Raw genomic sequence first — 69,980 nt, forward strand, 5'->3', positions numbered from 1 at the left:
CAAAATACAGGCGGCCCATGGGCGGCGGCAAGTCGGTAAATCCGGCCCTGGGGGGCTCTGGTTAACTCTGAAACAGACTTGCCTGTGGAAAGCTCCCCATACTTAATCGGATAGTTCTTTGGATGTTGATCGTAGTGTAAAGAATCGAGCCTCCGTTTTGATAATGCGTATACCCATATTGTGTCTATATTTCTCTAAAAATCGTAATTGGCATGGAAAAGCGGCAATGGTGGCTCACTGAGAGGTTCCGTTCCGGAATTTTACGTAATGGTGTCTTACGTCACTTGCAAATTCCATAACACTTTCTAAAATGCCGCAGCCTCCTCCGAGTGAGATTTCAGATGGAAAAAGAACGGCTACACCTATACTTTCTCCCGGTTCCCTAAAATTGGGCTAGGAAATTATCACCAGTAAAAACTGTCGCGAGAATGCAGGGGTGAAAGATCTCGATGAGTAATATGGAGCTCCCCTGGCTGTTGCGCTTGAGTAAAATTGTGCTGCGACAATTTTGTTGGATACCTTACGTTGATCAGTCCGTTGTGCGCTTGAATAATAATAATAATAATAAAAAAAAAAAAAAAAACGGCGTCTAGAGAAAAGGAACTATTTCCCTTTGAAGGAAACGAGGGGTGCACGTTGAATACAGTTGGGAGAGTACCACATTAATAGTGAAGCAGAATAAAACGGAACGTGCTGACCCGTTTGTCTCCCATATTCTTGGTACTTCACTTTTTGCGGAACAGTGTCCGTATTGCCCGCATGAAAAGTGGAAGTTCAAAAGCTTTTGTAGTGCATACTAGAAGTAATTGCACCAAAAGCTTTTGTAGTGCATACTAGAAGTAATTGCACTTACGTTATTTCTAAATTAACCCAAAAAGTGTACCTAGCCCCTTTTTGCAGAATGTGGACCAATTGCACTTATAATGCAGGTTTAAATTGACACGCTTCATAAGTATACAAGAAGAAAAAGTGACCGAGATACTTTTATGATTATGACGATATTAAAGCACATCCCTACTTCATCGCTTTTTTCGCGGTCTTTTTGAGCGGGTGCCCATGCATGAAATTTGTCTTCAGAGGCGGATCCAGCAATTTGACAACACCGGATTTCCTCAATTTAAACTCATGCTAAATAATCGATTCCCCCAAATCGTCCCCTACAAGAATCGATACGTTTCCATATGGGTTTAAATGAAGAAAATACAATGATGCCAATTTGATGAATTCGCCAATGGCCTCCTTAGGGAACTGTATGGATGAGATCATGAATGAATGAATGAAGTTGATGCGGGTTATAGATAAGAAAATAAGAGAGGAGGTGAAAAGCCTTACACGACATTAGGTGAGACCGACTCCTGCGATTCGCGAACTTTCATCTGAGCAAATTTTGATTAGAATAAATCGCTCGTGCAAATTTTTCTAGATGCGGAGACTATGTAGAGGGCGAGTAAATTGACACATCAGCTTTATTCGAGGCTTCTTTTGAGTTTTACGTAACGCAATTTTCCCCCTTCCTCTGTCAGTCTCTCACTATTTGAAATGGCAAAACTACGGTTACAACATCACTTGTAACTATTACATAATGCTGACTCAAATATTTTCTCCCAAAAATATGACTTTCTTTCCTTAAAAATTATTTTAACAAGACGAAGGAGAGGAGCAAAAAAGAAGGCGGAACTCTGAGCCGGATAAAGGGAATGGCCACGTGGGCCGCGGCCCATGGCGGCAAAAATAGGGGGCGGCAAATTTTGCAATTTTTTTAAATGCAGGTACAAAAAAATTGGATTCATAAAAAAAATTACAAACAAGAAAATGTGACAAAATCTGTCATTCCCTGAGAGTGCATTAATTTCTAATTTTGTCGTATTTCGGTGATACAAAAACCTGCGCACCTTTAATTAATTGAGTTAAGAGAGAAACCAAACACGTAATTTGGCCTGGAGCGGCGCGGCGCAAAGAGAAAGGATGACGAGGACTTGAGATGAAAAGGAGAAGCCCTCGCGACGCGGCGGTTCGCATGTAACACATATTAGCGCCTACGAGACTGCATGTATACTTCAAGCATTGCGTCAAACACAGCACGGTCAACAGCGGTCGGCGCGGCGTGAAACACACAGTGCCTACAAGACTCCATGAATACTTCACGCATTGCGCCAAACACAGTGTGGTCAGCGCGGCACGACGGCGGCGGAAGTTAAAATTATTAAACCACATTTATGTTTGTTCTTTCTTAATTTTTTAGTTCAATTTTTACAAATGAAAATCCTTGTCCCCACAGAGATAGGTTTACGGAACTAAACTTTCGCGTGAAGTTCCGTGAACTTTTGCTAGTAGTGTTGACAGGGCTTACGCAAAAAATGTGTCCAACACGAGTGAATGCGTCTTATGCACCCTTCTCCCTCCGGCACGCCCACTTGATGGTTTTTATTGATATTCCAAAATGAATGAGAAGAGGGCGGCAAAATACAGGCGGCCCATGGGCGGCAAGTAGGTAAATCCGGCCATGGTGGAACTCTGAGTTTCACCGACGATTTTTTTGCAGGAATGGGGCAAAATTTCGGAAGGAGGGCGCAGAAAAGTCTTTTGCTTGAATCCAGCATACATTAAATTGCGCAGAAATTGTATAATACTTTGAAAAATAAAAGTTCAACCGATTTCTCGGGAATTCGTAATTTATCGAAGGAAAATTGGCAACGTTCGAGTTCTCATTAGACGTTTTTACTTATCGCCTCAGTATTGATAACTGTGATAACGCTTCGATTCAACTATTCCTGCTCTATGCTACCATACTAAGGAAAAACGCCGCATGAACATGCGAGAGTTGCCAAATTTCCTCCGGTTAAACGTTTATTTTTGCGGAACGTTATGGAAATTTTTCCTTGAAATTTTCAGGAACTTCAGATGAAATTGCGAGCAAAATCATCTAAAAAATTGGAAGGAAAATATTGATAAGTGGACATGGAAATTCGTGTTATAATCAAAGGAAATTTGGCAACGTCTGAGGGCTCATGCGGTGCTCTCCCTTAGCACGACATGGACATCCGCGCTGCATGCTAAAAATTGAAGGCGTTTTGGTGATTCTAAGCCGTAAAGGTGTTCCCGAAGCGACGCGCTGCGCTGTCACGACTGCGTGTCGGTGAGATTTTCAGATTTTCTACTTATTCTGATTTGTGAAAATGATGCGAAAATATCCTTTTCTGTATCCTCTTGCCATCATTTTTTTCAGATTATTTCATCTTGCTGCATCATGGTGACGGCGCGTCACACGCTGCTGCGTGCACCGTTTCAAGGATTAGAGTGACAGAGCGCCTTCCATTTCTTCACAGGCAACACGCGCGTCCATAGAGTACGAATAGTTGTATCAAGGCGTGATTAACACCATTGAATGTGGTGCTTAATTGTTGACCGAGGTATTCTGGTATTAGCATGGAAAGTCCCGCCGCATGTCCAATTGTCCCGTGGTGTCTTATTCTACCCAAAAAGCCGTTCAAAAAATTGGATTAAAAAATAAAAAAATCCGCCCGTTTAATGCTAATATCCTGAAGTTGCTCGGTTCAAAGAAATAACAACCTCAATCAATTTTTTTTTCTTCTTTTTTCAGGCGCAGTTTCATCATTTGAATGTTTCTCGGGGATTAAGACCATCGTTTACACTATACGTCATAACTCAAAGCGATCGGTGAAGAAAGAAAAATCAATGGAGTTTTCAAGAAATTACGTTGACTATTTTTCAAAGACAAAATAAAGTATGACAGGAAGTCTACAGTGGCGTGGCGTGCTTTGCGATATGTCATTTAAACCTATGGTAAAGAATCGATTATTAAGGTGTTCGCTCCGAACAACCTGTTTATCGATCCTTTTCTATGGGTTTAATAATGGCATAACAATCGATAAATCGCAAAGCACACCACTCCACTGGAAGTTTACAACGTCGCAGACGGAGATACGTGGTTTCGCACTTCACACTGAAAAAAAAATCTCGGTGTATTTACCAAGAAAAGGGTAAAATTACCAAGAATTCAGGGTTCTGTTTGATCCCAGTTTTTTCTTGGTAAAATTACCATCTAGGAAATCGGTAATTTTACCGAGAAATCTCGGTAAAATTATTGAACTGTCTCGGTAATTTTACTGGACCTCGGTAAAAACGCCAATATTTTTTATCGACTGTGGTAGAATTACCGAAATAAAATGGCAAAGTTACCGGGAATTGATTACCAATCAAAGTGGTATTCTTACCTGAAAAAAACAGTAAAAATACTGGTTATTAGGTAAGCTTACCAGTCTGTCCTGGTAAAATTACCAATAATTGGTAAAAAAAAGTGAGATGGTAAAAGTACCAACGGACCTTGGTAAAAACGCCGAGAATTTTTTTTCAGTGAGTTAGCGTTGTATCGATCTGGGTCAAAAATAGCGGCAGAATACGTCTCGGGCATACTAGATTTTCAAAATTTTCTGGGGGCCCTACGAACCCTTATCTAGTGGGGGAGTGAGTGCGTGAGTGCCTCCCACACTTCCTATTCACGACGTTCATTACAGGGGGCGCATGACAAAATTTCGCCTTGGGCGCCGAGTATATTGAGATTGTCCCTTTAGTGTAACACGAAGAAGAGGGGGAATAATGAAAAATTAAATCAAACGCGGAACATTTCGTTCTGTTCTTCGGGCATTGTCAACCAGAAAAAATAAAAAAAAATGCAAAAAAAAGAAAAAGGAAAAAGAAGAAAAACCTGACTCCTAGGCATGAAAGCGAGATTGCTCGTGTATATAATACCAACCGATTAAATATCACAATCTCTCTCGGGCAGCGAAAAGAAATTCGGGTCGACAGTTCACTTCGGAATTCGAATGGACATACGATTGTTGTCTGAATCTGGAAGTGGAAAAAAAATGAAGAATTGTTTACGCGTGCATAAAATGAGCACTTGCGTTATTTATACCCAATTATGTAAGTGCAATCATGAATTATTGAACCCAAGAAGAACTGATAACGGAAAAAATATTGCGGGAGATGCTGTTGATACTAAGTGGGCTCGGGGAAAAACTGAGAGATAAAGATTCCTACAGAATTGCCAGTCCTCCAACAAGGAAAATATGCCACTTGGAGGCTAAATCTTAAGATTTTCAGCACGAAATATCATTGAATTTGGCTCGAGAGCCACACATTGAACGGGATGCATGCTTCTCGTTTTTTTCGCAAAGAGGGAAAAATTTACAATCGTAACACTTCGGGTGAAAACGACGAAAAAAGTTAGTGATTAAAATAACATTATTAGAGAAGCGTTTGGTTGTCATATTAAGTAATCATATCCACGAATTATTGCTTTATTGGAGGCTGTTTCATTGTACCTCGGCAATTCGTCATTGGACGCATTTTTGCTGAACGGGACCAGAGACAGGTGGGGAAGAAGGTATGTGCTTGTTAGTCGAGGGCCGTAAGCATGAATGGGAATTAGAAAACGCCAGTGACGTCAGCAGTGATGAAGCAGATGTAACTCATTACGATGACATACTCATACGACGACCGCGCCGATTTGACCCATGAGCCCTCTCCACAATGCTCTTTTCCCATTCCCACGGCTCATGAGTGCTGCATTCTGTTGGCGCTTAGTTCCTCTTGGTAGAATGCAAAATCCCGCTTTTCCTTTTCCCGAAAGGACATCACGCCCACTTTTACATTGTTTCTTGTTTAACTTTCTAGCGCACACCCCATCTTTCCCACTTGTCTATACTGCTGTACGTATACGTGCTAAGGAAGAACGCCGTATGAACATTCGAGAGTTGCCAAATCCCCATGGATAAAATGTTTATTTTTGAGGAAAATTATGAATATTTTTCCTTGAAATTTTCAGACTCTTTAGACCAAATGACAAACAAAATTATCTGAGCGAATTAGCGGGAAAGAATTCAAAAAATTCCCTGAAAATTAGTGATTTGCCAGAGGAAATTAGGCAAAGCTTGAAGGCTCAAACGGCGTTTTCCCTTAGCACGGCAGTATAGTTCCGTTTAGCAGAAATACGCCAAACCATTCGACAATAGGTACTTATTAGAGTACCTATATTAAGAGAGTATGGCCACTGGGTTCCATGGAGAGGCTTAGGACCCAAAAATGGCGGTGCTTTGTTTTGGTTTTTGAGGATGGGAGGGGGGTCATTGCCAACTTTTGACGGTTTTCACCAACCGCACTTGCTGCCAACCTTACTGCATCCAAGATAATTTTTCTCAAAAATTGCACACGATTAGCCTTAAAAATATGTAAAGAAGTCGCAATAGTGCATTTGGGTAAATTTCTCGTTACGATAAGCAAAGAAAACTACATTTTGAGCCATTTTGCAATACATTAATTTATGGCGTCCGCCATTATTGGGTCCTAAGGGCTCCATTCAGCCTAAAATGGCTGAGCCAATCAGAGGTGGTAACTCCAGTGGCCATACTCTCTCAATATAGGTACTCTAGGTACTTATCAACCGGTTGAAGCACGTGGCTCGGGAGACTGCTAACTTGGCAGCCTGGTCCCTGGATTAAAAATACTGAAACTGACCATGTGTGAGCTGAGAGGATCTTATCGCGGCTCGGCGACTCGCAGTAATCCGTTGCGCGGAGCTGTAAACTCAAGTCACGTCGCGTCGCCCTTCTGTCACGATCTCATCCAAAAGGGCTCGCTCGATTTGACCGGAGTTTATTATTATTATTTTTTTTTATTTACATATTTCAATTTTAAGTTCCGGGTATATTTCGTGTTCCTCTTTCATTTTTTGTTGTTCGGTGCTGGCGTCACTTACATGAACAGCGAGCTTCCGGAGAGAGTGTGTTTCTTGGAGTTCCATGGGAAGTAAAAACTCCGACCTTGTCGCCAAGTGAGTACTTACTTCAATCATCGCTCTCAGAGTAAGCACGGCTAACGGCATATCGACGGTGAAACTACCAAACCACGTATCTCGTTTGCGGTGTTTAAAAATCTACGCTCACATTTTATTTTTTTGAAGTAGACCAAATCAATATCACTCCTTGAAATTTTCACGGAATTTTCTCCGCACAAAGAGGAAAAATCACAGAAATTTTCTAGACTGGACGTTGAGTACTTTTTCATTTAAAAAATAAAGTATGACAGGAAGTTTGCGACGTCGCAAACCGAGATACGTGGTTTGGTAGTTTCACCATCGATATATTACGGACCACTGCGTGATTCTTGGCCGCGATGAACCCAAGTAGCACGGATTGCAATAAGTAGCAATATTACATTGTAAAAATATTACAATTCCACTGAGTGTTGTGTACGTTGCCTAGCTCCTATTTGAAGGGGTCTCATTTATTGAAACTTATTGCAATCAAATTGAAATAAGTTGATATTTTTCATTGCATTGCATATTGCCTATCTTTCTGACACATGGAACTCATTTTATTGATTGTTTAAAATCGACTAAATGATGTAAAAATATTGCAAATTGATGGTAAAAAAATCGCAATTTTATTGACTTCAAATTTCAATTTACTTTCATTATTTTCGTTGCACTATAAGCTATGCTACTTGGGAAACACCCACCTGCGGCGGGCTGATTATTGAAATTGATAGACCAAGCTATAGACAAAGATGACTAAGTAATGAACTGACTATAACGGCAACCCACCCACGAGGCGAGGGACCCTATAGTTAGTCCATCATTTCCCCCTTAGTCTTTGACTATCACCCGTTTCAACCAATAGGATCGAACCATATTCATCCCTATGTCATCTTTTTCTATCTCTTTGTCTATCAATTTCATTGATCAGCCCTCTGAGTGGCGCGGTGCGGCGCTCCGAGACTATAAGAGCGCATCAGACCTATTGTAGTTGCGTGGCAGTGGATACAAAAAATGGTGGGTTGGCTTACTCGTTTTTGACCGACAGATATCAGAAAAAAATGGGCTGACATCAGTAAAGTATTCTACTGATATCATTGTAGAAATTAAGAATTCTGCTTATTTCCAAGTAGCACAGTGCGATGAAAATATTGAAATAACTTTGCAATTTTATCATATAAAATTGCAATTCCTTTTTTTTACCATTACATGCATTATACTTACATCATTTGGTAAAGAAGTGCCGATTTTCAACGAGCAATGAAATGGATTTAATGTGGAAAAAAGGTAGCGGCAATTCATAATGCAAAAAAAAAAAAAAAAAAAAAAAAAAAAAAAAAAAAAAAAAATCAACTTATTTCATTATTAATGCAGTAAATGTCAATGAGAGGAGCCCCTTCAATCAGAGAACAGGCAACATACACAACACTCCGATAGAATTGCAAGAAGTTATCTTGTTATTGCAACGTACCACTCGGGTTTCAGTTCACTTCCTTCCTCCATTCCCATGTAAACACACAGAGGTGTAAATGGCATTAGATGCTAAAGCACCGCTTTAAAATAAAATTATCTTACTACTACTACTACTACCTTCTGTCTTTCCTTCTTTTTATCTTTCTCTTTCTTTTGTAAAGAGGTGTTTCTGATCAGGGTGCCTCCTTATACATAATGTGTAGGTAATTGAAAAATATTCACATTCTGTAAGTACCTTTGTCTGGTGTGGCGATGAAATTTTGAGATATCGGAATCGGATATCGCAGATTGTGCAACCACTATCAGCCTATATCAGATGAATATCTTTACATTATTATTTCCTCATTAAGTTGCTCAGTGGCGTGGCGTGCTTTGCGATAAATCGATTGCTCTGCCATTTAAACAAAAGAAAAATGATCGATAAACAGGTTGTTCGCAGTGAACACCGCTCAATAATCGATTATTTACCACAGCTTCAAATGGGGAACAATCGATAGAGCGCAAATCACGCCACGCCACTGTCAAAAACGAGTACGTATAGAGAGTCTACTGGTATTACAGAGCTTTAACGTGCATCAGTGGAGTTTCTACTGATGTAAGTAAAGATGCAACTAATATCAGAAGAGACCCAAGCGGAACCTGACGACAGCGGAATTCTTTACCTACCATCTACTCACTTACTAAATGTGTACGAATTGAATGCGTTCATTCCCAGAATAACAGCTCGCTATCTAAAGGTTAATAATAATATTAAGGTCAATATTAAGGTGTTTTTATAATATTAAGGTCAAGCTCTTGCTTGCACTTATTTGAGGAGTTTTCGCGCCTATCTTTGAATGCTTCAATAGGAATTAAACTCTATTTTTGAGCTCTCATGAAACTGCCAAAAATAACATTTTGACTATCAGATCCGCACTTTGAATGATTGTCGGGAGAGTGCTAATAATGGACAGCGGAATGAATCATGCCTAAAGCAAGAAGATAAATAAACTAGTTACAAAGGAAGGGGAGAGATCACATTTTCCTTATGCAGCTAACTAGCACTTACATTTACAGTGTTTTTAAAAAAAAGAAACTTTATCTAGGTAGGTAATGAAAAAATTGTCCGAAAATCACAATGATTCTCTGCCTGAAAATGCAAATTCGGGCTTGCTTCTGGCTGTTAATAATAAACAGAAAGAAATAACCGCACATTTAAGCGGGAAAACCGCGCCAACCGCATTGTATTTGGCGCAATGCGTGAAGTATCCCTTCAGTCTTGTGGGCACTATGCGATTCATGCCGACCGCACTGTTTTTGACGCAATGCGTGAAGTATTCATGCAGTCTTGTAGGCGCTATGAGTTTTACGCCAACCGCTGCGCTGCTGACCGCACTACGTTTGACGCAATGCGTGAAGTATTCGTGGAGTCTTGTAGGCGCTAATGTGTGTTTCATGCTGACCGGCGCGACGAGGGCTTCTCCTTTTCATCACAAGTCTTCGTCATTATTGCTCTCTGCGCCGCGCCGCTCCAGGCCAGATTGCGTGTTTGGTTTCTCTCTCAACTAGACCAATAGAAGGCTCTGTCTCTTGTATCACCGAAAGACGAACAAATTAGAAATTACCATACTTTAACTCTCATGAGATGAGAGATTTCGTCCCCTTTCTCGTTTGTAATTTTTTTTCTAAATCCGATTTTTTTTACCTGTATTTGAAAAAATTGCAACATTTGTTGTAAAAAAATTTGCAGCAAATGCTGCAAAAATTTTCTTCTTGTTCCATTTGGAAATCCGCGGACCCCAGAGGATTCCATTTCACACCGGTGTAGCCTTCCTTGCTAAGGTGCATGTTTCTTTCCTTGGTAGCTTGATCCGTTCTTCCACCCTGAGTCAACCGCACTCCCAAGATACTTTCTTCTAACCCCCCCCCCCCCCCCCCACGGTATTTCGATTTCAATATTTAATGGAAGGTAGGTACATATTCTTGAGACGATCTTTCATATTGGAAAACACAAAGAACAGAAAAATTATTTTAAAAAAATCAAAAAGAGGGACATTGGTTATAAAAGACCCAAAGTTTGGGGCAAAAACCCGAAATCAAATTTCAAAAAGATGTTGGCTGCATCTCCACCCTAGTAGCAGTGGCTGTTGAGAAAAGTTATAAGACACCCGTAAATTTTAAGCGAACTTAAAATTTATTTCAAAACTACTTGAAAATAACGAGAAAAAAAATATATTGAAATATTCGTATCAGGAAGCCTTTTTTGAGGCATTTTCCCATAAAATTGAAGAAAGATTTCAAGTAATTTTTTCACGTAAATTTTAAGTAAAAACGATTTTTTTTTTTTTTTTTTTTTTTTTTTTTATAAACTTCCTGCGGGCAAAAACCATAGGCAAAAACGAGGGAAAAAAGTGGTGAACAGAAAAGTATAAAAGGAAAAGTTGCAGTCCATAAAAAATGAGGATATTATTGATTTTTACCTACGTAAATTTTACGTTTTCTTTTAATTAAAATAGGTAATACTATTTTTTTATTTGAAAGAATTCCCCAAAAAGGTTTCCTAAAACGAGTATTTTTACTTAAAATTTACTAGTTATTTACATTTTTTTAAAACTTTTTATAGAATTTTTTTTAAGAGCCATTCCTAGGCGATTTTGGACGTGTTGCCATCATGCGCCTCTATGCCTCCAAAAAAGTCAGTGGGTATGGGTGAAGTATTTCATCGATATATCTGGGACAAATTTTTCAAGTTACTTAATTTGATGGCACGAGAACTCATGCAGTTCCTAGTAATCGACCCAGAAATTCCAAGACAGCAAAATAATGTGGTGAACGGGGCACAGAGGTGAATAAATATAATGCTGAATCGCAAAAACGCACGGACTTAACATGCGACAGAATGACACCAATTGCTAAAAGTAGATAATTTTCTGCTGTCAATCAGCAAAAAGTAATCTCTCGACTTACAGACCACGTCCAACTGCATTTATCTAACGCACCCATGCGCATTCACCTACCGATTTCATTCCGATTTCCTCGAGTGCCGATTGAACCGAGTTTTGGGACAGTGCGCCTTGATTGTCGGGCCACCGAAACACGTTGTAGTACCTAAGAAGGAGAGGTACTCAAAGGGATTTGATCATCCTCTCTCGACTCTGAGTGTCTTAGTTTCTCTGTGCATCTTCCTTTGTTTATTACCCTATTATCATTTTATCTGTTGTGAGCAGTTGTAAGTTAAATTATTATCTCTTTTTCTCTCAAATTACCACCTTATCGTCTTGTATTTTATTTTAAAGTGTTCGATTTCTAGAAGAGATTGTTGCTTCGTTACTGAACACGTACATATCAAGTAAATCTTGTTTATTCCGAGCACGCCGGCCTATTACATAATTTTCAATCAGCATGGTGCATGTGTTTTTACTTATTCTGGATATAGATGTGGTGGAGTGAGGAGTGTTATTGAGGTTTCACTTTCAATGGTATTAAATTTTTCGTATTCCACACGGTCTATTTCGCCGGAAACCTTTAGGTTCTAAATCTTAATGTTTGCCTTTATCATGACCAAAAGATAAACGATTCAAGTATGAACCTATCATCTTGATCAAATCTTGTTATTTCGTAGAACTCATCTAAGTACTTGAAGAGCTTTGTGACTCTTTAAGTTATGTTACATAACTAGCTATCTTGTTGACCTCTCTGTAAGCTTTATTTTGTGGTCTGTCAGTCTCTCAGGGGATGCTTTTTCTGATTTTAGAATGGACACAATCACGATGGCTGACGATCTAATTTGCGGTGGGACTCCTTACATTCCAGATGATGGCATGACTGGACAGCAGTTGATGGCTGATGGTGCTGGATTAACTTACAAGTAAGCGCATTTCTGAATGTCTTTGGCTTATGTTGGCGTTATGTAAGAAATCCAGAATTATTCCTTTTTTTTATGTCAAAATCTTCTGATGCTACAGGATGGTCCATCCCATAGTGCATCTACAAACATGCCGCCGATGAAATGATTGTGTTTGATCATTATAGATTATTAACTTAGTCATGCCCACATTTTACTCATTAAATGCAATTGAAGTAGACTCAGGCCCTCTCTATCCTTTGCTCCAATTAAGTTTACAATGCACTATGTAATTGATTTCTTGTCCTAATATGAGAGGCTTACTTACTTAAGGTGATTCGTCAAGCTCCAGTGTTGTGATCAAACTGGGATGCGACATATTGCATTGATTAGGTAAAAAGTCTCAGCAGATTTTGAAGTTTGAGCATAAGGAAGAAAGATAGCCCCTGCGCCTAAGTCTAAAGAATCAATTGAAATCCAAACGTTGACTAAATTTAGAGAAATGACACCAGAATAGTGTTAGGAAAAAAACCTTGCATTCGATACAAAAATTGATAGCTGTATTGAATGTGAGGTTCTTTTCCTAATACTATTCTGCCTTCATTTCTCTGAATTTAGCCGTTTTTGGGTTTAGAATGATTCTTTCGGCCCATACGCAGGGGCCATCGTTCTTTGTTTCACAAAAAATTCCAAATCTACTGAGATTTTTGACCTAATCAATGTGTTATATTGCATGTCAGTTTGACCCTGTCACATGAGCTTGACGAATCACCTTAATGACGTTTAGACAGATACAGATGATTTTGCCTGTGTCATGAAATCAAGCACAAATGCTTGATACTTTTAAACTGGGCGTAATTAAGAAATCCTACCGGAAGCCAAGTTTCTGTACATAAGCGGTTCTTAAAAGTGGTGATCAAGATCATCTTTTTTGGTTTACTTTAGTTAATTATATAATGGTGAAACTTTCAAACCCTGCATCTCGTTTTCAGTGTTTAAAAATCATTGCTCTAATTTTATTTTTCTAAAAGAGAACTAATCAGTATCATTCCTTCAAGTGTTATTAGAACTTGTCTAGCGCCGACAAGTAAAATCAGGTAAATATCAAAAATTAGCAGTAATCGATCGGAGTTTAAAATTGGAGTTAGTTATCGATTCAAAAAGTAAAGTGTGACCGGAAGTCCGCAGCATTGCAAAGTGAAATACATGGTTTGATAGTTTCACTTCACTGCTGATAAGCTTTTCAGTGATGTATGGAATGCAACTTGTACAAATACAGTACTAGAAAATACAGTATACACTACCAAGGAAATGGTGTTTAAATTTCCTCTTCATACAAAGCTTTCTTTAAGAGGCAAATCAGTCGCACAATATGAGGATAAATTTTCCATAGTTGAAGTAAAGTAGTCATTAATTAAAATAGAATAAATGTACTGAAGTACTCGCTTTTTTTGGCAAAACAATTTCGTTTGGAAAAAAACAAATCTCTATCCTGTATACTGTGCTTTTTAAGGCGTACCACTTAAGGCCCTACACCATCTCCACCACGATATATTTTTTAAGTCTATGTCTTACTTGTTATAAATTGTAGAAACTTAGGCATCCCATTATCTTTTGTTTACTCTAAATTTTTTATTTTCTCAACAACTTTTGACCGACAATAAATTTTCTCCCCCCAGTAATACTACATTGAACTTTCGTCCAAGCTGACTTCTAAGTTAGTGATGTTGACCTGGAATCTTTTCTTGATGTTAATTATTAATGTAACCCATGTTATTTCTTTCAGTGATTTCATCCTGTTGCCAGGATTCATCGACTTCACAGCTAATGATGTTGTAAGTTTTCTTTATTAATTAATTAATTAATGTATTCATAAAATCTGCTTAATTACACCTGAAGTGGCTAACTTCCCCCATATCCTTGAAGTTTGTAGGTAAACTTTGTGGAAAATTTATGAAACCAAATTTTCTAAAGTAAAGATGGGTATATATGAGAAAAAGATAGATTCATCGGAGGCTCCTTGGCTTGTCCGGGCACTACCTCTGGTAACCATTTTGATGGTACTCTGCACCTCTTCCAATGGATTAAAATACAAGTTATCTGAACTAGATGATACTTTAAACTAACTTTTCCACAGCACTGATTCTTATAATGTTAAAATGTTTAACTCTCTATCAGCGTTCGAAACTCACAGACGCCAGCGCGCTAAATGCGCTTAAGAAATCGGTCATGGCCCCTAAAAAATTGCCCCCTCCTCCCCTGAGTCCTCAAAAAAAAAAATCCTAATTTTTCTGTTAGGTGGTTTTTTTTATTTCTCGACACACAGCAGCGGATTCTAATTTTCCACTAAATGCGCCATGATATATAGGCGAGAAGTAAATTTTGCCCCTTAAATATCATCAATGGCCCCTAAAAATTGACCTTGATGGGCCACATGGCACCTTAAACTCAAAGGTGAGTTTTTAACACCGCTCTCTATGTGTGTTAAGTTCTTTTATTCATGTAATATATAAGCACAATACATGCGTAATACACATATGTAAATACAAACGATTTTCATCCTTTGTTTTCTCTCTTCACCAGGATTTAACATCAGCTCTCACAAAAAAAATCACTCTTCAAGCTCCATTAGTTTCTGCGCCAATGGACACTGTTACAGAATCAGAAATGGCTATTGCTATGGCGGTGAGTCATAATTTTTTCTAGTTTTTCTAATGTGAAGATACTCTTTTATGTACAGCAAAAATAGATTTAATTTTAAAGTGAAGCTTTTCAAAATATTTTTATCTAATTAATCTCTGTTGAAAGTGAATTTAAGTTCGCGAAAGCTCTTTATATTTTAGATTAGCTTAGCCACCATTAAATATTTATGTCGATCAATCAATGCAAATATTCAGCACAGCAAAGTTCATCCTACCTACTAATTATTCTCAACTCATCACAATTTACACCATGTTTTCAATTCATTTTCAGAATGAATGCAAAAAGTAGTAGTACATTCCTCCTTTCATTTAACCCAATATAGAGTCCACACCAAATAACTTTACACGCTTTTAGAGTATGACAAGAGATCAGCTACCTACAGTTTGTACAAGAATCAAGTTGGCGAATCTCTTTTCATATTCCAAAAGTGCGTAACGTAATCTGGTGTGGACTTGAGCTGAGAAAACAACTTTCTAAGTTGCCAAAAATCCAAATTTATCTCAAACAGAAAAATATTGCGTCAACAAATTTTATGTCATCACATGAAGAATTGACGGCCCTTCCTACTTCCTTATACTCGAGTTAGTTCTCTGTTCCTATTTATAACGAGAGGTCATGCATCCTAATTGTACTTTTTAAAATGAACAATGCTAGCTGATTACTAGTCACCTTATTATCAGTGTATCTAGCTTTTCTAATCTGAGCAACAAATTTTTTCAGCTCTGTGGAGGAATAGGTATAATTCATCATAATTGTACGCCTGAATATCAAGCAAACGAAGTGCTAAAAGTCAAGAAGTACAAACATGGATTCATAAGAGATCCCATTGTTTTAGCTCCACATAACACTGTAAGTCCAACAGCTTTTATTTTTCAAGAAACTGATTCCTCTATCCTATTAGAAGTGTGTTTTTTTTCCTTTACTTTTATATTAATTTTACTTACGTACTATATACAAGTATTAGGAAATGTTAGAAGTATGTCAAGTTGTCTTTAACAATCAGTACCATCTTTTAGCAACACTCCAGCTGGTAAACAATTTTATTTATTTCATAAAAAAATGCCTCATGGTAGTTTCGAACTTGAGGCACTTATCCTGATAAAGTATCTCCTGAAACGCCGAGATAGGGTCGAAGTTTTGCTTAGAAATGCTGAATTGCAAAGTTGCCATTTTTAAAGTGAAAACCTTTAAAAATGTATAACTCCAGTGGCTTTCAATTCGTTTCAATTAACATGTTTTTTAAAATTTTGCTGTTGAGAGATTTTTGATGGTGTATAGGTATTCGGGTTTAATTAGCACTGCAGCCTGATTGTTGATATTTTGTTTTTGTTGGGTAGACATAGTTGACATAGGTTGAAAGGCGGAGTGTGATTGGTTGGCTATGTCTTATCGCTGCTTTGTCAAGCCTATGTCGGGTGGAACTCACGACAAGCTAAAGGCACCTCTTAAGTTTCCGATAGATTCCACCTGACAAAGGCACGATAAAGCAGCAATAAGACATAGCTGACCAAACACGCTCTGCCTTTTAACCTATGTCATTTATGTCTACCTGACGAACACAAAACTTCAACAATCAGGCTGCTGGACAGCATTGACCTTGGCACTGACAATTTTTGGTTCACAAAATAATTTGCATACACTTTTCCACAATTTTCAAGTCAACTGGACCTGAAAAAAAACTAATCCAAATGTAAACTCAATTTTCTGCCTTTTTAACAAGCACAAGATCCTCAAGGGGGAATGGTATCAATTGCAGAAGTTTGAAACTCTGTACCTCCGTTGCGGTTTTCCAAAATGTTCGCTCCTATTTTATGATTGGGGAAAAAAAAAACCACGGAATTTTTTAAGAAATTACGTTGACTAGTTTTCCAAGAAAAACATTAAGTATGATAGGAAGTCTGCTACGTTGCCAACAGAAGTCCGTGGTTTCGTACTTTGGCCTTAGATATCCAAGATATGAGCAATATTCCTCTGACATGCTTTATATGCCTGCTTTCCAATTCTCTATTTTATTGTTATTTCTCTGTTTTCAGGTCGGTGATGTGTTTGAGTGCAAGAATGAACATGGTTTTTGTGGTTTTCCCATTACTGAAAGTGGAAAATTAGGAGGTAAATTAGTTGGAATTGTCACCTCGAGAGATGTGGACTTTTTAGATATTGACAAGCATCGAGATGTCAAATTAGCATCAGTAAGTTGCAATTTTACTGTTAATTGTAGGAATGGTTGATTTTTTATCCATACCGCAGAATCAGAAGGAAAGAAAGAAAAAATTTATTGCATAAAGGAATGATAAGTCAGGAAAAAGTCAGTATAGTGAGACTTCAACGAGATAAGCTTTTACTCAAAGAGTATTTGAAGATAGTTCAGGAGTCAAAATATTCAAAGTTTTTGAGACTGTTAGTCTTAAGGCACAGTCATCATTTGAAATTGCTATCTTTCAGAAAAATTTTAAAATTTAATTGGTAGTCCTTCATTTTTTACCACTAGACTGGTACGAAAGCTGCATTTTAATCAGTCAGTGCTTCAATGAAAATGACAGATCTTTGACAAAATTGATGATCATATAGAAAATTCAGCTGCATCAATAAAACACTGTTTTCATAACTGCAGTCAAAAACAGTTTTCAATGTTAATCGATAATTTTTTTAAAGCTCCCTGATTTTTTTTTTTTTTTTTTTTTTTTTTTTTTTTTTTTATATATATAGATTTGAAACAAAAACTTTTTTTGAAGTTTGAAGAAGATATTAATAATTTACTGTAAAAGTCTTTGTCCATATGTCTTTGTCAATGACTGAATGCGGAATCTGTATGTCTTGTTATACTCGGATGCTATTGTTCCATCATTACGTATGTACTTTTTAAATTGGAAACAAATCTTTGTACTTTCATAAAAATATCTATGATTTTCCCCTGCAATTTGAAAAATATGCCATGAAAATTTTAAGTAGTGAAGCTGTTTTATTTAACTGTGAAATAATAAAATCGAAAGAGATTTTTAAATATTGCACTCCAGATGTACATGGTTTCCAAGTTCAGCCCATTGATATTTTACTCTAGAGTCCATGCCAAATTAGTTACGCTCTTTCAGAGTGCAACAGAGGATCCACTATCTTGATTCTTGTATTTACCTCCTGTGCTAAACCGGAGACGGCTGATCTTCTGTCGCTTTCTAAAAAGAGTAAACTAATTTGGAATATTATGTGGCACCTGGCTTTGTTTGGAGATTTTTTTTAATCCATGATACTTTTTCACAGGTAATGACGCCATTAGACAAACTAACAACAGCTCCATCAGATGCAACATTAGAACAAGCCAACAGAATTCTAGAAAAGTCTAAAAAAGGCAAGCTTCCTCTCGTGAATGATGCTGGTGAATTGATCTCTCTCATAGCTCGCACTGATTTGAAGAAGTCTCGAAACTATCCGTTTGCGTCGAAAGATGAAAATAAACAATTAATTGTCGGTGCAGCTATAGGCACCCGAGATACAGACAAATCTAGGATTCAGTTGTTATTTGAAGCAGGTGTTGATGTAATAGTAATTGATTCGTCTCAAGGTAACTCTGTGTATCAGATAGACATGATCCGTTACATCAAGAAAGAGTTTCCAAAACTTCAGGTCATTGGAGGCAACGTAGTGACAGCGGGTCAAGCTAAAAACCTGATCGATGCTGGGGCTGATGGTTTACGAGTTGGCATGGGGTGTGGTTCTATTTGCATTACGCAAGAGGTCATGGCTGTAGGAAGACCGCAAGGAACGGCTGTTTATAGAGTAGCTGAGTATGCACGACGATTTGGCGTACCTGTCATCGCTGATGGTGGTATCCAGAACATCGGACACATCATGAAAGCTTTAGCCCTGGGTGCATCTACTGCTATGATGGGTTCTCTTTTAGCTGGAACTTCTGAGGCTCCTGGCGAGTATTTCTTCTCAGATGGAATTCGTCTGAAGAAATACCGAGGTATGGGAAGTTTGGAGGCCATGAACCGTAAGGATGCAAAAGGTGCAGCCATGGACCGCTACTTCCACAATGAAATGGATAAACTGAAAGTGGCACAAGGAGTGAGTGGTGCTATAGCTGATAAAGGCTCTGTTCTTAGGTTCTTACCTTACTTGCAGTGTGGTCTGCGCCACAGTTGCCAAGACATTGGATCACGTAGTTTGTCAAGTCTTCGAGCAATGATGTATTCCGGTGAGCTCAAGTTTGAAAGAAGAACGGTGTCTGCCCAAAGTGAAGGAAATGTTCATAGCTTGGTTTCATATGAAAAACGGTTATTCTAGGACTCGGCAAGCACTTCTTCCCTCAGGAAGAAGTGAACTGCTAACGAAGGGAGGATCAAGATCTCTACCCTGAAGGATTGAAAAACTAACAACCAACTCTCACTTTAGTCCAAAGATAACTCTTTTACGTAAGAAAACTTTAGAGAACTCCACATTTTTTTATATTTAATTGCATAATTATGTCATAATTAAGAATCAGTTTGTCTCGGTGTGTCTACGATGTGAGCAGCAACGTTCTCCCCCTCATGAAAAAAACTGTGTTATGCAGTGCTCCTGATTTTTAGTTAGTGAGAGTTTAACAATTTTCCCATTGACAAGTTAAGTTCTGTAGCTCCAAGCATAATGAAATTGAAATTCTCATTGCATTTTTGGGTTGACTTTTTCTTCTTTTTACAGTAGAAATTGGTGCATCTTCATCCTTACTCTGAAAGTCAACCAAAAAAATTTAGCGAGAACTTGAATAACATTTTTATAAAATCCTTCTGTCTTGTAAAGTCACCAAACGTTTTTTACAAAGATAGAACGTCACGGAGAGGGAAGTCTCATTAAACTGATCGCATGATAGTTTTCTCAGTATCATTGACTATAAGTGAGGGTTAAGTTCCTAGTTTCACCAACCCTAGCAGTAAAATTAAATCACTGTACAATTCAGCTGGACATCCTCAACTTTCATTCAGCTGACATATTCAGCATTCATTTTTTGCATCTTTTTTTATTCAGCAAGTTGAAAACAAACGAAAAAAGAAATTTTGTTGATAAACGAAAGTTGATAGTCTCGGAAATTGCTGAATATAGCATAGTCGTCCCATCACAACAGGCTTTGAACATTCAGAATCCGTGTACCACTCCCACTGCTGGTACCAGGATCGTTTTTCCTTGGTTTTTCCAGGCTTAAGACCTCAGAAAAGTGCTGTGCATAATAAAGCTTTTGCATATTACTGTTTCAAGCTTAAAAACAATTTTCTGCTTTCATAGCATATTTTCAGGCTGTTCTTTCAGTTATCCATCCGTACTTTAGGTTGCTTTTTAAGTTTTTAAGAAGCTTTTACATCATCAACAAGACATCCTCTTGCCCTAAAAAGTTTAAACGGCTAAGTTGCTATAAAGATTGAAGTAACCAGGAACAAATTTTACTAGTTCACAGAAATGTGTACTTATCTTTTGGCCACATTTCTTGCTGCAAACTAAGGTTTGATACAAATAGCCTCAGTGAGGAGGTGTCTTGAATTCGATGTCACTTACTTGTAGTACTTACTTTATTCTAATTTTTATTTTTAAATGCCAGCTCCACATCCTAGTTCAATGGAAATAATAAGCAAATACATAATGATGACCAAAGTGCAAAACTACGTATCTTTATTGCTATTTTTCATCATTTCCGCTCCCTTTTTTTCCCTTTTCTTTTCTTTTTTTACTTAAAACAACCCAACTTGTGGATTGAAACTTTTATTATTATTTGATTATTATTATTATTATTATTATCGAATATTCTGCCAACAGAAGAGGAAAACTACAGAAGTTTTCAAGAAAGTACGGTGACTGGTTTTACAAAGTAATGTTAAATTGAGAGGAAATCTCCAACTGTTGCAAACAGAGATACATGATTTAGTACTTTGGCCATCGATATTATGCATTTCTTTTTTGAAGTTTTCACTGAACACAAGGTTTAATTTCTCGAAATTTATTTCATGAAGATGTATATATGTGGCTCTTTCTCTCTATTATCTGTTCGGTTTACTGCCAAGTAATGATTTTCTTCAGTAAAACGAGCTGGAGCTGCCTGTGTAAACTTTTTATATGAATGTTTTTTGTCATTAAATTTAATCATCGACCTTAGCCCTAGTCAAAGGTCAGCGTACCTTTCCTATGAAGGGAGAAAATCAAACAACTTCTCTTATTAATGTCAGCGGTATCTCCACCAAAGAGTTGTACTTCTATTTCTGGTGCCTATGGATATTTGTACAGCTAAAGTTTAATTTTCAATTCAGTGTTTTTTCTTTTTTTTTGTTCATTTTTTTTTACATAAAAACTCTTTTAATGAGGAAAAATAATATTAAATTTTTCCACCATTCCGGTAAATGTACATTATGTTACACCCTTCTTAACTTCTTTTATTTAGCATGAATGTTGTTGTGCTAAAATATCTGAAAGTCAAACTTTCGATAATTTTGTTTAATCATGGAAAAAAAATTGAAACTCAATCCGGTTTGTCTCTTCAATGAAGCAAGTTTATCCCTCTTTGATGTGAAAAAATAATTAATGATCCCTGTGTGTACACGTTCTATTGATCTAATCGTTTTTCTTTCAATGATAATATTTAGTGCTTGGAGGTCTTTCTGAAAAGCATTTCACCAACAATCGATTTTCTCTCGCTCTCTGCTCCAACAAAAGGAACTAAAATTTGTCTTCCACTTTTGTCTGTAAAAAAAAAGTTGAATAAAAGTCTTTGAAAATCAGTCAAGGTTAATTTTCTCCTTTCCTCTTTCAGTGAACTGAGATGACAAGAAATTTTAGAAATCATTTTTGCGAAAATTCTTACATAAACTTTATTGAATCTTTTGGGATCCATCTTAGGGTCAAAATTCTTCTAAAAACATGTATACCTAACTAAAATTTGAAATGTTTAGCCTTCTACCTAACCCAACCCAAAGTTGATGTCAAAGTAATCAGCAGTTCCTTTATCAACCGCATTCAGAATTCGTCTCCTTCCGGTCAAAGTATCACAAGCACCATGCAATGTTTAAAAAATTGCGCTGCCATTTCATTTTTATACAAAGAATTTGTTGGTTGAATCTGTTTGAAAATTTCACTGTATTTTCTTTGTGCTGCGGATAAAATACAGTGACATTTTTGGACAGCTTCGTTGAACAATTTCTCTGTAAAAAAATAAAATGGCAGCAGACATTTTTAAACGTTGCATGGCGCTTGTGATACTTGGGCCGGAAGGTGACGAATTGATGTAAGTCAAGGACCCTGCATGGAAAACCAAAGGATTTGGCTTCCGCTAAATTTTGTCAGTACTTGATATTATGTTTTTGGCAACCTCCTGAGCAAGAAAAGTTTTTAGAATGGAAAATTCTACTTAAAAATGTCATGAAAAGCAGGGTGAAAAAGTCAATTCCTCATCATTCTTACTTTCCATGGCATGTACTTTCGTATGGCAAGACCTCTTGTTCCCCCAAAAAATGGTTCTCTTTGTCTACATGTAACGTTACTGTTGCCAAAACTGAGAAAGAAAAATAAAAAAAAGAGAGTAATTTCTTAGGTTGAAGCACCAAGAAGGATACCTACCATGTCCCATGTAGAAAAATGTGCCAGATGAAAAAAAGCCTCATTTTGACGTGAGGTATACTTGAGCTCTTAGGGTTAGGTAGTTTGTCCCTGAGACACCCTCTTAAGGATACAGAAGTTTGAGACGAATATGATGTAAAAAAATTTTATTTAAAAAGCAAGGATTTTTTTAAAAACGGTTTCAATTGTGAATGAATAAACTTACATAATAATTTTTTATTTTACACAAGGTGGGTAAGTATCTTCCTAATTTCATTTAGGCGGCAAATCTGGCGCAACTAAATCATAGAGTTTTTCACCAAGATGTGCGAGTTCTTTCCCAGCTTCAGTGTGTTTCAGATAATACTGAGGAATGACTTCTTCTCCATAATAACTGCCTACAAGAGCTGCAGCCATGGATGCGATTGTGTCTGTATCACCACCTAATGATATAGCATATTCGATTGTTCGCCTCAGTGCATTGTTGGTCTGAAATGGGTTGAAAGAATTATTCAAAATGTATGGACTTACAAACAACATATATTTACATTCAGATGAAGAAATTTCAACAAAAAGTTAGGAGTGATTTGAATTTTGAAGAAAAGAGAGTCTTCATGTTGTGTCAGTTGTGCTATCTTACAGAAAAAGTTGACTAGTGTGGGGAAATAACTTACCTGTATATGTGGAATTTTCTGAGTGGATCGCAAGAAACAGAACAAGGCTGTTGGAACCGAATTCAAGGCATCTACGTAGTGCCCAAGACTACTGACTACCTCTTCATCTGAGACATTTTTCAACCGACATTCTTCCAACAATTTTTCGATGATATTGATCCTGTTCCGGTAATACCAATTTTTTCCAAGATCAAACCCATGACTGAAAATAACAAAAAAGAAAATGAGAGGTACATTCATCTTGCCAAATAGTAATTTTTTATTCAGTTTTACTGATCTAGGACTTCTTGTAAACAATGATCAAAACAAACCACAAGCCCCCAAAGTTAATACTAAGAAAAAGTCAAAAGTTTGGAAGTTCAGAGAGTGTCCCTTCTATTGACATGGCCTTATTATTCTATAGTTGTTTTTTTTAACACTAATGGGGGTCTAAGGTTTTTTTTTACTTTTACATTTTTTGTTTCCTTGTTCAGATGGGGGTTGAAATCACCCTGAAACGTCCCAGGCATTCTGTTTTGTTTATAGCCTCCGTTTCCCATTTTCTTGTGTTTTGTTTCGTAAGATAGTCAAAATATATGTATATCTACATATATGATATTTTAGTCAAGGCTGGTAAAACAGCCATAGGTACATACAACTCATAACAAATATTTGCAGAGGAATTATTGATTTGAAACAACACTTCAGACACTACCCCCAATGGATATCATGCACTGTCTCGACTGGCAACTAACATTACTAACTTCAGTTAAGTCTTTAGACTTATTTCAGATTGTTTTATAATAAATTATTTTCTTGGACACATTATTATTTGGAGGGATTATTTTTTTTTTTGAAGGGGTGGGGGAGAGGAGAATATCTTCACATTTTAAGATCTAGCATTTCCAGGATCAGACTACTTATGAAATTGCTCTTATAACCACTACATCTGCCACAAAAATTGTTGTAAAAACTGCCAAACTCACATCATTTTTAGCGCATTACAGACGTTTTAAAAGAAATAAAAGATTGTAGCCTGCTCAAAGATATATTCTATTTGCTCAATATCACGAATAAACAAGATTAAATCAAAAATAAAAACTGACTCATCGTAAATTGTCTCCTCAATGGCTTCAATTTTTTCCCGTAGGTTCTTCAAGAAAATTTTTTCATCTAGCTTCTCATCTGGATCCAATGATAAAGCTTGTTGGATAGCCATGCTCTGAAAAAAAACTTGAACTTTAGACTAGATATAATAAAAAAAATTGCACACTAAAAGAAAGACAGAATTCACATCAAACTTTGATCTGTTTTGAATCGACTGAGTTCTTTCCATTTTTCCCTGCCACCTGCACCCTTAATATCTAGCTAACAACAGTGCTATGCTTCATGTAGCCGCAAGCATTGTCTTACTCTAAGTACATCTGGCACTGAGCTCATTCATGGGAGGTTGAATGATCCGCAACAGAGCATGATTAACATTATGATTACCTGAAATAGAGCTCCACTTATAGCCAAAGGATTAGTGTGAGTGAGTTTTGTGACACTGGTCACAGTTTTGACGAGTAGATCATGGCTATTGTGACAAAAAAGAGCGATTGGGGCTACTCGCATGGCACCACCATTCCCGTAAGACCCATCTCCGTTGTACTGTTCTTTGGCAGGGTTCCAAAGGTCATCAAGAGAGGTCCGCCATTTAGTAAAGACCTGAACTACACCCTCTCCATATCCTCGATTTGGCTCCTTAAAATACACATCTGTGAACCTGAAGAGAAGAAAAATATTTACTTGCAGGTTGTTACTACTCTTAAGGCTAGATTTTTCATCGTCTACTGAACTGTGCGACTTTTTTAGCCAATTTTTTTTTTTTTTAAATGCTTCAGAAGACTTTGAAGTTCAAGGAGCAACTATGAATGCAATCCATAATTAATACACTCTAATTCAAACGACATCATAATGTAATTATAATATGGAAAAGGAACCATGGCCTTGTAGAAAATGTTAAGACCTCTTTATTAGTTGCTTGAGCTTTTCTAGAGTTTTTTGTTGTCAAGGCATGTAGTTGAAAGTAAAATAAAATACCATAACCGATATTATCACAATAAAATTCTAAACCTGAGGTCAAAATAAAATTTTAGGAGCAATAAGCAGCAGTATTCTGCCTTTCCCCTAAAATTTTGGGAGCCAACTTGGCACTGTAAAGCCCACTTTTTTAGGAGTGAAATTACTTTCCGTGTCAGGTAAGCTGTTGTGCTCCGTCTCACTGTCTTGTTCTCATGCTGCGCTGCCACGCTGAAACATAGCATTGAGAACGCTACATCTGCTTCACGATAGCGAGTTTAAATAAAATCGGCAGGGTGCATTGACTATGAGGCGTATAGCCTCCCGGGGACGCAGAACACTGAAAAGCTGAATTGGATAATATAGCCTAAGAGACATTTGAAGGCTGATCACAAATATTATTATTTCCTTTTGATAAGTAGCCTAGATGAAAAACCAACTTCTGATTTATTTGAAAGAATAATATCTCCTCACCTTTGAGCAATATCATTTTCATCAACTTTTTGGTTTTCCACTAGAGATTCTGCTATACTCCTCGTCATTGCAGTATCATCCGAGTAACGCAGAGGTGCGACTGAAATGCAAGAATAAAATTTCTATATATATAGGGTTATGTAGGTAAAACAACAAATGAGAGGCTTGGAGTACAGGGTCCATAAGTGCAGTTTTTGAAAAAATTGAGATAGGCATTAATGATTTCAAGTAAAACTAGTCATAATGGACATTAACGGTGAGACTACCAGATCGTATATCTCAGTTCGTGACGTTGTAGACTTCCTGTCGTGCTTCATTGTTAAAATGAAAAAAAACTCAATGTCAATTCCAGAAAACTTCCATGTTTTTCCTCTCTACGCTGAGAAAACTCGGTGAAAGTTTCAAGAACTGATACTGATTTTTTCTCCTTCAAAAAAATAAAATGGAGCGGAGATTTATAAACACTGCTAACAAGATAGTGGTCTGGTAGTTTCACCGTCAATATGCTGTGAAACATTTGCTCCCAAATTCCAATTTTTAAGCGTCAAAAAGTCAGTTTGAACTGTCTTTCCACTTAAAGGATCCATGCATTTTTGAAACTTCAAACTTGCATTTCTCAAAAAAGTAAAAACTGCTCTTATACGCCTTGTCCTCCAAACCCCTCAAATGTCCACTTGAGTGCAGCTCTTTGGCTTTGATTTGTTTCTAAACTAAGCTATCTCAAAATTTCAATTTAACCAGTAAACGAGAGGCATACTGAGTTCATTGAAAGGAAACTCAACAGCTATGCATCTAACTGGTCTACTTAAGATAAAATGGACGCTGGACTGTCTATCCTGTATTCTTCAACGGTAGCGTACCTGGTTACGGCTCAAAGTCAGCCTTCACCTTTCGTTACGCTCGGAGCTCAACCACACTTATTCCTCTCAGGAGAGTTTATAGATTACCTACCTATGAGTAAATAATTATCATCTCCAAAAAGAATAGGGATTTGGACAATCAAATCTTTCAAAAAGAAAAATGAACATGGATCTGCTCATTGAGAGAACGAGTTTCTAAATTTTTAATAGAAACGGCAAGTATGAATGAAAATTAATTTTCTACTTGCCACCTTTTCTCCTGCCGGAATTTTAGTCAGATGTGAGAATCTGACTCCCCTATCAGTGTGACACTCTGTGCAGACTTCTTGCTAAGTGACTAGTAGTGGTATGATCAAAATAGCGGTCGAGAGTACAATCAAAATTGCGTCTCCATCAAGTGAACTTGAAATTTTCAACATACCTATAATGGAAAGGTTAATATCAATGGATTAATTCCAGTATAAAGAACTTACGTTTTGCATCAGGTTGATCAAGAGCGTTTAAAAAGTCGCTCAAATCTCGTTTCACCACTTTCTCTATACCCTCAAAGGGTACGCCAAGACAATCGCCCAACACAACACCAGCAAGGCATGCTCGAAATTTGCTCTTAAGCACTTCATTAGGCACGTTGTACCTAGCCATCATGAATTAATAAAAAATTATCAATAAACAAAATTTAGGTATTGAAATTAAAATGAGCAAAGGTTCATGAAGTTATGAATCTGATAACAGCATCTTTTCTGGTTTTTTCAACTTGCGTTGGGGGCAGCTATTTCCCATGTAAATAAAGGGGAAGTTACAGATACGGCGATGAGACTCAAAATCGAATACATCAGATAAAGAGAAAAATAATAACTAAATAGTTAAAAATATGGTAGTAATACAAAAATTAGGGTATCTATCACTTGTAGCTCGCACGTGTTATTGATAGCTGTGATAAGAACTATCAGGTTTGTTTTGATACCAACGGCACGCCAGCTGTGTTGCCAAAGTCAACACCTTTTTTGTGGTCAGCAGCGAGTTGGCAACAGCTACATTGTGTTTATAACCTCTAAATCATTCCGGGCCCATGTCCATGTTCCGGGCCATCCCAATATGTAAATTTTTAGTATCTTCTATCTTATTGATATGTTTCGGTTCTGCTGGCTCTACTTCAAAGTTTAATTTTTGTTTCATCGTTGAAGTATGCGCTGAGTAACATCACCGCTATCCAGTCTCCAAAATATCGCTGTGGGAAGTAGCTGAAAGGGTGGTGAAAGACACCATTAACACTGTCTCGGCTTTCCATGTAACTTGCTCCTCCTCTGCCCTTTTCTTGTGAGCAGTCAAAGTATATTCATCATTCGAAACTCCTTCGTTTCTACCATGGCTTTCGTTGCCCGTAATTTAAATCCCAACAACATCTCATGTGCAACCAATGCTATCAATGCCGGCATCTTGAAGACCATCAGCGGGACAATTCTACCATCTAGGGTAAGTTTGTAAAGCATTTTTGCTCTGTAGTTTGTTTTTCCTGTTTAAATTGAGCTACTAGTGAGTCTTGTTTCTACGTTAGTAATATTCGAATAGTTTTAAGAATAAGTGCTGAAGGATGCAATGCCTTGCGAACGCTCCCGTGCAGCAACACTGAACCTAGTTTGTTTTCACGTACTGATTCCTAGTGTGATGATGTCTGCAACACTTTGTAATTTAGCTGAGTGCTGAGTGCAACAAACATGATACCAATGGAAAACTCTGCTGCATCTAAACAGTGCCTATCTAAAGGCCAATCTCAACATTCAGTTTTCGGGAGTAGAAAGAATGATCCAATTACGAAGATCGTTAATTGGAACATGTTTCACTCTTCCTTCTAATTCAAGAGCAGATTGATCATTAGTTTCTTGCACAAGCTGAGGTAGAATTCAAATCCATTGTCGACAAGTTTTGAACACTGTAGGGTAGGTGGGGGTGAAAGGCTGCATGGGGAAAAAGGCGGCACCCGACTTTTTCCCTGAAAATTTTTTAGGTTGGCACCAGGACCGTGTCAGTTATGTTGGTAGTGGTGGTGCTGTTGTATTGGCGAAGTTTCGGACCGAACGGACGTGTTTCCTTCAAAATATGAGGAGAGTTAATTTTTCGAGAAAAAAAATCGATTTTTCCAGTTTTATTTTGGTCAATTTCAAGTTCTATAATTGATAGAAAAATTCGGACGAGCGGCAGAACACAACTTCATGAGTTTTATTGCCGATTATTTTAAGAAATGTACTGTAGAATTGACTGACGCCTTCAGTAGAAAAAGTGTCTCAAATTCATTTTTTCTCCATCTGCAATGTCTGAATATGAGATATAAATCTGTGAACTGCAGTCAAAAGTGTGACATATAGATCATCAAAACTTTGTTTCATACCCAGTTCTCTCTTAAGCATGGATACATATTATTCAGTTTTAAACTTGTTCATGTGTTTTATTTCTTTCTAGAACACTTTCGTACTCCGCAGAAAAAATCCGGCTCCACCAGGCAGAATTAATGGCAACAAACGAGAATGGTTTAAGCTTAAAGCAATTTACAAAGAATATATTTTAGTAGAAGACACGCAAACTAAACGTCTCGCAGATAAGCAGTTCGTTTTGAAAACCTTCGTTGAAGGTAAAAAGACTCTTCAAATTTCTACCCAGCAACAAATATAGACCTTCTATTGGCACTGGCAGTAACCCTCACTTTCGAGGTTTTAACTTTTTCTGCAACATTCATCTGGCCCCTTTTTTGGTCATTGAGCTTTAGGTTAAGTATTGTGTCCAAAAATTGAACCAAACCATGGCTCTTCTGTCATAAAATATTGCTTGAAAATTAATAAGAAAAGTTTCATTGTGGAAGTGTACTTGCCCGATACCTTTTAATTCCCCTGCTCATTATATGTTTTTGTACAGTTGTACATACTCATAGATCTCAGAAGATCAATGAGCATGAGTGAAGTTTTTGGGTGTTCACATGTAAACATGTAATAGGATAATTTAGACGGAATTGAACATAGTTGACTATCAAAATCAGGTGAGTCTGTTTCCAAACAGTCTCGAACAGTTTACTTCAACTGGGCATCTAGGTAACATAATTTTAAAGGTTCAGTGGTGTAGCTTCAAAAATAAAAAAGTCAATCTTTGCCAAGAAGCGATGAAGGGTCTTTATTTGTTGTTGTTTCTATCAATTCTTTATTGAGCATATTGTTGCAACAGTGATCATTAAATTTTTCATCCAAAACAACTGTTAATTGACTTTATATTCATGAAAATCTCCAACAGAAAAAAGTCCATTTATTTCCTTTTTTCTCGGGTACATTTATACTTGTAACTATAAAAATATTTTGTGTAGTACATTTGTTACTGTTCAGTAGTTTACTTGTTCTAGTAACGGTATGGTGCTGAAATTAGTCCCACCCTGAATTTTTGTAACTCCAGAGTTTTTCGACAGCAGGAGTCTCTATCTAAATAATTTAATAAAAATTATCGGTTTTAACTGGTCAATGAATTGCTTTCATGAGATATTGTGCTGTAAATGTTGGTTTGAAAGCTGAAGAGTCATTTTTATGAGTTTTTTTTTCAAGGATGTTTTTGAACCAGCGCTAGGGAGTATTAGAGTGATCTTAAGGCTGATTGACCTCTCTTATACTTTGACAAATTGCAGCGCATTATTGTTTCGCACTCTGATCTATAACCATCACTATTCCAACAAGAACGTAAAAAATGGCCATTTTAGTCCTTCAGCACCTCATTTGTTGCGATGTCTCTCTGAAGGGTTTCAGTGATCGAAACCTATAATTATTATTAAATGTTGACCTTCTACAGTCGTATAACCCTAAGTTATAAAAATTCAGGGTGAGTTTGATATCAGCTTTTAACCACACTTCTCCTTTTTGTTTTATCACATACTTGTAAGTAATATCTCTAGGTATCACTGTTTACCCACTTCCCACTAACCTGTGAGAAGAGCTACAGCATTCTCATTCCGAAAAATTTATCTACCCTTAAGCTGCCATCACTTTGCCGTCAAATCAATTACATGACTTGTAAGGAGAAACTGGTATGAAAAGTTTCTTCATACTTACCTAGTTTTATGTATAAATTATTGACATCAACAAGGAATCTTCAGTGTGTTTTTCGTTGAATAAAAGCAAGAAAGATCATCATCAAGGTCAGAAACGAATCTTAGAATTATTACAGAGGAAACTTTGCATGCTTCGATGATCCAATGTATTTCAAATGAACACCTCTATTAATGCTTATCTGTTATCATTAGATGTAGGACAGAAAGGTGACATTATTTGGATGCATCCTCTGAGAGCCTATGAACGATTGATTCTGCCTGGCTTAGCTGACTTTGGAACTCCAGAAAATATTGCAGAAGCCTTAAAATACAAGAAAACAGAAGAAGACATCAAATATAGTACTATAACTGCTCCAGAGGTAAAATAACTTGCATTTAATACAATTTTTCTTCATCTGATCACACAAGTGCCCTAAAGTCATTTTTATATACATACTTAGGGAATCATAAAATACGTAATGTGAAAAATCGGATTTTTTACCACCCCTCCTTGAAAGGCACCTGTAACACAGGCAGGTGAATAATCTCCACAAAAAATTCACTGAATGTTCAGCTCCATCCCCCTCTCCTCAAGTAAGCATTTTCTAATGAATGTCAGATAATAAATTGCCATCTTATGTTGAATTTTCATCTTAGATTTTCGAAAATCTGGCACTACTTGCCCAGACTAGCTTTATGTAGAGGAATTTTGAACGCCCCCTCACCTCTGTAATATTTGCGTAATGTAGACTTGAAACCTTGTACCTCTTAAAGCGCTGCATATTTTATGAACAGCACCTCATGGCACAAATAGGCTTTAAGCACAGTGAAATTTTGATGATTTTAAAACTATGGGACTTTAAAACATCTCAATTAAAGAGATTTTTGATGTAGTCCAGTCCTTTGAATCAAATCAGTCTACCGAAAGAAATAATTCAAATCACAAAAATTGTGTAAAATTAAAATTTGTTCTTGCTGCAACCAATTAGTGTTACCTTTTAAAGGAAGTGGATTTTGTGTCTGGCTGTAACTCATTATTTTTGGGAACTTCCAGAATTCCTGTCTTCCTTTTGAAACCAAGTTAATTATATCTTTCACTTTATTGTACCCTCAAAAATTTCACCTTTTTGACCCCCGTTTTATTCCTTATTTCATCTCATTTTGAAAAAGTTAAATTTACAAAGAAAACATGTGCCTGAGCAACATACGGTAGAATTTCAATTGACGAGGTGATGAAAGTGGGAGGTTTTTTTCTCTTTTGAGACATCCTCGGAAAACTGAAATTTTCTCCTGTACCGTAAAGAGTTTTGATCTATCAAGGGTTAATTGTGGGTAATTTTTACCATTTAATTACCATCCTTGTATTCTTTCAGGTAAAGAGAATTCTTGAGGTTCACACAATTTTGAAAGTCACAATGAACAAAGAAACTCCCTGGACGATGGAACCCTGGCATATACGAGTGGCTTGCCGACAAGCCAACATAATGTTGGGTAGTAATGATTGTGTTCAATTTCCAAGAAAAATTGAAGGCCCCAATTTAGACTGGGAGGCAAAGGAATTCTATGTCATCATAAAGGTAAGTCAGTCTCTTATTATTGTCGGCAATTTCGCTTTATTTCAAAAATTAGTTTCAAAATCATCTATAATTTTAGTATATTTTCACAACACCTGTCTTTAACTTTTTTACCTAAAAAACACTCTTGAAACTTCTCATCGAACATGAAGAATTGATTAGGTGCCTACCAACCTAAAGTGTGTTCTCTAGTTGTGCTTTAGACAAATTGTGAACATTCAGTGTAGCACATTTCTCTGTCCCTCACTCTCCTTTCCACTAAGTAGAATAATGCGATATCTCAGTCCATTGTTTGTAGTAGCACATATAAACTAATGAAAGATCTGTTCGTTGTTCTACGTACCCACCGCCCAGTCAATTTATAGTTCCGTCAAGCCGAATGAGCCCTTCGGACTGAGACATATTGATGAATAATGGAGAAGTCAAGACCACTTTCCGAAACATGAAGGCTGTAAATACTGTATGGTTTATTGCATCAGTCCTTATAATTTCTGTGGTTCAGTTTTGACAGTTGAGTGATTTGAAAAATGGATACTGGAACAGTCTCCTCTGATTATCTACTGTGAGGCAGTGCTAGCAGTAAGTATGTAGCTACAGCAGGCCGGTTAGTAAGAATTTTAAGTAGCCCGATAAGACATCGAAATGCGATATTTTGCATGGTAAAGATACTTAGGGCTATGTCTTGTCTTGTCGCGCTGACATAGTTTCAATAATCGGCCCGCAGGTCTCCTGAGACATGGGGAATGCTGCCATAGTAGGGAAGAATGCTGTATGAAGCATGACATTAATATCAAGATAGTAGAGTTTGATGTCTATTGCAAGGACATATTTACAGCCTATTGAGGTACTGCATCCTCTCCTCAGTGACCCGATTATCAAAACTATGTTGGCCTTGATAAGACAAGACATAGCAATATACTGCATTTCTAGGCCTTATTGTGCTGCTAACAACAGTCTATTTTCAGGCTGCAGGATTTACAAAATTTAAGTTCTCTTGTGTCTAATTACGACAAAAATTGTTTGGTCCGCATGCTTTTCACTTCAGCACGGCAAAACGGGAGAATCACCTATCCAAGCTGGAGCTTATTTTATCTTTATGTCTCCTGTCACTCTTAATTGAGTTATTTTAGAAGATCAAATTCTCTTCTTCTTACAGATAAACAATTTCGAGGAAGCAAAATTGAGATGTCGATTACACCACTGGAGTACATCTCCATTCGATAGACTACCTTGGGAGAGTGATTTTTGGGGGAAAAGAGCAGAACCTATCTTCCCGGAGGATGCCGAATTGTTATCCAAAATGCCTCTTCCGCCGCCCAAAAGGGTGGTCAAGGATGATTGGGCTTAAGAAAGTTCTAAATCGTATAGTTTTGTGAAAACACTCATTTTTGTTACTTGCTTTATTTGTTTATTTTTACGATTGTAATATAAAATATGTCCTAAGTCAACAGCATGCAGTAATTTTTATTCATGCCATTTGAAATCTTTCGTTTTTAACGATAACCTTTCCTATTTTCAATATCCTTTTGGAGATTTGCCTTGAGACTTTAATCTGTTCAATACTATTGAACAAGAAACACAAGGGAACCACAGTTCCAGAGAATGTCTATAATTTCGTTGGTGAATGACTAAGTCCTCAGACCAGGAAGTATGTAGAAAAACGGTAGGAGTAGAATAATTGTGTTCTGAGACAATTGTGTTCTAAGTTTTAAAATGGTGCCAGTCGGAAGTTCGAATTGTTGGGCGCTTAATTTTCGCATTCAACAATGCGAGCATAAAGTCAGAATTCATAAACGTGAGTCATCTGAGAAACGTAAAGAACTAGGATTTTCCTTCATTTTTGCGTGATACCACATTACATACCGTACTTACTCCAGACTTCTGGCCCTTTCTTTCGCAAGATTTCCTAGCGTAATTTGTTCGAATGTCTCTGACAGGTGTTTTTTCATCATCACTCGTACCTATACAGGCCCCGCCACAAGGGGGGGGGGGGGGATACTGGGTCCCTGGTACCGGGGCCCGTGTTAGCTAGCTAGCTAGTTAGCAGCTATGCATTCGCCACTGTAAAAATGACAAAGGAGATCGACAAGCTTAGCGTGTATGAAGGCAGGCCCGCCACACAGGGGGGGATGCTGGGTCCCTGGTTGAGGGGCCCGGGCCCCGGAGGAGGCCCGTGTTACCCGTGAAAAACCACTACGAATTCGCATGCAACCCTTGTTTCGTAAGAAAAAGAGAAAAATTTACCCTAAAAATATCGCAAAACGTGAATAGATTTTCAGAAACATGCTGGGGCACTGTAGAATTCTTCTTAAATTTTCAAAGAAGTATACTTCTTGGAAAATTTCAATCTATTTTCAAGATTTTCAGTACAGAGGGATATTTTTAGTAATTGCGTTTCATTTTCTTCCGTCGTCAGATGCTAAGAGTCTCCAGTCTGGGCATCCTCGACTTCAATGGCTCATGGCTCAACTCCCTTGCCATAGACAAACGAAGGGGGAGTCCAGGAGGGCCTGGCCCTCCTAGAACTGAAAATAGTATCATCCGCCGCATTTAAAGGCGTTTTCAAAACAGCCCCCCAAAAAAAAAAATTCCAGATGTTTTGAATGCAACAATTCGCAAGTATTTTGTGCTGAAAGTAGAAAAAAAAAACATAATTATTCCGCAGAAATTGATGGAAAAATTCTTTATGGAAGCTTCAAAATGCGTCCGATTAGTCGTTTAAATTCTAAAATTTCTCGGGGGATGCCCCTCGGACCCCCCCTCCTCCATGCTTGGGGCCCGGACCGTAAAACAGGTACCAGGGCTCGAGATGGGATGTGGCGAGCCTGCATGAAGGCTATTTCCATTTAAATCTTCCGTCACATTCTTACGGCGCAGTGATACAACTATTTGAACTCCCGGAATGCGTGCGGTATCACGCCGCATTTAAAGGCGTTTTCAAAACAGCCAAGTTCCGTTATCGGAATAATCGTTTTACATATAGTTCATATTCTTTTGCTATATTCCGTGCCACTTGTTTATTTTTAATCCTCGTAGAAAAACCACCCATTTGCTAAATACAATTCTAGCTGGAGCGCACTTCAGCTGTGCATTCACCACAGCAAAAATGTCAAAGGAAATCGACCCGCCCAGCGTGCATGGAGGCTATTTCCATTTAAATCTTCCGTCACATTCTTACGGCGCAATGATACAACTATTTGAACTCTCCGGAATGCGTGCGGTATCACGCCGCATTTGAAGGCGTTTTCAAAACAGCCAAGTTCCGTTATCGGAATAATCGTTTTGCATAGTTTATATTATTTTCTTTCCATTTCTAACCACTTTTTTATTTATAATCCTCCTATAAAAACCACCCATTTGCTAAATACAATTCTAGCTGAAGCGCACTTAAGCGCATTCATGACTGCAAAAATGTTAACGGAAATCGAAAAGGCCAGCGTGCATGAACGCTATTTCAATTGTAATCGTCCGTCGCATTTCTAAGGCGCAATGATACAACTATTTGAACTCTCCGGAATGTGTGAGGTATCACGCCGCATTTGAAGGCGTTTTCAAAACAGCCAAGTATCCGATACGGATTATCGTTTGTGCATAGTTCTTATTCTTTTGTTTTATTCCGTACCACTCGTTTACCTTTAATCCTCGTAAAAAAACCACCCATTTGCTAAATACAATTCTAGCTGAAGCGCACTTAAGCGCATTCATGACTGCAAAAATGTTAACGGAAATCGAAAAGGCCAGCGTGCATGAACGCTATTTCAATTGTAATCGTCCGTCGCATTTCTAAGGCGCAATGATACAACTATTTGAACTCTCCGGAATGCGTGCGGTATCACGCCGTAATTGAAGGCGTTTTCAAAACAGCCAAGTTCCGAAACCCGGATTATCGTTGTGCAAAGTTCATATTCTTTTGTTATATTCCGTACCACTCGTTTACCTTTAATCCTCGTAGAAAAACCACCCATTTGCTAAATACAATTCTAGCTGGAGCGCACTTCAGCTGTGCATTCACCACTGTAAAAATGACAAAGGAGATCGACAAGCTTAGCGTGTATGAAGGCAGGCCCGCCACACAGGGGGGGATGCTGGGTCCCTGGTTGAGGGGCCCGGGCCCCGGAGGAGGCCCGTGTTACCCGTGAAAAACCACTACGAATTCACATGCAATCCTTGTATCGTAAAAAAAAAGTGAAAAATTTTCCCTAAAAATTTCGCAAAAGGTGAATAGATTTTCAGAAACACGCTGGGGCACTGTAGAATTCTTCTTAAATTTTCAAAGAAGTATACTTCTTGGAAAATTTCAATTAATTTTCAAGATTTTCAGTACAGAGGGATATTTTTAGTAACTGCGTTTCATTTTCTTCCGTCGTCAGATGCTATGAGTCTCCAGTCTGGGCATCCTCGACTTCAATGGCTTATGGCTCAACTTCCTTGCCATAGACAAACGAAGGGGGAGTCCAGGGGGGCCTGGCCCTCCTAGAACTGAAAATAGTATCATATGCCCCCCCCCCCCAAAAAAAAAAAAAATAAAATGTTCCAGATGTTTTGAATGCAACAATTCGCAAGTATTTTGTGCTGAAAGTAGAAAAAAAACATAATTATTCCGCAGAAATTGATGGAAAAATTCTTTAGGGAAGCTTCAAAATGCGTCCGATTAGTCGTATAAATTCTAAAATTTCTCGGGGGATGCCCCTCGGACCCCCCCCCCCCTTCCGTGCTTGGGGCCCGGACCTTAAAACTGGTACCAGGGCCCGAGAAGGGATGTGGCGGGCCTGTACAGACCTATAGGTACTGTACTCGTACCACTCGGACACCACCTCTCTTCAACTACCGATCCTCTCTCTTCTGATTGTGAGTCCCGATATGAGATTTTCTCTGACACCCGCGCGTCGCGTCGCCAGCGAGATTCTGCCAAGCGGAGAGCGGATGTTCGGCGTGTCTGAATACGCACTGGCCACCCCTGTAAATAACAGTCCCCCCCCTCCCCCTCCCGATTCTGATCGGAAACGTCAAGTGAAACTTCAGGCACGTGCGGAAGTCGGACACACCTAATACCGAGAGAGACTGTTCAGTAGCTCATGATTTTGAGGAACTGATTAATTTTTCTGTAAAATTCGATGGTTCGGCGAGAAATGCGCTTGTGATTTTGAAACTCTACCATTCTGTCGTTTGCTGTGTATACCTAACAATATCAGTGAAGTTACTATTTTCTCACTCTTGTCGGTTGCCATTTTGGAAGTCTCCGGTATAGCCTTCTTTCCGTGACGCGATAAAATTTCATGATATTCGGCTGGAGGATGTCGTTTTGGAAGTCATTCTGTCCCTGAGCATTCTCTTCAGCAGTGTTAAATTGGTGAGTTACTTGCTTTATGTAGGTATAGGTATATCACTGAAAATGTCATATCATCGATGAGAGCGTGGTTGCGTGTAGTGTGAGACGCAGGCGATTGCTTACAAGGGTGCAAATTGTGGAAGCTGAGAATAGTATTGTTATTTTTCTTTAGATTTTTCAGTTTTCAGATTTTCAATTTGTGAAGAAATGCAAATGTGGCATTCATTCTAAAATTAACAAAAAATTCAATAAAATTTCGACCAGCGGGTACGCGTTGCAGAAAATAGCGGATGCCTAGAACAATTTGCACCCTTGATTGTTCATTTTGATTTTCTGGATATTTTTTATTCTTTAACAATTCGGTCGCGCTGCTACTTTCTCAGTCTTGTCGGTTGTCATTGTATGAGTTTTTGTTAGTCTTTTCTCGTGGTATTTACCTATGATATTTGACTTGAGGATATCTGTTTGAAAGTCACTCTAGAGGTAATTTTATTCATATAACTCCCAGTGACGATTCGGCGAGTCACTTGCTTAGATCATACGCCCTCTCACCCAAAAATCTTCAATTTTTTCCTTGTTTCGTCTTCTTGCGTTACGTTCCGCCGCGCTGAAGAAAAACTCCGCATGAACATTCGAAGTTTGCCAAATTCCCTATCGGAAAATATTTGAATATGTTTCTTGAAATTTTCAGACTATTTACATCAAATTACGAGGATAATTCTCTGGAAAATTGGAAGAAACATCTGCGAATTTCCCCGAAAACTTTTGATTTACCTATCCAAGGAAATTTGGCGACGGCTGAGGGTTTATACGACGTTTTTCCTTAGCACGGCAGCGTCGCGCGTCGTCGTCAGTGACAACTGAATCGGTTTCTGTTATACGGGCGTAAGTCCAAAAATTTCAAAATCGTTTTTTTTGCATTTTCAGCCTCCTTTAGGGTACATACACATTTTCTGAAAATGGCGGAAGTCCTATGTATAGAAGCCTGTGGAATAGGGGGGCGAGTTCTCAAACTCGCGCATTTCTAAAGTTTCTGTAACTTTTTTCATAATAAATGAAGAACATTTGTATTGAATTTGCATCTTGACCTAGCTGTTAGGTGATATAACTTCTTATTGTGCATTGATCACAAAAATACATGATTGAAATTTGAAAACTTGGTTTCAACACTTTTTTAAATGAAAATATCCCATGTCACCTTCATTAATTTTGGAAAAATAGGAGTAATTCTAGAAAATTTAGGCCTTTAAATAAATTTAAAAACATATAATAACTCCCTATGCTATATAAAAGAAAAAAACCATGTGCTACATTTTTCAAACTTACTTTAATATTAGTTTTTTGGCTTGAAACTGTCTCAGTCATCCTTCGTTTTCTGGTATAAGGGCGTAAGTCCAAAACTTAAAATTAGCCTAAAAGGGTACTAAAATTTTTCTGAGCCAAAAAAACATTTCAGAACTTTTAAACGGGTGTTTATACAACCTTTGAACCCTTTTTTGAAATTTAGTGGTGTCCTGCATAACGAGAAAATCAGTTTTTTGCCTCTCCTGAAAAATTTGGATTTGTGGACTTACGCCCGTTTAACAGAAACCGATTCAACTGAGATTCGTGTTTCGGTGAGGTGAGACTATGCCCCGCCCCTCCTTTTCCAAGTTTTCCCCCTGACGCGACGGGTATTTTGTCATCACCACTTTGACAACACCCAGACTCTTATCTCTTTAATACTGCCGATTTCCTTTTCATCCGAGTCTCTTCAGGAGAATATTCTCCGATGCCGCCGGCCGGTCGCCCAACGGCCAGACAGGGATTCTGTCGGGCGGATGTTCGGCATATCTGGCCACCCCTACTCCCCTATCTCCTCCCCCCTTCCACTTCACCAAGGACTGATCGGAGACGTTACGTGAAACGTATAGGGTGAATTGTAGTCTGGTGTGTGAAATCGAAGGTGACGGTTCAGACCTCTGCAGTGGATCGTGATTTTGAGGAACTAATTTTTCTGTCAAGTTCGGTAGTTCCTCGCTGTTAATTTCGAAACGCTACTTATTCCATCCAATTTCACAATTCGTTGAGTTTCCTAAGAGTCACTTGTATTTTATCGTCATTTAATGCGCTTTCGGTAGCCCTTCCGTGATACTAAAAGGATATTTGGTTCGAGGATGTCATTTTGGAAGTCAGTTTGTTCAAACGTAATTCACTCCGTGTCTTTGGTAAGTCGATTGTTCATATCATCAAAAATTGACCCGCGTTGGGTTCAGAGAGGTCATTTCTCGGTTGCGGTGTTATAGAATCTCCATTGTTAGTTTATATTTAAGAGAGGAAACTATGGAGCGACTTTTCTAAAATTTTTAGTTTTCAGCATTGTGAAATTGTAAAGATAATCTAGGAAAAATTTTAAGTAAAATTTCATGCGTTTGCTTTATTTATGGTGGCTGAAGTGTTAACGGAGATCCTGAGATACCGCAACCAATAAATAGGGCACCCAGCGCTTCAATTTTCCTTCTCAATTACGAAATATGTTTTTACGTAGCTACAGAATCACCTGACTGAAGTATCTGTGAGGGGCGATTTAGGCTCAGCCGATAGGCGGCGCTTTTTGATTTCGATTTGCCACTAGAGCTCTAGTATAGTAGGGCGCTCAAGCGGTCAAATGGCGCACCAACTCATCGATGCACGGAACGTCATTTAGGAAAATTTATTTTTTGATTACCTCATAATAGCTCTGTGAATACGATTAAATGCAAATTAGCGTGAGAAATAAATAACAGTCCTAAAACTCTCTTCGCTATGCGGTTTATAGTTATTCTATAATTACTTTCGAAAGTTCAAGATGCGCGTTCTGATTTCCGAAAACTTTTCCACCGGTGATAACTTTATTCGGAGACCTTAGTAGAATTCGCTTACATCTAGGTTATGTGTCTTTGACTTATTTGTCTTTGGCTCTGGCGACGGTAGGTAGTTGTTACGCGTTTACGGTTTCCTTGGTAACCTTTGTTTGCTATCAGCTGATGTCGAGTAGTATGACTATAGGAAGCTCCAACCACGGCATTCTTCGAAAAAAGCGCGAAAACTTATAGATTTGAATTTTCAAATTTTAAGAAAAAAAAAATTCTATTTAAGAAAGCTTTAATTTAGTTTCTGTAATTTAGTTTTTAATAAAAATTCTGAAATAAAGTAAATATATATTGGTTTAAAAGTTGAATATTTCTTCACTTTAGGCAGACCCTCAATGCTGAGCGCTTCTCTAATACCAACGTATTAGAGCTTTCCCGCTTGTTTTTCTTTTGATTTCCTAAAGATTTTTTTTTTTTTTTTTTAAATCACGAGAGATTCGCAAACAGGGAAGTTACTATTTTGTCATTAGTGTCTGTTGTCACTGTATGACTACGGCGACGACGGCGCGAGTCCATTATTTGAGTCGGACTCTAGAAACTTGCTCAGGGTCCCTGTGTATAAGTTATTGCCAAACTTTTTTTCGTGATACTTTCATGATATTTGGTTTGAGGATATCGTTTTGATAGTAATTTTTATCCTTACGTTTACCTACTCCCTCAATGTTGATTTGATAAGTCGATTAATATTTGATGAGCCAGGGCCCAAAGTTAATTTAGTTAAGATGGTTTCTTATGATTTAAATACGTCAAATTATGAACAAGTTTCATGTAAATAATTAGAATCTTACTCTCAGGGTATCATCCTCAATGATACCATCAATTGATCATTCCTAAAAAAATTAGGAAATGACAAATTGTCATTGTCAATTGTCAGGGCCGGATTAAGGGGGTGGCCACATGGGCCGCGGCCCATGGCGGCAAATTTTGCAATCTTTTTGAATGTAGGTATCAAAAAAGAGAGAAAAAATCGGATTCAGAAAATAAATTTCAAATGAGAAAAGGCGACAAAATCTCTTATTTCCTAAGAGTAAAAGTATAGTCATTTCTAATCTTGTGGTCTTTCGCTGATGCAAGAGACAACACCTTTAATTAGTCGAGTTAAGAGAAAAACCAAACACGCAATTTGACCTGGAGCGCAGTGGCGCAGAGAGCAATGATGACGAGGACTGAGATGAAAAGAAGAACCCTCGGCTAGAGTCCCTTTATACTGAAAGTCAAGACAATTCGGCTCATGGATGTCACAAACGGGAATAAAGATTACAGAAATTGAACGTTTTTCGTAATCTTTGATCGGCCCATTCTCAAATGCCTCTCTCCGTTCCTCCTCTCATTCCGTTTGTTCCTTGCCGAACCCGTAATTCCCTGGTCCATTCCAGATTATAATCTTTGCAATTGGTGAAAATGTAATCTTTATTCCCGTTTGTGACACTGTGGAGGCCTAAAATACGGGAACCAATCAGAAATGGATTCAAATTGTCTTGACTCTCAGTATAAAGGGACTCTACCCTCGGCCTAGGCGCGGCGCGGCGGTCGGCATGAAACGCATAGCGCCTACAAGACCGCATGAATACTTCATGCATTGCACCAAACACAGTGCGGTCGACGGGACAGCGGAAGTCAAAATTATTAATCACAATTATGTTTGTTCTTTCATAATTTTTTCGTTCGTTTCTATAAATGGAAAGCCTTTCCCAAATAGGGATGGGTTTACGGAACTTAACTTTCGCGCAAAGTTCCGTGAACTTTTGTTAGTGTTGACAGGGCTTTCACTAAAAATGTGCCCAACACAAGTAAACGCGTCTCAGTGAGAAAGGGGCGGAAAAATACAGGCGGCCCACGGGCGGCAAGTAGGTAAATCCGGCCCTGATGACAATGTGTAATTTTTTGAACCAAAGTTCCATGCAATAAAGATTTTTCGCAGTGTTGGAGTTTTTTATGCCTGGCAAAAAATTATGGGTGGCAAAGATTTTTCACTGAGAAAATGTCATTGAAATCAATGGTCGATTTTCATTTTATCAGATATGTTTTCTAGGGGGCCGTTCAAGTATTACGTAACCGTAACGTGCTTTCTTCAAGTTTTGACCCCCCCCCCCCTCTGCCCTCTGTGAAGCATCCGTAACGGAGCTCATTTTGAATTACGTAATGCTGGCCTCACCCCCCCCCCCCCCCAATTTTCAAAATATCAGGAAACGCTGAGAAAACAGCTTGAAAACAATTCGGGGTTTTTGAAGATATTTCGCTGAAATACGACTGAAAGACCAACAGAGGTGTGATTAAAGGGTCGCACGCGCCGAACATATTCATTCGAGAAGAGCAGGATTTTCAAGTATTTGCACGTTGCTTTTCAAAGCCCCCCCCCCCCCCCCCCAGCTCGAATTTGTTATGTAACGCTGAACTTTCCCCCATGTAATGTAACGTTACGCTGGCTTAACCCCCACCCCTGAGTATGTTACGTAATTCTTAAACGGGCTCCAAAGTATTCCATGGTAGATTCCTGCTTTAAGATTTTGGGGTTGCGGGTTTTTACAGATTTCGTTAAAGCCACCCGTGCTAGTAAAGGAGGTTTTTTCTAGGTTCTTTTCAGCCTCCCCCTCTATGTCGCAACGCTGATCAGTAGGAAAAATCAGGTTCTTTTTTCCGTCTGATCGCGTGTCGGCGTCGTCAAAAAGAGAGCCAGACAGCTTGTTTTGCGTAGGAAATCGAGATAGACGACAGAGTCTAGACAGGGTAACAATGGAACCGGCCTGAAAAGGCAGAGGGAGCAGCCAAAATTGGTTTCTCGAAACTTCGAAACGGTTACATAAGAGAGAGCGACAAAGAGGACTTATCGGTTTCCCGTCCGGAGAACTGGGGAAAAGACTCTGAACTCTCTGAAACGGCAAGGGTAGGAGGAGGGCCGGGCCCCCACACACACACTCATATGGTTTTCGTTAGACCAGAAGTCCCGGCGGTGGTGGTTTCAGACCGTGAGTACACGTGCGGACCCCCCCCCCCCCCTTCCCCTTCTAACGACGCCCAGCCTATGGCATTTTCCTTTGCCAGTTGTCTGTCTAGTTCAGAGATTGCCTCCCACCCGTGCGCCGCAGTGTCCGTCCGGTGGCAAGTTGCCTCGTTAAATCTTAAAAAAAATCCAGCATGGGCTTTAAAATAAGCATCTGGATTGGTTTTACATACTTAGGAAAAAAAATTGAGCAAACTTGTTGGCTCTCCTTTCCTATCTCGAGGAAATGCACGGACATTTTACGAGGTATGAATAATGGACCTGTTTTAAGAAAGATCACAGCCTGTAGGAGGAAAAAAGGCTTTTACCATGCGCCATTTTAATTAGAATTCTTACTCCACGTGCGGCTAGAAGAACTTAATGCCATAATCACATGCCCCTCTCACATGCCCTAGTCATACCTACGACAAATTGAAAATATGAATGTGTGAAAAATGGAGATGAACATGCAATGAACATGGGGCCGGGTTGTAAGGCGCCGCCGTGAGCTCAGGCCAAAAATAAGTTGAATTTCTCTAAAAGCCAGTCCTTCATGGAGACTGTAAGCTCTGCTTTAGAAGGGCTGATAAGTCCCTGAAGTCTAAAACGTATCGCGGGAAATAAACACACAAGTTTCTATGTATGGTCGGTATGTAATTCTGATTCCGAAACTTTGAACTTTGCGTGAAAAACGATCGCGGAGAGAGTCTGCAAAACTGTATGTATACTACACGCATCGCGTCATCGTCGCCTACGCACCGGCGCGCGCGGCGGAGTCCGATGTGTAGTCTTGCTCTAAGCTTGGCTCTTGACACATCCAACTTTTCTACTCCTGCGTTAAAATCTTGCGTCGCAGAACTCCCAATTGCGAGAATAATCACTGGGAGTCGAAATATGGTCAAGTTGATCCAATACTCCAGTTAATGCTCGTTGTGACGGCCGAAAAGATTCGTCATGTCGATCGAATATAACTTTGAAGACGCATCGTGTAACGTTTCGCCTCCAACTTCTGTGCCGAGATAGTTTTGTTGCGATCTTTGGATCGTACACAGTACCTGAACTTTCAAGAGCGAAAATTTTATTTCGTCCATAACTTTCCTCGAAATGAATAGTTTATCAGGAAATGCTGATTTTCATTTGAACATAATTCGGATCACTGAAAAGACACTTTTGTCGCATAAAGACTAATGCGCAATAGTCTGATAAACGCAGATTTCTAGTTAAATTGCAGATATCATCCTTTTGAAAGTCTGACGTCATACGCGTAGTGCTACATTAGCACGCGATGATGACGCATAGCGAGTCAGCCAATGCAATGAGTTCGAGACTCGCAGACCTTTACCTACTAGAGATCGGGTAGAGATCAAGCCAGTTTGAAGTATCCATACAGTTATGCAGGCGCTTCTCGTGATCGGTTGGAGCAGAGTCCAAGTTTTCTAGATATTCTGTTTTCCGTAGATGAGGCTGTTTGACAGATCCGGATCACAATTAGCTGATCTACAAGAATCTTGATTCATGAAACGTCACGACAATGAAAGAAAGTTCGGTCTCTTTTCCGCTGATTCAGACTTTTGAGAAAGAGTAGAAAAGTCGGATGGGGCGATACGCGTGACGCAAACTATTTCGATTTCCAAGCAGGTGAAATTGCATATCCACGCAATGAAGGAGAATTTTTTTTGCGCTGACTTAGAAACTTTAAGGCTGTGTCCGCACCGAGGATCGCCACAAAAATATCGAGGCAAAGAAGTTGGATGGGGCGAAACGCTTAACACGACTGTTTCGTCTTCCAAAGTTATAAAATTCCGTATCGACAAAATGAAGAACTCTTTTCGGCCGACTTACAATCAGAGACATTAACGTAGGAGTAGAAAAGTTGGATAGGGCAGAACGCATGACATCAATATTTCGACTCCCAAGATGATTAAATTGCGTATCGACAAAATTAAGGAGAATTTGTTCTCGGCTGACGCCAAGATTTTAACGCAGGAGTAGAAAAGTTGGATGTGTCAAGAGCCAAGCTTAGAGCGAGACTACACATCGGGCTCCGCCGCGCGCGCCGTGCGTAGGCGAGATGACGCGATGCGTGTAGTATACATACAGTTTTGCAGACTCTCTCCGCGATCGTTTTTCACGCAAAGTTCAAAGTTTCGGAATCAGAATTACATACCGACCATACATAGAAACTTGTGTGTTTATTTCCCGCGATACGTTTTAGACTTCAGGGACTTATCAGCCCTTCTAAAGCAGAGCTTACAGTCTCCATGAAGGACTGGCTTTTAGAGAAATTCAACTTATTTTTGGCCTGAGCTCACGGCGGCGCCTTACAACCCGGCCCCATGTTCATTGCATGTTCATCTCCATTTTTCACACATTCATATTTTCAATTTGTCGTAGGTATGACTAGGGCATGTGAGAGGGGCATGTGATTATGGCATTAAGTTCTTCTAGCCGCACGTGGAGTAAGAATTCTAATTAAAATGGCGCATGGTAAAAGCCTTTTTTCCTCCTACAGGCTGTGATCTTTCTTAAAACAGGTCCATTATTCATACCTCGTAAAATGTCCGTGCATTTCCTCGAGATAGGAAAGGAGAGCCAACAAGTTTGCTCAATTTTTTTTCCTAAGTATGTAAAACCAATCCAGAGGCATATTTCAAAGCCCAGGAATTTTTTTTTTTTTTTTTTTTTTTTTTTTTTTTTTTAAATTAACAAGTTAAGACCCACAATTTGTGGTTCAGAGAGCAATCATTGTGGTCAGTGTAAAGTCAGTCGAATGCGAGGTTTTCTCTCTAAAAAAACCACGGCTTTATTACGTTGAATTTATTTGTTAAAATTGGTAAGTGAGTGCTTTCGTCTCCTGACAACAGAATTGCGTTCTCAAAATTCGAGCAAAATGACGAGTAGCTGAAAAAATGGAACCAATTGACGCGATATATCGCATGCCGTTCTGACACAGAAATATGGCGTCCATCGAATCACCTTATTATCACATCGTCGCTTGGCTGACATAAGGGCGTAACTACACATTGAGGTGATCCCGGAAAAGCATCGATATGTATGGAAGACAGGGTTCATTGCAGAGTTTAGTTACACCCTTGTGTCACGAAGGCGACGAAATTACGAAGAAAATTCTTTGAAAAATTGGAGGAAAAATATCCACGAATTTCCCCGAAAACTTCTGATTTATCCAAGGAAATTTGGCAACGGCTGAGGGTTTATAAGACGTTTTGCCTTAGCACGGCGCAGCGTTGTCCACTCTACGTTGTCCTTCGTGACAACTGAGATTCGTGTTTTGGTGAGGTGTGACCATGCCCCGCCTCTCCTTTTCCAAGTTTTCCCCCCAACGCGACGGGTATTTTGTCATCACCTCTTTGTCAACACCCAGACTCTTATCTCTCTTTTACTGCTGATTTCCTTTTCATCCGAGACTCTTTAGGAGAATTTTCTCCGATGCCGCCGGCCGGTCGCCAAACGGCCAGACGGGGATTCTGTCGAGCGGATGTTCGGCATATCTGGCCACCCCTACCCCCCCCCCCCCCCTCCCTTCCACCTTACTAGGGACTGATCGGAGACGTTACGTGAAACGTCTTAGGTAGTCTAGTGTGTGAAATTGAAGGTGACGGTTCATACCTCTACAGTGGTTTGTGATTTTGAGGAGCTAATTTTTCTGTAAAGTTCGGTAGTTCCTCGCTGTTAATTTTGAAACGCTACTTATCCTGTCCAATTCCACAATGTATTGAGTTTCCTAAGAGTTGGTAGTAAATGCGCCACTTGTATTCGTCGTCATTTAATGCGCTTTCGGTAGCCCTTCCGTGATACTATAATGATATTTGGTTCGAAGCTGTCATTTTGGAAGTCAGTTTGCTCGTATGAAAATCACTCAGTGTTTTTGGTAAGTCGGTTGCGCATATCATTAAAAATTGGACTACATTTTGCAATTTGGAACTATAAATTCTCGCCCGGTTTAAAAACAACGTATAAGTCATTAATTTCCCTATGCACATAAGTGTTTTTCTATAAGAGTTAGAATTTATAGTTCCAAATTGCAAAATGCAGTCCAATTGACCCGCGTTGGGTTCAGAAAGGCATTTCTCGGTTGCAGTGTTTTAGAAGCTTCATTGATAGTTTATGCTTAAGAGAAAAACCATTGAGAGAATTTTCTAAACTATTGATAGAATTTTCTAAAATTTTTAGTTTTCAGCATTGTAAAATTGTAAAGATAATCTAGTAAAAATGTTAACGAATTTCATGCGTTTGATTTAATTATAGTGACTGAAGTGTTAATGGAGATCCGGAGACACCGCAATCAAGAAATGCCCTCTCTGCACCCAACGCTTCAATTTTCCTTCTCGCTAACGAAATGTTTTTACGTACATAATCGCTTGCCTGAGGTATCTGCGAGGGGCGATTTTTCTTTTGATTTCCTCGAGATTTGTTTTCATCCCGAGAGTTTCGCAGTCGGGTTACTATTTTGTCACTCGTGTCGGTTATCACTGTATGAGTTATCGGCAAACTTTTTTCGTGATACTTTCATGATATTCGGTATAATGATATCGTTTTGATATTAATTTGTATTCTTACCTCTATACTCTCTCAATGTTGATTTGATACGTCAATTGCCTGAATCGCAAGATATTTTCACGATTCTGAGCTAGGGGATTAGATGTGACTCATAACATCTGACTTATGAGGCTTGAAAGAGGGGGGGGGGGGGCTCTTTTGACTTTTCCTTTTCCAATCTTATGGGATGATGCAGTACCTAATTTTTTAATTCGAGATTGTTTTTGATTTTCTGCGATAATTTTTAATCCTCAGGCTCCAAAAGGCCCTTTTCAGGAAGGTCGCAGTGTTTTGATGAAGAACGACCCTTCAGAAAAATTACCTTCAACGCGCCGCAAAGTTATTGGCGGCTAAACCGCCAAAAGTTACAGTTTCATTGTATTAAATTGCAACATTTCTATATTTTCGTTGTTGTTTGCAACTTTAGGAATATTATATTAGACATTTTACACTAATGTTAAGTTATGGCTTTATCTCTTAAGGCATTTAATTCTTTCTTTTACAGTCAATATTTTCCGGTCTGTGCAACATTCAACGAGGCGGTGCACGAGGACTGAAAATGTTTACTCTGCATCAGAGCTGTTCCTGACTTTACAAATCATCCCTTCATCACGGTAAGATTTTTCTCACTCTTTCCTGCTTTCAGAATTCCAGCAACTGCTGGAAACCTCGCTCACCCGACCAAGCCCCCCTCGAAACAAAATCCTGGCCACGTGCCTGGTGTACGGGAAAAGAGGGGGGGGGGGGGGCTATTGAGCAAAGTGACGATACGTAACGATTTTGAGAGATTTTATTTCAAAAGTGCTTCACAGCTTCATATCCGTGGTCTGGAAAACTTTTGATAGATCGGGGCTTCGTAAGGTTGCGTCGAATGTACCCTAGCGAAGAGCAACTGAACTGCATTTCGCAATTTGGAGCTTTAAATTCTGTCCCATCTGAAGAAACACGTATGTGCAGAGGGAAACTAATGGCACTTACGTTGTTTTTAAACCGAGCCGGAAATTATAGTTCTCAATTCAATTTTTGCTGTCCAGAGAAAATCCTGTCATTGTTCTAAAAATTTCTACCTAAAAAAAATGCAAAATGCAAAATGTAGTCCAACTGTTAATCTTGTTAGCGCAGCAAGCGTCCTATACTTCCGAAAATCTCCTAGCAAAAGAAACACGAAATTTCTCGAGGTCTACATTTAGTTTCTCGACAGGGGGAAAGTGACAAAAAAGCATGAATTTCGCGGTTTTAATTTCTCTCTGAAAAGCTTGTCACGAGTAAAATTTCAAAATTATCGGAAATTGGTGGGAATTGAGAAAAACAGAGGTCATTTACGGATTCAGCACTAAATATTACATAATATTCAACCATCATATTCCCAACAATTTTTTTTTGCAGACCTGTGTAACTCATTGAACCAAAATAGGTGAAAAAAAGAGTTTTCACTAAGAAAGAAACTTTCAATAAAATCAATGACCGGTTATCATTTTCCCGGATATGTTTTCTAAGGGGCCGCTCAAGTACTACGTATCGCTTTTTTCCCAATTTTTGACCCCCCCCCCCTCCCCCTTGTAACGCATCCGTAATGCAGACACAACCTTTTTGAATTGCGCAACGCTGATCTGACCCCCCCCCCCCCTTTTCAAAATATCAGGAAACTCTGAGAAAATAGCGTGAAAAAATTCGTGTTAATTTTGGAGATATCGCTAGATAACGCTGAACGTCGCGTCGGGAGAGGTCAACAGAGGTGTGAAGGAAGGATCACGCACCGAACAGTGGCGTGGCGTGCTTTGCGATATATCGATTGATCTGCCATTTAAATCTATGGAAAAGTATCGATAAACAGGGTGTTCGCAGCGAACACCTTAATAATCGATTATTTATCACAGCTTCAAATGGAGAAATATTGATCGATCGAAAAGCACGCCACGTCACTGGCGCCGAAAAGATTCATTTGGGAAGGACGGGATTTTCAATTATTAGCACATGTTTTTTTCAAAGCCCCCCCCCCCCCCCCCCCGGCTCGAATTTGTTTTGTAACGCTGAGCTTGACCCTTCCCCCCATGTAATGTAACGTTACGCTGGCTTAACCCCCCCTCCCCCTTAGCATGTCACGTAATTCTTAAGCGGTCCCTAAAATATTCCATGGTAGATTCCCGCTTTAAGATTTTGGGGTTGCGAGTTTTTACAGATTTCGTTAAAGCCACCCGTGCTAGTAAAAGAGGTTGTTTCTGGGTTCTTTTCAGCCTCCCCTCCCCCTCTATGTCGCACCGCCGGCCAGTTGGAAAAATCTGGTCCTTTTTCCGTCTGATCGCGTCAGCGTCGGCGTCGTCGAGAAGAGAGCCAGACAGCTTGTTTTGCGTAGGAAATCGAGATAGACGACAGAGTCTAGACAGGGTAAGAATGGAACCGGCCAGAAAAGACAGGTGGAGCAGCCAAAATTGGTTTCTCGAAACTTCAAAACGGTTACATAAGAGAGAGCGACAAAGAGACTTATCCCACACTTCCCCGTCCGGGGAAGTGTCTCTGAAACGGCAAGGGCAGGAGGAGGGCCGGCCGGGTCCCTACACACTCACACGCACACGTTTTCCGCCAGACCTGAAGTCTCGGAGATTTCAGTTTCAGACCGTCCGAGTACACGTGCCATCCCCCTCCCCCTCTTCCAACGACGCCCGGCCTATTACATTTTCCTTTGCCAGTTGTCTGTCTAGTTTAGAAAATGCCTCCCACTTGCGCGCAGTGTCCGTCCGGTGGCAAGTAGCCTCGCTTAAAATCTTAAATCTGTTCGTTTAAGTGTCAAAAAGTTTTTCCTACGGTTGTGCCGCCCCTCTTGTAGTGCTTGTCGATGGTTTTCGAGGACATTTCAAGATATCGTGTGTAAATCCTCGCTAAACGTAACCGTGATGAGAGAGGCATTTTCTATGCAACAAATTCTCGATCTGATCAGTTCACCCATGTGTTAAAATCCCAATTGCACCGCGCGCGCCTGCCGTCCGTGATTTTAGTAAACTTTCAGGAGCATTTCCGAAGGCTCCGTTTGCGTTAGTGAAATTCATAAGTGACTACATGTGCTTGCCCTCTCCTAATCGTGAAAAATTAGCAGCTTCAGCTATACCTAATGCCGAGTGAGTTTATCTAAATTCATTCATTTTTCTATGAACACTCGAGTTGTCGGACAGTTGGCTTGCGTTTTTCATTTTGTCCGCTTAATATGGGTCTTTAATATTCTCTTTACTACTTTATTTTTTTCTCCAAGTTTTCAATCTATGCATAATTTCGCAATGATTAAAATATTCATAGGGTGTGATCATTTCAATGCTCGAATTGGGCAATACCTAAGGTGTATATTGATATTTCGACTAGAAACATGTTCCTAAGACTTATCCGAAAATTGAACCGTTCTGGGGGCGATAAGTCAAATTTTGCTGATTTCCGGACAATTGGACTGCATTTTGCAATTTGGACCTATAAATCCCGACCCGGTTTAAAAACAACGTATGTGCTATCAGTCTCCTATGCACATAAGTCTTTTTTCAGATGAGCCAGAATTTATAGGTCCAAATTGCAAAATGCAGTCCAATTGATTGCGGGTGGAAATCATTTTTTTTTTTCTTTCTAATATTTCGCATTCTGGAGAGGTGGTGATGTAGGTATGAGAGAAGTATCCTGTGAGAGAAATTAAAATGAATTTCTTCACTTGTTTCTGCATCATGAACTTGGCCTCAAAAATCACAAATCACGATTACGAATACCTGGTTTTTTCTTGTTATTTAAAGACCATTTTTAAGATCGAGTCACAGTGATTTACTTCTACCGACGAAATTTCCACCACCAATCTCCCTCTGCGCTATCTGCATCGTTTCATACTCGTATTTTTTGAATTATAAACTTAAAAAGCTCCTAATCCTATATCTAACCCACAGACTTATTTTCTCCCATCTCAAAATTGTGACTCCCTATTCTCACTTTAAATCATAGCTCTCATCCCTTTGACACATTTCGATTATTTTCTTTTTGTTTTATTTTTCAGATTTTCCAGCTTCACAACTGGTCTGTTATGAACTGTCGAGTCGCAAAAGGTATGTAGTCTTATTTTTTGACATGACCGTATATGTTTGGATGATTCAGCTTCTTTCCATCATTTTAATATTCCAATGATACGTAGACTTAAGGTGATTCGATGAATGTCATATTTTGTGTCAGAATGGCATGCGATATACCGCGTCAATTGGTTCCATTTTTTTCAGCTACTCGTCATTTTTCTCCAATTTTGAGATCGCAATTCTGTTGTCAGGAGACTAAAGCACTCACTTACCAATTTTAACAAAGAAATTCAACGTAATAAAGGCATGGTTTTTTTAGAGATAAAACATCGCATTTGGTACCGATATCGAAACCGCACTCAAATGCGATATTTCCTCTCTAAAAAAACCACGCCTTTATTACGTTGAATTTCTTTGTTAAAATTGGTAAGTGAGTGCTTTAGTCTCCTGATAACAGAAAAGCGATCTCAAAATCTGAGAAAAATGACGAGTAGCTGAGAAAATGGTATCAATTGATGCGGTATATCGCATGCCGTTCTGACACAAAATATGGCGTCCATCGAATCACCTTAACTTTTTTCTTCCATATTACTTTCCGTCGGCAGGGATACCATTATTAACCTCATTCAAATTCATTCCTTTTATATTCCATTTTATTCACCCATTTTCCTTGATTTACACGGTGTTTCCTGACATTTTTTAATTTTTCTTCTTTTTTTTCTCTCCCTGCTTCATTTTTCATGAGGCATTTTCGACGAATCTAAATCCTTGTATTTACTGTCCGTTGACTTTCCTCTTCTCTGTCAACTTAACGCCCCCCCCCCCCCCCACGAACGGACGTTACTCCATTTCAACGTTGCCAAATTTCTCCTCGCAAATCGCATATTAACAGGAAAATTTTGGGCAGTTCTAACCGAAAATGTCACCGATTATTCCTCGGATTCAATGCGAAATTCAGACAAATTTGGACTTAAAATTGCTCAGGTACATTCTAGTAAAATAAATTAATTGTTTGAAACAATTTGGCAACCTTGGAATGGAGTTACTTTCCTTCGTCCGAACGACGACGAATTGGACCTGCCTCTCATGAAGGAGAAAATCACGGATGTTTTTAAGCATTTATTTTATGTAGCATTTCAGCCAAAAAATTAAGTATGACAGAAAATCTGCAACGTCACCAGCCGAGCCACGCGGTTTGGGTGTTCGTGCCGTCGGCATGAGGTCAATACTCCATCAATTGAAATGTAGCCCTTGCCCCTTGCCCCTTCATAAACCGGTGCGGAATGAAGCATGCGACATATTGAGCTTCTGTGTGTGCTGTGGTATCACTCCAAATTGAAGGCACTTTTTCATTCGTGGAGCCTATCGTCGTCGCGTTGCGCTGAATGTCTCTGTCAGTCGTCATACCGGACTTTAACTTTACATTGGATTTTCTCCCGCAAATTTTACGCGGTCAGTGGAGAAAAGGTTTAGCTTAAGGCAGTTTTGCGCCCGTTTCCTACAAGGGGAGAGGAATAAATACGCCTGCCAAAATGCCTTCCGTAATATTCCAACGGCCTCTTGTTTTCTGAGTTGAATTTTCCAATTTGTTGAAACTTTCTTTCACGGTCGGTGCCACGATAAGGATCAGCAACTATTTCTCTCATTCAGCGAAAAACTAATTGCCTTTGGACATGTCAATAGACTGATTTAGTGGCTACGTCATTGTTCAATTGTAAACATACACGCAACCTTCACTGGAAAAAAATTCTCTTGGATCTAGTGTCCAGAGTCACGAAAAATTTGACAAGAAAATATACCGTTGATTCAATCGGATTTTTGCTTGAATCAAAAGGAAATCCGCTTAAATGAAGAGGCTGGCCCTTAATCAAGAGTAGTTCTTCTTGTCGAAAATTTTAAGAGTCTGGATTCAAGATCCAAGAGACTTTTTTTTTCCAGTGTTGCCTTTGATTCGCGTCGTTCGCGTCATGGTGGTCAAATGCACTTATGCGTTTCTTACGATCTAAATTTTGCCCTAAATGAGTCCTTAATTGATTTAGGGCCTAACAATGGCTAAATTGTAATGAATTAACGCAATTAACTCACGAAGAATTTGCACGTGGGGCTACATTAGGTCACATTCTTTCTGGTTTGAACCAATACTTTGATATTATCTATATCAAATGACGTAATAAAAAAATCAGTCATTCTGGCCATTCTAAGAAAGACTATTTTTAAGAAAATTCTCCCCATAAATATCATACAGGGGAGGGCCGGGAGGCATTCGGTTTATTTTATGGTGTCAAATATCACGCTCATAATCAGTTAGAACTCATGGCGCTTGTGATATTTCGAAATTTTGATCTATAGATTATGCAATGCAAACCTCAAAAGATCTAGATTTTGAGCAAATTCCGGCATTGATGGAAACAATTCTCCTCAAGATCCCTCCACGGGTGCAGAATGTTCACTAACTAACGACCAATCTGTCGTTCGCGAACTGCGTAGGCAGTGTGAAAATTGCGTAGGCTACAACCTTGGATAGTGGATTATATAAAATGTATTACTTTTTGATTAAAATGCGCTCCATTTTTGTGTGCACCTTCCAAACTTGTGTAGGCGCGCTGCCCTACGGATTTCCAAGTAGCGTGCGCATTTCGGAACTTACAATGGGCCAGTTGCGCTGGTGACAGAATCGTGTTTTAATGCTTGATTCTTGTAGATCAGCTAAAATTAAGATGATCTGCCCAAACAGCATCTTTCTACGTTGAATACTAACCGAGATAACTTCCTTTGAAAAGTCGGATTTTTGACGTCATCCACCGCGGTAGTGCATAACCATAGAGTGCTTAGAGTCGTAACGTAAGTAGGAAAGGTGGCGCCATGTTCTGCTCGACGAGTTCCGAGCCCGGTGTGCGGGGTCACTTTTTCGATACAAATTCGATCCAATATGGCGGTGTAGAATATGGCCGGGTCCCCGTGTATCGCAAACAATCGATTATGTATCGAAAAAGGGACCCAGCGCCGCACAGCGAATCTCGGAATTCGGGACCCGGAAAATGCTTAAAAGTGGCGCCAGCTCTCCCACTTGCATTACGACTCTATGCACTCTATGTGCATAACATGGTATGTACTAACGCAGTGGATGACGTTATCAGTCGAGTTTGCCAAGGCGCAATATTTAGTTAATATACAACGTAGAGAGTTGCTGTTTGGACAGATCTTATTATTTTTAGTTGATCTGCAAGGATAAAGCATAAAACAAGATTTTGTGACCAGCGCAACTGACCCATTCTGCCATGCTAAGGAAGAACGCCGTATGAACCTTCAGGCGTTGCCAAATTGTGTTTGAAAAACACGAATTCCCTGGTAAATAACTTGTGAATATTTTTCTTCCAATTTTTCAGAGAATTTTGTTCGAAGTTTGATCTTAAGTTCCTAAAAATTTCAAGGAAATCATAACTTTCCTCAAAAATGAACATTTTATCGACGGAAATTTGGCAACTCTCGAATGTTCATGAAAAACACGAATTCCCTGCACTGGAAAAAAAAACACATTGGATCTAGAGTCCAGACTCTTAAAAACATCGACAAGAAAAAATACTGTTGATTCAATCGGATTTTTGCTTAAATCAAGAACCAAGCCTCTTAATTTGAGCGGATTTCCTTTTGATTTAAGCAAATATCTGATTGAATCAAGAGTATTTTTTCTTGTCAATGTTTTCAAGAGTCTGGACTCTAGATCCAATGTGTTTTTTTTTCCAGTGTGGTAAATAACTTATGAATATTTTTCTTCCAATTTTTCAGAGAATTTTGTTCGCAATTTCACCTAAAGATTCTGAAAATTTGAAATAAAAATGTTCATAACTCTCCTCAAAAATAGACATTTTGTCGAAGGAAAGGCAACTCTCGAATGTTCATACGGCGTATTTCCTTAGCACGGCAGCATTGGTGCGAATCGCGAGTCAAGCAAGAGTCGAGACCTTTACTGGAGATCGGGTAGAGATCAAGAGATGTTTGAAGTATCCCATCAGTTTTGCAGGCACTTCCGGTGATCGTTTTTGGCGCAAACTCCAAAGTTTCCCAGAATTTTTTCAGGTTGATGAGATCCCTTTTCACAGATCCGGTCACAATAATGAAGCAACAAATCTTTCTAGCATATTAACAACAATGAAAAAAAAGTTTGGTCTCTTTTCCGCTGACTTAGACTTTTAACACAGAGTAGAAAAATCGGATTGGGCTATACGCGTGACGCAACTATTTCAGTGCCGTGGCGTGCTTTGCGATAAATCGAATTTTATGCCATTTAAACATATGGAAAAGGATCGATAAACAGGGTGTTCGCAGCGAACACCTTTATAATCGATTCTTTATCATAGGTTTAAAAAGCAAAACAATCCATACATCGCAATTCACGCCACGCCACTGAACCATTTCGATTTCCAAGTAGGTGTAATTGCGTGTCCACGCAATGAAGGATAATTTTTTTTCCGCTGACTTAGAAACTTTAAGGCTGTTTCCGCACCGAAGATCGCCACAAAAATATCGAGGCAAAGAAGTTGGATGGGGCGAAACGCTTAACACGACTATTTCGACCTCCAAAACGATAAAATTGCAAATCGACAAAATGAAGAAGAACTCTTTCCGGCTGACTTACAATTAGAGACATCAACGCAGGAGCAGAAAAGTTTGATAGGGCATTAGGGCAAAACGTGTGATACAACTATTTCGACTTCAAGAATGATAAAATTCCATATCGACAAAATGAAGAACTCTTTCCGGCCATATACGTAGGGGCAGAAAAGTTTGATAGGGCAGAACGCATGATATAAATATTTCGACTTCCAAGATGATTAAATTGCATATCGACAAAAGCAAGGAGAATTTGTTCTCGGCTGACGCCAAGACTTTAACGCAAGAGTAGAAAAGTTGGATGGGTCAAGAGCCAAGCCAAGAGCCAGACTCCGCCGCGCCGCACAGTGGATCGAGTCAATTAGAGAGGTCGGACATGAAATTTTTGACCAAAACTGCAATTTTGGTGTTTATTTCGACACATTATACATTTCAAGGGGCATTTTCAGAAGCGAATTTCTCGAGGAAACCAATGGAGCCACTTTTTAGACCTGAAAGTTTTGTATAAACGGAGTTATACGCGGTTAAAGTTTCCAAATTTTGTCCGACCACTCCTATTGACTCGATCCACTGTGCGCCGTGCGTAGGTGAGATGACGCGATGCGTGTAGTATACCTACAGTTTTGCAGGCTCTCTCCGCGATCGTTTCTCGCGCAAATTTCAAAGTTTCAGAGTCAGAATTACGTACCGACCATACATAGAAACTTTTGTGTTTATTTTCCGCGATGCGTTTTAAACCTCAGGGACTTATCAGCCCTTCTAAGGCAGAGCTTACAGTCTCCATGAGGAACAGGCTTTTAGAGGAAATTATCTTTTAATTTTGGCCTGATCTCACGGCGGCGTCTTATACCCCGGCCCCATTTTCATTGTTCATCCCTATTTTTCACACGTTCATATTTTCAATTTTTCTTAGGTATGACTAGGGCATGTGAGAGACATATAAAGTTCCGCGTGGAGTAAGAATTCTAATTAAAATGGCGCCCGGTAAAAGCCTTTTTCCTCCTACAGGCTGTGATCAGTCTTATAACAGGTCCATTATTCATACCTCGTAAATGTCCGTGCATTTCCTCGAGATGGGAAAGGAGAGCTAACATGTTTGTTCAAGATTTTTTTCTAAGTATGTAAAACTAATCCAGAGGCATATTTCAAAGCCCAGGAATGTTTTTTTTTTTTTTTTTTTTTTTTTTTTTTTTTTTTTTTTTTTTAATTAACAAGTTAAGACCCACAATTTGTGCACAGATGAGCAATCATTGTGGTCAGTGTAAAATTCCATTTGTTTGAGTCTTAGCAAGTCAAAGCAGCACAGGTTTCAATCAATTGCGATTACATAGCAAAATTACTGCTATTAAATCGGAGTGTTGAATATGTTGTCCATTCTTTGTTTGAAGGGACTTCTCTTAGTCGCGATAAGTTGCACTTTTTTTGTATTTCGAATTGCCTAACGGCCTCACTCATGAAACTATTAGATCGTTTATGATGGGACTTTATGAACCAAACAATTTAAAAATAACACAATTTAAATGATAAAAAATTATAATTTTTTCCATTGACTTGTACCATTCTTTCAAATTTCCGTTGCTCTATGCTTCATGGGAACGATAATATTATATTTATGGCATTTTTATTTTGGATTTATCTAATAAAGCATTCATTTCTTTCTTTTACAGTCAATATTTTTTTGGTCTCCAACCTTCGTCAAGGCGGTGCGCAAAGACGGAAAATGTTCACCCTGCACCAGAACCGTTCCTGAATTTACAGATCATCACTTCATCACGGTAAAATCTCTCCAACTCCCTCCAACTCTCAGAATGAATGGCGAACGAACCGACTATTTGTCTATTCTCTCAATTTTTCGAAGTGAGCTTTTGTAGTATACCTTCAGGAGCACTGTGCCGGGTTATTTACAATGTTTATTGTTTTGCGCTGAAACACTCATTTTCTGACTGTTGCGTGGTTTTTATCGTCTCCTGAAAAAATGTCATTTTTCCGAGATGGGTCGTTTTCGAATTAAATTCTCTCTGATATTCTGTCTTAGTAGACCCGAAAAATTGGAGAACGGAATGTCTTGAAAGTAAGAAATTCCCAGATTTTGCAAAAGCGCATACTTTTTGAATTTAACGGCAGCATTTAGTTTTATTTTCTATCAAATGAAATGAATCGTGAGAGTAATATAGGCCACATTTTGGAGTTAGACTAATTGAGCTTGAAGGCTTCCATTTATGAACGTATCTCAATCAAAAGGAACTGTCTTCATCGTAACCTGGGCTCTGACACTCACAGTCGCACGAATTAAAGCATAGCGGGGCTCTTGTCACAATGGAAATATTTTCTTTTGATTCAAATATGTCCACCTATGAACGAGTCCGAGGAAAATTATAAAGACCTTCCTCAAAGTAACGTTAACCAATTCCCCGCAATGGCGGCGAAAGGGAGGGAAAAATTCAAATGTATTCAGCATCATACACCAAACAGGGTTACACAAATTGCATTGATGAAAAACTAAGCAGGTTGCATACCCTCCAAATTGCAGGGTATTTTTGGAACTTGCAAAAATCAAAATTAAGGCCTCAATTATTAAGTGAATGCAAACTTGAAAAAGAGGGATGAAAAGCAATAAACAGGTGAATCTCAAAAACTGATTAAATTGACCTCTTTTAAGTAAGGGGCTTGGAGGACACTTGCAAAAAGTGCTGTTTTTACTAGTTCAAGAAATACGTGTTTCATTGTTCAAAATTACATGGAGCCTTGTAGCGAATAGAAAGTTGAAACTCATTTTTTGATGCTGAAAAATTAGATTTTAGCAGTGAATTTTTCACAGGGTATATTTTGGAGACTAGTTTTAGTTGAAATCATTAATATTTTAATTTTTTCATGAATTGCACATTTCCCACTTATCTGCCACACCCGTTACAAAAATTCGTTTGATGGACTAGGGTTTACTATTTGAATATTGCGCTATTTAAAAGATCGACACGGGATTATTTTTTTTCTGCCATAAAAGCTTGATTTACTTTGAACGTTACATTTGATGACCGTCTAAATGCCGCGAACTTTTGGCTCCTGCATGGATTGCCCATTTCTTTACAACGCCGAGTGCTTGTCATGCATTTGCTAACATTTACCAGCTGCTTGAAAACCAATTTCAGAAGTTAATTACTATGGCTACTGGATTTCCTGGTGATCTTAATACTACATTATGCAATAAGGAACTACTATTTCTGGCTCATTCGTGAAAGCACCTATATGTATAGGGCAAGTCAAAGTGATCTTCCACTTGAAGAGGAGAAGAAGAGGAAAAAGAATAATAAGAGAAGGAGGAAAAAGAATACTAAGAGAGGTAAGAAAAAGAGATAAAAGAAGAGAGAGAAAAGAGAGAAGAGAGAGAAGAATAGGAAGAAAGAAAAGAGAAAGAAAACATGGAGGAAAGAGAAGAGGAAGAAGAACAGAGAGAAGCGAGACAAAAGAGAAGAAAGAAGATAGTAATAAGGAGACGGGAGAGAGTGAAGTAAAAGACTATGAAGAAAGGGTGGGGGGTCGAGAGAGGGGAGAAAGGGATAGAAAATAGGAGGAAGAGAAGAAGAGAAAGAGAAGAAAAAAAGGTGGAAAGATAAAAAGAAGAGGAGGAAGAAGAATAAGAGAATAAAGAAGAGAGGAAAGAGGATGAGAAATGAGAGATGAGAAAAGAGAGATGAGGAAAGAGAGGTGAGGAAAGAGAGATTGAAGAATAATTCGAGGAAGAGGGAGAAAAAGAAGAAAAAGGTCCAAGAGAGGAAGAAGGGAAAGTAAAATCAGGAAAAGAAGAAGGGAAAAAACGGAAAGTGAAAGAAGGAGATGAACAAGAGTAAAAAAAAAGAGGTGCAAAATGTACAGATTTAAGAGAATTGAACGGAAGCAGAGAGAAACGAGGAAGAACAAAAAAACAAGAAGAGGATGGAGAAAAAAGGACGATAAAGAGAAAGAAGAGGCACGCCTTTCTGCGTGGGAACGCAACACTAGTGACACATGTGCGCCGTTTTAAAAATGAGCCTATAATATTAATTCCTCATTGCAAAATATAATTTTACATAATTAGGAATAAAGTAATGTTATTTAAAATATTTCAGTTTTTTAATTCCTGAGCGGCAGGGATATATCTATCAAACGACGACGGTGAACCTACTAGACCGCGTATCTCGTTGCGATCGTACGAAGTCATCTAAATGGAGGAGGGTTATTGGTGAAAGAGGGATTATTAAAGTTTTCGTGAGTGTTCTACGTTTGGAAAATAAAGAAAATTTAAAATGAAATTTGTCATATTATTATCTTCATTCTACATTCTATCGACAATCTCCACTTCGTTCCGCTTTTTTTAAATTAGTAATGATAGTTTCATCCTTGTTACATAATTTCCATAGCAATATATTATTATTTTCATTTAAACAATTTTCGTTCTGGGGCTGCAATGCTCCTTTCTCGAACTTACATTTAGAAATTTTGCAGCGCTTGGACGTCTCAAGATTTGCCATTGATTGTGCGTAGCCTCTTGCATCAAAAAACTTTATCAATGAAGTTAGATTTATTCTGCTAGAGAAGAGGAGGAAGGAAAAGAGATAGAAGAAAAGAGAAGAAAAAGAGGTAGAAAAAAAGAGAAGAAAAGAGAAGAAAAAGAGGTAGAAAAAAAGAGAAGAAAAGAGAAGAAAAAGAGGTAGAAAAAAAGAGAAGAGAAAGAGGTAAAAAGAGATGAGAGATAGGGGGAGAGATGAAAAGAGAGATGAAAAGAGAGATAAAAGAGATAAAGAGAGATAAAGAGAGATAAAAGAGAGATGAAAAGAGAGATCAAAAGAGAGATCAAAAGAGAGATCAAAAGAGAGATCAAAGAGAGATCAAAAGAGAGATCAAAAGAGAGATCAAAAGAGAGATCAAAAGAGAGATCAAAAGAGAGATCAAAAGAGAGATCAAAAGAGAGAAAAGAGAGATCAAAAGAGAGAAGAAAAGAGAGAAGAAGAGCAGGAAGAAAAGAGAAAGAAGAGCAGGAAGTAACGAGAGAAAAAGAGAAAAGAAAGAAGAACAGGATGGAGAGAAAGAAGAAAAGAACAAAAATTCAATTAACTTTCGTACTTTACTTTTCAGTCCCTCCCCCTCCCAAATAAAGTGGTCTTAGGGATTTTAAATATTCTAGCGCCCAGTATTATTAGAACGGGGGGCGTACGCTACCGCAGCTTTTGGTTTGGGGTCGCAGTAGTGCTTGCACTTCCGTTGGACGGTCGGCAGCCATGGCATCCGTTGAAGGCCGAAACCAATGACCCAGGACCCGGGTGCACGGGAAGGCCTGAGGGCGGTAGAGAAAACCCCTTCGGTAGATAAAACATGTGTGAGTTGGCAGGGGTCCATGATGGCGGGACGAATAATTAAAACCTCTTCCTCATCTCTGGTTTTTTTTTTTTAGTTTTTGTTAGGGAGTGGATGGGTATAGGTCTAATGAGTAGGTATGGGACTACTATCTTCTTTACTTTTCTTGATATTTCAAACGCACAATGCTCACGAAAATTCTATTCCCTCCTCTTTCACCAATAACTCCCATCCATTCATGTGACTTCATATGATTATCTTCATATCGTTTCTCTTCTTTTTAATTAGTAATGATAGTTGCACAATTGGTAGTTATTTTTCCTAGCAATAAATTAGAGCTCCTTATCCCTATCTTTTTCATCAATACGATTTTTGTTTTAGGGTTAAAATGCCCCTTTCTCTGGCATAAATTAATTATTAAAGAGAATAGAGGATGAATAAGGAAATAAGTGACTTGGGGGGGGGGGAGGAATTCCGTTGTAGAGAGTGGAATTGAGACACTAAAAGTGCAGTAGAAATTTAATAAATAATATAATTTAATGTAATAATACAATTTAATAAAAATAGAGCTTGATGCCATTGAACAATATGGCAAACTGCCTACATGAATTATTGAATTCGCCCGGAGATTTTATAGAAACAATTTTTTGAATCAAAGGAAAATATACAGCAAGTTCAGCTGTACAATTTAGAGTTGCAATGTACGTCCAGTGCTCTTATTTACCTATGTCCTAGCCTGACTGCTCATCGGAGCAAGCTACGCTTTTTAGCATCTCAAAGGCAATATCAACTCCATTATGAATACTTGTGGGTAACACATGATAGGGGATATACGGATGAGAAAGGACGGACTCCATTATCTAAAGTTATTTTCATTCGAAATTAATTTGATTTGCAATCATTACAACATGCAGCCCCTGATAATGTCACGTCGAATCCTACAGCAGATGGCGGTACCGTTTTTGCCAAAGTTAATGAGTCATCTTTAAACTAAAGCATTTGATTAAATTTAATCGGTGACTGTGCTTTATTTGAACTAGTATCTGAAGTTTATAAACATATCCATACCTCCCTTTTACTCCCTTGTACACATTCTTTTTTACTTTACCGTATACAATTTTATTAAATTTCCAAATGCCAACATTTTTCTTTGCCAATTTAAATGGATGAGGTAATAAAAAGGGACTTTCCAAATTTAATATGTATGCAGATTTATAACTAATTGAAAAATTATTTAATGTAGCTCATATAAATTTTGAATCATTTGCATCTTGTTGGTATGAATTCGAACTAAAGTGGAAGTGATTACTTGGATGTAAATGCCCTCACTAAGACACGAATAAAGAGATGAAAAGGAGACGAAAAGGAGACGAACAGGAGATGAGATGAAAAAGAGATGAAAATGAGATGAAAAGGAGATGAAAAGGAGATGAAAAGGAGATGAAACGAGATGAAAAGGTGTGATAATGAGATGAAAAGGTATAGACATAGGGGAGATAGGTAGAGATAGGTATGGAGATAGGTATAGAGATAGGTAAGATAGATGAGATAGGATAAAGGGATGAGATAAGAGATGAAAAGGAGATGAGATGAAAAAGAGATGAAAAGGAGATAAAAAGGAGATAAAAAGGAGATAAAAAGGAGATAAAAAGGAGATAAAAAGGAGATGGAAAGGTGATGATAATGAGATGAAAAGGTGATGATAATGAGATGAAAAGGTGATGATAATGAGATGAAAAGGTGATGATAATGAGATGAAAAGGTGATGATAATGAGATGAAAAGGTGATGAGATAAAAGAGATAAAAGGAGATGAAAAGGGATGAAAAGGAGATAAAAAGGAGATAAAGAGATAAAAAGGAGATGAAAAGGATAAAAGGGATGAAAAGGGGATGAAAAGGGGATGAAAAGGGGATGAAAAGGGATGAAAAGGGGATGAAAAGGGGATGAAAAGGGATGAAAAGGGGATGAAAAGGGGATGAAAAGGGGATGAAAAGGGGATGAAAAGGGATGAAAAGGGGATGAAAAGGGATGAAAAGGGGATGAAAAGGGGATGAAAAGGATGAGATGAAAATGAGATAAAAGAGATGAGATGAAATGAGATGAAATGGATGATGAGATGATAATGAGATGAATGAGATGAAGATGAGATGATGAAATGAGATGAGATGATGATAATGAGATGATAATGAGATGAAATGAGATGAAATGAGATGATAATGAGATGATAATGAGATGATAATGAGATGATAATGAGATGAAATGATAATGAGATGAAATGATAATGAGATGAAATGATAATGAGATGAAATGATAATGAGATGAAATGATAATGAGATGAAATGATAATGAGATGAAATGATAATGAGATGAAATGATAATGAGATGAAATGAAAATGAGACGAGATGAAATGAAAATGAGATGAAAATGAGAGAGCGGAGGGTCTGGTGCCGGAGCCTCCTCGTGGTGGACCTGGGGCGGGTCTCCGACCCGTGCCAAACGCCGGCAAACCTGTTGTGATTCTGCACCCTCCCTCGCCTCAGGTTGTTAGCCCATATCTCTTCACACATCGTAACGAGCAATTTAGGATCAAGCGCATCCTTGGTACGTTATTACCTTGGTTGTTAGCCCATATCCCTAATACGCTCGGGCATGGATCAACCGCTTCCTTGGTGCCCTGCTTCGCGCGCAGCAAGGCTGTTTACACCTTGGATGTTAGGCCATATCCATTGCAGCCTTGGATCAAGCGGAACCTTGGTACGTTATTACCTTGGTTGTTAGCCCATATCCCTGGCTTACGGAAGAGATCAAGCGGAACCTGAGGAACATGAGGGGAACGATGATCTTCAGAGGACCACTGATAGTAGTTAGGCCATATCCTTGAACCGCGAGGTGCAAGGATCAACCGGTACACAGTGGTCTGAAATCCCGATCTGTGACCGACTTTGCGCGATTCGTCAGTGACCAAATGCAGGGGTGACCGATCGAAGCCTGGCAATCCTGTTCTGCGGTCAACCTCCGGTATCTGCCGATGCTTGCGCATTAAGTCTAAAGCCGTCATCCCCCCCGGGACACTTTAGACCAGGCAAAGTCGGAACCGGAGGGTCGGACGCCTCTCAAACGGGCTGGTGGTTGGGGCGATGTTGCAGATTGAAGTAGGTTTTGATGCAGGACGAGCCGAATACTTCACGAGAGTTCCGGGGTCTCGTGGCTCAGGGTATTCTGTTCTCCTGGGCCGAACAAGCCGGACAAAGTTTCAGCAATCTCTATCTCTGTAGAGAGTATCCAGCTACGAGTTTGTTGTCCTGCTGCGGGATCGCACGGTGGTAGAGGAGTTCCCTGCATTCGGTCATTGGCGAATTGTTCACTGTTGTGAGTGAGGGTGCGCCCAGAACTTGTCGTTGCGAACCAGGGCGTTGCCGTCTGATGTCGGTTCCTCCTCGTGGTGGACGGTGGAAACGAGGGTTTTACCCTCGGCTAATCGCCGACAAAATAGGTGCTGGTTTTGGTAGTAATACCCAGGGGTCGATAGTATAGTCAAATTACAATGTCTCATGCCCCCCTTCCCAGCACCTTTCATGAATGAATAAAACACTAACTGATAGTTGTTGACCATTCTTTTGCATGAAAATGAAAAGTTTCACATACGATCTTCTCACTGCCGCTCCTCCCTTTTTTGTTTATCTCTCGCAGGCAAGTAATCGCGACGGACAAAAATTAGCTCATTTGTGCGAGTACTGAAGCGTGAAACTAGAAACAAGTCCATTGGACATTACTTAAAATTCCAACTTGATTCCTACTTTTTTTTCCGTTGAATCCATGATTTAAAGTTCTGCAATTTTGGAGAAACACCAAGTTTTTTGGCAAACTTTCTCGAATATCCGATTTAAAATACAAGAATTTGTATATTTTCCGTATCTCATTAGCTTGAGTTTCTATAATTTACTTTTTTATTCCAGAATAAATATATGCAAATGCCACGAAAAGACAAAAGCGAATATACCAATCGATTACAGATGAAAAATTTAGATTTGTTCGGAGTTAATCCAAAATGACTAAGCGTTTGATTAAAAAGCATTTCTATAGAAATAAGAAAAACAGAGAAGAGTTACTTTTCATCTGATCGTATCGATGATCTGTGACGAGAAACCCAATATTCATGTTTGCGTATTGGAGAAAATTATCCAATGCAAAAGTTATAGGTGCTTCAACTATTCTTGACATGGCGAGGGCGATTTGTACTTGGAAAAGCCGACGAGATTCTTTATCAACGCTTCCGACGCTGCACTTTTATGTACAGGTGATTAATGTTGTGTGCTTTATGTTTTCTTGTTATTAGATTATAAACATAGGCCTTTGGCTAATTGTAAGAATCTGAATTTTTTTAGTTCCAATTTGTATTTACTTTTATAATCTCGCCAGAAAAAAAAGAGTTTTACTTGGAAGTACAATCAAGTATCATACTTACGATAAATAGTTGTTCACACCTCCAAAGTACATTTAAGGTGCGCAAATCTACGATGCATGTAGAGGATCAACAGCAACGTCATAATGTTCCGTTAGAGAAAATTCTAAAATTCTATTTTCTTTCAGCACATCTTTAAGCCAACTTTGGTCGTCAACTTGCGCGGTAGATTTGCACGCCTTAAGTACCTTATCTTTGAATTTATCAGAGGAAACACTCCTAAAACTTGAACATTTGAACTTCATTGTAAAAAGAATACATACAAAGCGCCTTCAAAATCTCGTTTATGCCACACAGACATCGGTTCAGCATTGGTAACCGAGTGAGCCTGTGCATTGTTCCTGTGAATCTATCATAATTCAGTGCATATACTTGATGATTCCATATTCTTACAGAGCTTATGTGACTTTAGGCTATTTAATGTTAAGGCTTCGACTCTAAGTTTAATACCTTGTAATGCATGTAGAAAGATATGAAACACTGTTAGCAACTTTATATTGCTTTCTATTTGAATAAAATTGTGTTTTTTTTTCGAAAAAAAAAAGAAGTTTTAGGTGTTTCCTGAACAACTTTTTTTCCCGAGTTGGTGTGTTTTCGAACTCACTGATTCTATTGTAAGTATGTAAAAGTGCTTGTTGGTGATTGATAGAATTGTGAAAACAGAAATTCAAAAAATTAATGGGGAACAAAGGACTCTACTAAATAAAAGAAATTCGAAGTCACAATTTTGTTATTTTATTAGATTTGTCTAATATAGTGCCCTTTCTCAAGCTCAATAAAAGCGCTCAAGTTGAGGCCAAAATGGAGGGGATATCCCACGCTATTCTGAGAGTCCACCTCACATTAGCAGTGATGCCGTGTTTTCAGTTTTAGAGTCCCCAAATAAAGTGGCAGCCCTGTCAATGTATTTCCTCCCTATCTTTGCATGGAGAGTTTGTTTTGATGTAGAGATGGACTCTCAGAATAGCGTGGGATATCTCCTCCATTTTGGCCTCAACTTGAGAGCTTTTTCTGAGCTTGGGAGTTAATTTCAGAGAAAACCAGTAGCTACATCGTGTTTCTAGAGTCCCTTTATACCCAGAGTTAAGACAACTCGATTATCAGCTGACTAGCAGCCGGCCTGGGCTGTCCAAAGAGTACACTCAAACGAACGATATTGAGGGTTAAGGATAAGGAATCCTGTGATGTCTGTCATCTAAAAACAACGACGTCAACGAAAGTGATCATAACCTAACCAAAGAAATTTCAATAAAATAAAATTAGATTGATAAGTGGATAATTTCATAATCTATTTTCATTTTGGTGCTATGAAAATAACAATTCACTCTTGATAAACCACAACTTAGTTATATTTTTATTACTTTTGTTCACATTCGAGGTACCGCTATCTTGGTGCACTCGTTTGTGACTCCATGAGCGAGAACCAATCAGAATTGGATTTTTTTAGGCCACTTTCAGCCTAACCAAAAGTGAGTTGTCGTAACTCTGGGTATAAAGGGACTCTTCACGCGAACTTTTACATAAGAATCAACAGTCAAATCGCAAATTCCTCACACATGCAACATCTCCATTGCTCTGGCAAAATTTTGCGACAGGCCAAAATTTTCCCAATCAACCTAATCAAGAGTATTGAGTAGTTCTGAATGATGGGTAAATGAAAGGCTTCCATTAGTCTTTAAGTGCAAAAGTGATGATTGGATAATATGAGACATCGGCTATAATCCGATATACTTATAACTTGCAGAGGCATTCTTCTCTATGAAGAAAACCCCTCGGGACTTTTATAAATAGTTTCACTTGCGCCTTTGAGAGTGTGTTCCCATACTGTCACTTTAATTATCGATCACTTTACCTGAACTCGAAAATTTCCGTTGTTATCTCAGGGGAGAAGAATCGGTGACTTGAGAGACAAAATCGTTATTTAGATCTTATGTATTGCAATTAAAAATATTACCGCATCTTCTTTCATTCGTTTTTTTTTTTAAATACTAATATTGCACTCAGTGTTCGAAACTCACAGGCGCCAACGCGCCAAATGCGCCTAAAAATCGGCTATGGCACCTAAAAAATGAAGGTACTGCGCCAACGTGGCCCCTAAAAATTGCTCCCGAAAAATCTTGATTTTCATAAGAAGTCACATAAAGAAAGAAAACAAATCTATTTGAATTAAAAAAAACTTTATTTCTATTCTTCACAATTTCATTCTTAGTGCTTTTGTCTTACCCAAGTTACAGCTACTTACTATATAGTTCTGTTACGAAAACATCTTGCGTCTAACTAAATAAATATGCGTAAAATATAGGCAAAAAGTCAATTTGGCCCCTAAAAAATCTTCAATGGCGCCTAAAAATCGGGCTTGATGCGCGACATGGCTCCTGAAACTCAAAAGTGAGTTTCGAACACTGATTGCACTTCAATCGCAAACAAGTAATTGTTTGATCAAAAGGGTCAAATTTGAATCACACAATTAAACGCAGAAAACAAGAAGCGGCAGCTGAATACTTCACTTTAAAGCTGTATCCGCCCTCACTTTTGTTCTCTTCTCACGATTGTGCGCCTTCAACTTGAGCGCGATACCAGCCGCGCGCACTGGCGTTAAAATAGTGGTATCATACAAAATCCTCATCTCTCGCGGAAAACGGAGTATACCGAACCTCACAGTGGCGTGGCGTGAAATGCGATTTATCGATTGTTATGCCATCTAAACCTATGGTAAAGAATCGATTATTAAGGTTTTCGCTGCGAACACCCTGTTTACCGATCCTTTTACGTAGGTTTAAATGGCATAACAATCGATATATCGCAATTCATGCCACGCCACTGATTCCGTTGCGATGAAAAGGAAGATTGTAATGTTACGTTTTCCCTACTTTTGAATATTGTCGTTCTCAATTAATACGTATAAATATCCATTTCAAGTTACGATAATAATCTTCATCGATATCCATCATTTTAAAGAGCTTCACAGAGACTATGAGTTTCGTTCAAGAATAGATTTATGTAATTACATTATCATTTTTTCGAAATAGAGGTCTATTCCTGACGACATTATTTGCACTATCTGCACTGCGAACTAACTTTTGTCTATCTAATCCCAGATTTCTAATCGATCCAAAGGTAATTAATACTTCCTAATAACCCCGCAGGTATGCTTCTAATATCCCTCGCTAAATAAACGTCATTCTGGCATGAGGTACCATAATTTCTGACCTATCCGTAAAAGCACTTATTTGCATAAAGAAACTAATGGCACATACGTTGTTTCTTAAATGAGCCGATAATTCTAGTTCCTTATTGCAAAATGTAGCCCAAATATCAGTTCTCTTTCCGTCACAGCTTCGAACAGTCACTTATCTCAGTCATTTTCTACTTATTCTACATTATTCGTTTGCCTGGATGGTCTCTGACACTTAGAACTGGCTATTAACTATGGGTTAGAACAACAAATCACTGGGCACAAAAACTTTATTATTACAAATTATCTCTTGAGTAAGTCAGTTAAAAACTAAAAAGTTGAGTAAAGTCGATGAACCAGTCGCTATAGGCCACGCGGCGAGGAGCCCAGGACGGCTGTAACGGTGCGTAATGGGTACGGCGCGTCGAAACCCGCGTATAAAAATGGTCATAACTTCTATACCAATCGTTTCTCCGCCAAGTATGACATATCGATAGATGCGGAATTAGACAAGAAATCGATTGGACATATTTTTTTTAAAATCAAAAA

The 69,980-nt window shown here is 38.7% G+C and overlaps 4 protein-coding genes across 9 annotated transcripts; 3 read left to right on the plus strand and 1 right to left on the minus strand.

Annotated features, from left to right (window-relative positions):
* The first annotated feature begins 6,566 nt into the window (after window positions 1-6,566).
* On the plus strand, window positions 6,567-21,571 carry ras (Inosine-5'-monophosphate dehydrogenase ras). 3 transcript variants are annotated; one of them, XM_019050100.2, is made up of 7 exons: window positions 6,567-6,853; window positions 12,042-12,155; window positions 13,918-13,966; window positions 14,715-14,816; window positions 15,555-15,683; window positions 16,868-17,023; window positions 18,090-21,571. In XM_019050100.2, the coding sequence occupies exons 1-7, from the start codon at window positions 6,822-6,824 to the stop codon at window positions 19,113-19,115; spliced, it is 1,608 nt and encodes a 535-aa protein (XP_018905645.1). In that variant the 5' UTR covers window positions 6,567-6,821; the 3' UTR covers window positions 19,116-21,571. The 3 variants fall into 3 exon arrangements, with proteins under 3 accessions (XP_018905645.1, XP_018905646.1, XP_018905647.1); XM_019050101.2 differs by lacking the exon at window positions 6,567-6,853 and adding an exon at window positions 11,277-11,516; XM_019050102.2 differs by lacking the exon at window positions 6,567-6,853 and adding an exon at window positions 11,620-11,766.
* A 966-nt stretch (window positions 21,572-22,537) lies between these two features.
* LOC109036142 (ADP-ribosylhydrolase ARH3) lies at window positions 22,538-27,343 on the minus strand. The gene is made up of 6 exons (XM_019050110.2): window positions 26,907-27,343; window positions 25,574-25,673; window positions 24,530-24,803; window positions 24,145-24,260; window positions 23,060-23,261; window positions 22,538-22,874 (listed from the first exon to the last, which is right to left on the minus strand). The coding sequence occupies exons 1-6, from the start codon at window positions 27,076-27,078 to the stop codon at window positions 22,659-22,661; spliced, it is 1,080 nt and encodes a 359-aa protein (XP_018905655.2). The 5' UTR covers window positions 27,079-27,343; the 3' UTR covers window positions 22,538-22,658.
* Window positions 27,344-27,501: 158 nt separating this feature from the next.
* On the plus strand, window positions 27,502-33,512 carry mRpL9 (mitochondrial ribosomal protein L9). Its single transcript, XM_019050112.2, has 5 exons — window positions 27,502-27,906; window positions 28,891-29,059; window positions 30,704-30,870; window positions 31,864-32,067; window positions 33,221-33,512. Exons 1-5 carry the CDS (start codon window positions 27,799-27,801, stop codon window positions 33,410-33,412), a joined length of 840 nt encoding a protein of 279 aa, XP_018905657.2. The 5' UTR covers window positions 27,502-27,798; the 3' UTR covers window positions 33,413-33,512.
* Window positions 33,513-37,115: 3,603 nt separating this feature from the next.
* LOC109043131 (uncharacterized) lies at window positions 37,116-60,558 on the plus strand. Of its 4 annotated transcripts, none has more exons than XR_011900820.1 (4): window positions 37,116-37,414; window positions 48,327-48,435; window positions 51,840-51,888; window positions 58,131-60,558. XR_011900820.1 is itself a non-coding variant. In XM_072306199.1 (3 exons), the coding sequence occupies exons 1-3, from the start codon at window positions 50,928-50,930 to the stop codon at window positions 58,240-58,242; spliced, it is 168 nt and encodes a 55-aa protein (XP_072162300.1). In that variant the 5' UTR covers window positions 50,350-50,927; the 3' UTR covers window positions 58,243-60,558. The 4 variants fall into 4 exon arrangements, 1 of the variants encoding a protein (XP_072162300.1); XR_011900822.1 differs by lacking the exon at window positions 37,116-37,414 and adding an exon at window positions 39,174-39,600; XR_011900821.1 differs by lacking the exon at window positions 37,116-37,414 and adding an exon at window positions 46,844-47,153.
* Window positions 60,559-69,980: the final 9,422 nt, after the last annotated feature.

The sequence above is a fragment of the Bemisia tabaci genome, chromosome 1, assembly GCF_918797505.1.
Source record: "Bemisia tabaci chromosome 1, PGI_BMITA_v3".
Classification (NCBI taxonomy): Eukaryota; Metazoa; Arthropoda; class Insecta; order Hemiptera; family Aleyrodidae; genus Bemisia; species Bemisia tabaci.

Bases quoted from the DNA above. Each gene is read 5' to 3' on its own strand.
- ras (XM_019050100.2), top strand. From the start codon at position 6,822: ATGGGAAGTAAAAACTCCGACCTTGTCGCCAA. The intron at 12,156-13,917 runs GTAAGCGCATTT...TATTTCTTTCAG, and splicing joins GGTGCTGGATTAACTTACAA to TGATTTCATCCTGTTGCCAG. The intron at 17,024-18,089 runs GTAAGTTGCAAT...ACTTTTTCACAG, and splicing joins GAGATGTCAAATTAGCATCA to GTAATGACGCCATTAGACAA.
- LOC109036142 (XM_019050110.2), bottom strand. From the start codon at position 27,078: ATGATGGCTAGGTACAACGTGCCTAATGAAGTGCTTAAGAGCAAATTT. The intron at 24,261-24,529 runs GTAATCATAATG...GTTTTTTTTCAG, and splicing joins TAAGTGGAGCTCTATTTCAG to AGCATGGCTATCCAACAAGC. The intron at 22,875-23,059 runs GTAAGTTATTTC...AACCCATTTCAG, and splicing joins AGAAAATTCCACATATACAG to ACCAACAATGCACTGAGGCG.
- mRpL9 (XM_019050112.2), top strand. From the start codon at position 27,799: ATGGCTTTCGTTGCCCGTAATTTAAATCCCAACAACATCTCATGTGCA. The intron at 27,907-28,890 runs GTAAGTTTGTAA...ATTTCTTTCTAG, and splicing joins GGACAATTCTACCATCTAGG to AACACTTTCGTACTCCGCAG. The intron at 30,871-31,863 runs GTAAAATAACTT...GTATTCTTTCAG, and splicing joins GTACTATAACTGCTCCAGAG to GTAAAGAGAATTCTTGAGGT.
- LOC109043131 (XM_072306199.1), top strand. The intron at 51,889-58,130 runs GTATGTAGTCTT...TTTCTTTTACAG, and splicing joins GAACTGTCGAGTCGCAAAAG to TCAATATTTTTTTGGTCTCC.